The sequence below is a fragment of the Nerophis ophidion genome, linkage group LG08, assembly GCF_033978795.1.
Source record: "Nerophis ophidion isolate RoL-2023_Sa linkage group LG08, RoL_Noph_v1.0, whole genome shotgun sequence".
NCBI lineage: Eukaryota > Metazoa > Chordata > Actinopteri > Syngnathiformes > Syngnathidae > Nerophis > Nerophis ophidion.
Window position 1 is genome coordinate 48,522,487 of NC_084618.1, and position 72,089 is coordinate 48,594,575.

General features: G+C 38.1%; 1 protein-coding gene across 3 annotated transcripts; it reads right to left on the minus strand.

Moving 5' to 3' along the window:
* Window positions 1-1,703: 1,703 nt before the first annotated feature.
* Window positions 1,704-32,340, minus strand: LOC133557869 (glucagon-like peptide 2 receptor). Of its 3 annotated transcripts, none has more exons than XM_061908752.1 (13): window positions 31,777-32,340; window positions 26,520-26,616; window positions 24,338-24,442; window positions 21,209-21,330; window positions 17,548-17,654; window positions 12,095-12,251; window positions 11,858-12,017; window positions 11,615-11,675; window positions 11,455-11,521; window positions 8,819-8,907; window positions 8,482-8,620; window positions 8,357-8,398; window positions 1,704-2,726 (listed from the first exon to the last, which is right to left on the minus strand). In XM_061908752.1, the coding sequence occupies exons 1-13, from the start codon at window positions 31,867-31,869 to the stop codon at window positions 2,376-2,378; spliced, it is 1,590 nt and encodes a 529-aa protein (XP_061764736.1). In that variant the 5' UTR covers window positions 31,870-32,340; the 3' UTR covers window positions 1,704-2,375. The 3 variants fall into 3 exon arrangements, with proteins under 3 accessions (XP_061764736.1, XP_061764735.1, XP_061764737.1); XM_061908751.1 differs by having other exon boundaries at window positions 21,209-21,336; XM_061908753.1 differs by lacking the exon at window positions 24,338-24,442 and having other exon boundaries at window positions 21,209-21,336; window positions 31,777-32,339.
* Window positions 32,341-72,089: the final 39,749 nt, after the last annotated feature.

Genomic DNA, 72,089 nt, shown 5'->3' on the forward strand with positions numbered 1-72,089 from the left:
CGAGAGGCAGGAAAAGGCACGTTAAGAGCTGTTTTTTTGATTGATTGAAACGTTTATTAGTAGATTGCACAGTACACTACATATTCCGTACAATTGACCACTAAACGGTAACACCCGAATAAGTTTTTCAACTTGTTTATTAAGTCAGGGTCCACGTTAATCAATTCATGGTCTAACCCCTAAACTAGCTTTAAACACCACTAATCAATATATTTTTAGTTAAGTTTAAGAAGTGTCAATGGAACCAAGTTACAACAGCAAGAAAACAGCTATGACTACGAACTTATCAAGTAGACGAATAAGAATCCAGATAAAGAATAATATAACAACTGTTGGTGTGTCATCATTGTCACAGTATGTGACAACACATTAGAGGAGGATGGATCATCCATTGCATTGGTGGGAATAGCTAGTATCAGTATATGATCGATACTTCATTGATTACAAGGCAAACTCCAAAAATTTGAATCTTGTGCAGTTAGTTTATTCCAGAAATTAAGGTGAATTTAATATATGACATATGACTCATAACATGCAACTCAATATATTTCAAGCCTTCTTTTAAGAAAATGGATGGATGGATTATGGTTTATATTTTGTGATATATAATTGAAATTCTCAGAAACTTTGGGGTTTTCAAAACTGTAAGGCATGATCATCAAAATCATAAGAAAAACAGATGTATTTCACTTTGCATGTAGTGAGTTCATATCACATATTAGTTTCACATTTGAAGTTCAATCGTGAACATGAATGGACTTCTGCACGATATTCAAATTGTTTGAGTTTTGCAGGTAAAATAATATTTTCTGTGATAAAAATTGTATTTAAATTATCAAAAAACTTTCCATTCCCTGAGGTGCCAGTGAACAGACAAAGGCTGTCTTTGTTGTAACAAGCCAAAGGCTTGGAAAATTCCATTGTGTATGATGGAAGGAGACGGGAGGGGTTATCTATTGTGATTCAAGACTTGTCCAAGCTCGATCCAGGACCAGTCCAAGCCCGAGGCATCTTTTTCTTTTGTGTTGATGTGACCGAAAATAAACAGCTGTTTTTATGTAATCTGGGACTATCCAAATAAAAGAGGAGACGTTAACCTTTTTTCGTTAGCGCGTAATGACACTGTACAAGGGTACAGATGTACACGTTTCTCCTCACTGAGCCAAATTGAATTATGTCTCTGTTTATTTCCTTTTTTCTTGTCCTGTTGAATAGATGTCATTGAAGTTTGAACGTGACATTTTCATTTTATCAAAATCATTTAATTGTTGTATTTGTTAATGTTTAGCATTTCAGAGAACAATTTAATGGACACAAGACGACTTTAAGGGGAAAAACCAAATGGTTTAATTGAGTAGTAGGTAATAGTTTTTACTTTTGTTTAGGGATTTTGTACAATCGACTTTATTTTGATCAAACAATTGTATGCAATAAAAGAGAGTAAGAAAGTAGTTACAATATTGTGTTGATATTGATAATCACACTTACCACAAATAAATTGAGAAATTTACAGTTAAATACATGTGATCAGTATCGGACAGTCTCACTCATAGATGATGGTATCGTAATTGGCGGCATAAAACCCTTTTCAGAACGTCCCTATTTTTAAGTGTACTATAACTTTTGATAATTGATATACATTGGCTCAAGCTATCACACACATGTGTCTTAGATTCAATGGGAAAAGTTACATACGTCTCTCCTTTGAGTTAAACTCTGCGTGTTTATTCGTGCACATAAATCATAGTGTGACCACAGGTACCATTCATGTTTTCTGTGCAACAAACACAACTATAAATTTAAAGCTACCTCATTTGAAAATGAAACACATGAAAAGCTCACCACAATTAGAAAAAAACTGCGTATTCATAGAAACCATTTGATCCAGACATTTTGCCATATGGATATTTATATGTGGTTTGTAACAGAAGTGTTACATTACACATGATAAAATGCAAATGATTAGAAATAGGCTTATATGCAGTTGAATTCTTCCTTTGTAGTAGGACATCCTTAAATGTTAAACCAGAGGCCTTTTTTTCTCTACATTGTCATTATACAGAATATAGGCAACATATTGGAAATAAAATGTGCTTATGTAAAAAAAGAGATTCTGGTGGGGGGATGAGAAAAAAGAAAACCCTTAAAACAAATAATTGATTGCAGGGAACAGAGACGCTGCTCGTCTAGTGGGCGACTTGCCTGACTTCTGTTGCAGGTGGCAAGGGATTAGTCGCCACTCAGTGACGAGTAGTCCAGGGTATACTGTAGTCTGCCTGGGGTACGCTCCAGCCCCTCGTGACCCCGAGCAGCATAGGTAATAGAAAACGGATGAATAACAGTTTTGAATCAGCATACAGACAACCAAAGTGCTTTCAAAACTCGCTTTCCTCCAAAATTTCCTCCATGGTCTCTCCATGTGTTATTTCCCCATCACTACTGGATAAGCTCTTTCGAGTCAGAAAGTCGAGGCCTGTTGTGTCACATCCTCTAACCTCGTTTAGTCCATTCGCTCCACCTCCCTCTCGCAGGGTTACCTGCAGAAAGTGTGGATGCATTATGGAAAGCCCACCTTCCTCAAAGGATCCCCTCCGCTGGCATTGAGGGCGGTGCCGTCGAGTGCTCTTCCATAAGTGCTTGAGTGGCGTACCCTGAAAACAACTTCTGAACTGGAAGTTGTTGGTGACCATGAAAATCTGCCAGCGCTTCTTCAGTTCCGCTTGAACCTAAAATTGCAGACATATTTATCTTTTCCAGATGATTGACCTGAGATACCAAAGTTCTTGCTAAAATCAGGTATGTCCAAACAGAGTGGTACAATACATGTGACCACATTTTTTACATCCTTTGTTGTCAGTAGCTGCAGTAAGGTCCTGAATAATATGGAGAGGGACATGTTTTAATGATTTTGCCTTTCTAGAATATACAGCAATAGATTTTAAACACATTAATCAATAAATCAGTATGTGATTCAAAAGTTGAGTTTCAGCTTTGATTTAAGAAGTTTGACAAAAATATGACATTTACCATTTAGAAATGACATTATGTCGATAACATCCATTTAATTTTCAGTGATTCAATAATTGTAAATACATTATTATTGTTTTATACCCATAATTTAATGATGTCCATAGACTACTGCAAATGAGTTTCATTCAAGTCTTACAATGGTGGTTATACTTTGACTGTGTGTTTAGGCACACTCAATGTCCGCAGTGCAGGTCAATTCCGATTTGTTTTGCCTGTATGCGACATGTATCGGATTTTTTCATCTCAAGGTGAATGGTGCAATTCTGAATGTTTCATAACCGACCCGAGCCTCTTTTGTACCGTATTTTTCGGACTATAAGTCACAGTTTTTTTCATAGGTGCGACATATACTCCGGAGCGACTTATGTGTGAAAATATTAACACATTACCGTAAAATATCAAATAATATTACTTATCTCATTCGCCGAAGAGACGAAGAAAATGTCAGCAATCGTCACTTACACGTCAGCAATCGTCACCTACACGTCAACCAATAAAAATTCGGCGGGGGAGGGTCATGGCAGAAATGCAATGTGGGTCATGGGATGCTAACTGCTATATGCTACTGCCGTAGCTATTAAAATGGATCATTTCATCGTTGGCGGTAACTTATAAAAACAGAGAAGTGCTGAACAAAAATGGCACAGAAAGAGAAACCATTTACTGCAGTAAACGACAAGAGGAAGCGGTGCATACCTTTGGAGTTGGCAGAGTTGTTTAGAAGCGACATCGGGGAAGAAGATTTCATCGGATTTATCGATTAGGAGTGACAGATTGGTAAACGTATAGTATGTTCTATATGTAATAGTTATTTTAATGACTCTTACCACAAAATGTTACGTTAACATACCAGGCACCTTCTCAGTTGGTTATTTATGCGTCATATAACGTACACTTATTCAGCCTGTTGTTCACTATTCTTTATTCATTTTAAATTGCCTTTCAAATGTCTATTCTTGGTGTTGGATTTTATCAAATAAATTTCCCCCAAAAACCCCGCCCACCTCAACCGACGCACGGAGGGAGGGAGGGGGGGGGGGTGCTAGCGGGGTGTATAATATAAGCAGTAAGAGTCATGGATGCAAAGGATTCTGGGTATTTGTTGTGTTGCGTTTATGTTGTGTTACTGTGAGGATGTGCTCCCAAAATGTGTTTGTCATTCTTGTTCGGTGTGGGTTCACACTGTGGTACATATTAGTAAGAGTGTTAAAGTTGTTTATATCACAACCTTCAGTGTAACCTGTATCACCCAGTATGCCTTGCAATCTCGTACATGTATCTGCGGAAGCCACATACAACATGTTGCTGGACTGTCAAGCAGTTCGTACATTTTGTAGAAGGCGTCAAAGGCAATGGCTTCATAGCAAGCCCTTATTATTGTTATCTGGGTGGCCACCAGCAAATATTCGCGAGAATGGTTGTGGCTCCCACTGTCTTCTATGGTTTATGAAACTGGTCAAAATGGCTCTTTGAGTGGTAAAGGTAGCCACCCCTGACTTGTAATAACATAATCTCTCATACTTGGGTAATATTCAAGTCACGAAATCTAAATGGAGTATTGTTGCCGCTTTTTGGATGGTTATTTAGAGAGGTTTATGGGAGAATAGAGAACGTTCCTTTAGCTCCATTGTAAGCAGAGTTTTATTTACAAGTAATTTTTACGAGTGAGAATGCATAAAAAAAAAAAGTCCGTCTTCTTGTCTCTCATAATGATTATGAACGGTAAAATGAATTCACAAAAAAGTGCTGTTCCACTTTAAGCAGTAGAAAATGGATCAATGGTCAACCCCACAGTGAATAAGAAAATACAACAATTGATTTGGTCTGGATCATAACATAATATGTTTAATTAGAAGAAAGCGTGAAAATCTGATTTGTATCCTGAAAGTTATGATGCATTTAATGTGCTGATGCATCATTGTGCCTGTCACTGGATTACAATGTCGACCATTCCTAGATAGCGCCGTCTATTCATATACTATAATGACACTCACGGCGCCACCTGGAAATGGCAATTTAAAGTGTGGCTTTTGAAATGCATAATCAATTATGATTAGTCACTGCAGTTCTGCAATTTATCTTAAGTGCTGTTTAAAACAACTTTAAAATCACTTCTCATAATATTTTATTAGAGCATATCAAAACACGAATTTGTATGTCAGACTTAGCCTGTCTTGGTTTAACTCTTATCTTACTGACAGGATGCAGTGCGTCTTCCATAACAATGTGACCTCGGACTATGTTAAGGTAACGTGTGGAGGTCCCCAGGGTTCAGTCCTTGGCCCTGCACCCTTCAGCATCTACATGCTGCCGCTGGGTGACATCATACGCAAATACGGTGTTAGCTTTTACTGTTATGCTGATGACACCCAACTCTACATGCCCCTAAAGCTGACCAACACGCCGAATTGTTGTCAGCTGGAGGCGTGTCCTAATGAAATTAAACAATGGATGTCTGCTAACTTTTTGCAACTCAACGCCAAAATGACGGCAATGCTGACTATCGGTCCTGCTATACACCGACCTCTATTTAATAATACAACTTCAACATTTGACAACCAAACAATTAAACAAAGCGTTTCGGGAAAGAATCTGGGTATTTATCTTCGACCCAACTCTCTCCTTTGAGTCACACATTAAAAGCGTTACTAAAACGGCCTTCTTTCATCTCCGTAATATCGCTAAAATTCGCTCCATTTTGTCCACTAACGACGCTGAGATCATTATCCATGCGTTTGTTACGTCTCGTCTCGATTACTGTAACGTATTATTTTCGGGTCTCCCCAAGTCTAGCATTAAAAGATTACAGTTGGTACAAAATGCGGCTACTAGACTTTTGACAAGAACAAGAAAGTTTGATCATATTACGCCTATACTGGCTCACCTGCACTGGCGTCCTGTGCACTTAAGATGTGACTTTAAGGTTTTTTTGCCGATTGTATTGTACCATATGTCGTGGCAAGAAATCTGCGTTCAAAGGACTCCGGCTTATTAGTGATTACCAGAGCCCAAAAAAAGTCTGCGGGCTATAGAACGTTTTCTGTTCGGGCTCCAGTACTCTGGAATGCCCTCCCGGTAACAGTTCGAGATGCTGCCTCAGTAGAAGCATTTAAGTCTCTCCTTAAAAATCATTTGTATACTCTATCCTTTAAATAGACTCCCTTTTTCGGCCAGTTGATCTGCCGTTTCTTTTCTTTTTCTCCTCTGTCCCACTGTAGGGGGTCCGGTCCGGTGGCCATGGATGAGGTGCTGGCTGTCCTGAGTCGGGACCCAGGATGGACCGCTCGTACAGAGCCAGGACCCAGGATGGACCGCTCGCCTGTGTATCGGTTGGGGACATCCCTGCGCTGGTGATCCGCCTCCGCTTGGGATGGTTTCCTGCCGGCTCCACTGTGGACGGGACTCTCTCTGCTGTGTTGGATCCACTTTGGACTGGACTCTCATGGTTGTGTTGGATCCACTATAGATTGAACTTTCACAGTATCATGTTAGACCCGCTCGACATCCATTGCTTTCGGTTCCCCTAGAGGGAGGGGGGGGGGACACCCTTCCGATTATCAGGTACTATTTAACTCACTAAAACACTAGCAACACAATAGAAAGATAAGGGATTGTGTCTAAAAACATCGGAATCCGTCCCAATCGCGTTTTTTGTTTTGTTTGTTTTTTCTAGTCCGTCGCTATCAATATCCTCAAACACGAATCTTTCAACCTCGCTCAAATTAATGGGGAAATTGTCGTTTTCTCGGTCCAAACAGCACTTTTTGTTGGAGGCTCCCATTATTAACAATGTGAATATCTGAGGAGCCATCAACAATTGACGTCATCGTCTGCGACTTCCGGTAGAGGCAGGGCTTTTGTCTTAGCACGACAGTTGCAAACTTTATCGTGGATGTTCTCTACTAAATCCTTTCAGCAAAAATATGGCAATATCGCGAAATGATCAAGTATGACACATAAAATGGACCTGCTATCCCCGTTTATATAAGAAAATCTCATTTCAGTAGGCCTTTAATTCCAATTAGTTTAAGTGTGAATCATAATTATATTCAACCTGAAAAACAATTGTGTTCACTTCTTTTTTGTTTGGAATACTTTGTTGAATTTCTCAAAATTCAACATCAAAACTTTAACTTTTGGTTTCAAAGTTATTTTTTTCAAGTACAAATTGTTTGATGCTGATTCAGCAAAATACAAATGTAAAGAAAATACAAAAAAGTGGAAAAACGATGAAAAAAATGCTTTTTAGACAATACATCTTTGGGGAAAAGGTTCAGCGACAAAATTAACTTAAATGGTACGGTCTAATTGCGTTCATAAATCTGTCACAAAGATGGTGTTCAAATAGATGCTAAATTATAAATGATCTCTGAGGGCTTTTGAATGGATCTGACCACGGTGCTACTAAACCTAACGAGAAAAATTACCAATACACAGGATATGTTTACTCACCGCTGAATAAAATTTAGCGGTGTATAATTTTATGAATTATGCAATTCAGTCCATGAAAGTAGAACAAGAAAAAACCCTGCAGAGTATGATGACCACATTGATGATCAACTGAAGTGACCAATCGCCATAATCATGTGGGCCCCCCTATTGGTTGTGGCCCTCAACAACTGCTTAGAGTGTTTATGCCAGGGCCCGGCCCAGCCTGTTCATGTAGTTACAAGTCCTAAACTGTATGTTACATTATTTTGTCGCAGCTCATATTAAAGTTCAAAGTCTACACATCAATTGCATGCGTATTTATCTATGAATATATTTAGTTCTAATTTATTGTAACTGTTGCATACTGAAACGACTAAATCATAAAAAACTGTCTCTGTCCAAATACTGCTGAATCTCACAGTAGTAGTTTACAAACAATACCAGCAGCAAAGGAATGTTAGTATTAAAATTATGATTACATTTCAAGTACCAATGTCGGGACATTACTTCTTACAAACCCTGTTTCCATATGAGTTGGGAAATTGTGTTAGATGTAAATATAAACGGAAAACAATGATTTGCAAATCATTTTCAACCCATATTCAGTTGAATATGCTACAAAGACAATATATTTGATGTTCAAACTGATAAACTTTTTTTTTTGCAAATAATCATTAACTTCAGGGTTTGATGCCAGCAACATGTGACAAAGAAGTTGGGAAAGGGTGCAATAAATACTGATAAAGTTGAGGAATGCTCATCAAACACCTATTGGGAACATCCCACAGGTGTGCAGGCTAATTGGGAACAGCACATTGTCGGAAGGGGTGGCTATACTTCATTTGTGAAGACCATAATCTAGAATTCAGTGTATGGAATTGTAATAAAATCATACCTCTCCATTAGCGAAGCAATACAACACGCCAACCAGAAAACCCTAAAAAAGAGGGACAACATTGTAACTCAAGTTTGACTGTTGATAAATCTGCCGGGGTATGCAATCAGTATTAGTAATCATACCTGGAAAGAACTGATGGTGAGATTTATGAAATCCCGAGCGTAACGACTGCTTCCCGCCATGCATTCATCAACGAGCACCGTGAAGACGACTTCATGAATTCCCAACAGAGGAATCAGCACAAGGGTTGCTCTGGCTAAGCTGACATTAAATACATACATACAAACGAGGATAATTATACAACATCACTTCATGAGGAATGTATTTTCCTCTTTTACTGGACAGACCCTACTGACATGACTGCATGATCAATATTTAAATGGCAGGTCGTATGCTGCTCAGGGTTAATTTTGTCCTAATGTGACTGAACGTGGTTAAAGTTAATTCCTGAGGAAATACCTGTATCTGTAGTCGGTAAATTTCACCTGATCCGCCTTTAGCTTGGACAGGAGCAGCAGCAGAATCTTGATGAATATAAAGAAAATGATCTGCAACACAAATTAAAGGTATTTCGAAAATGGTAATAAAAATATGTTTATACTAGTACTAGTTGTTTCATATCACAAGGACTCACATGACAAGAAGTGTTAAATGTGATGTGAAATCGGAGTAAATTGAACGTAAATTCCTGGACCTTTGACTCCAAAGTCACATGAGCTACTTGGTGCTGCTGTAACTATGTGAACCTCAGAGCGGATAAATAAAGCACAATCACCACGTGCTGCTATGACCTTTTGCGGTCTGCTTCGGAGGCTGTATGAAAAACTTGTATGCAACATATTTAAAGGGGACCTATGATGATTTTTTTTTTGCATTTAAACCCTTCCTTGCTCACATTTTGCTCGACCCACGATGAGGTTTTAACCCGTTTTTTGAATCAGTCTGCAAGCTGGCCCTTTGTACAGGCATTCCCAGATTGCGATTGAAACCACGCCCACCCTCTTAAAAAAGTGTCGGATTTATATTAAAAAAATGTACACAGTATAAATACATATCTTGAAGTCGTCACCGCATTTTTTTTCACACAGTCTAAAACGTAAAAAAAATACCGGCAGACACCAAAGCGCATCAATTTAATTTATTTTAATCAGCTCCATATGTCAAACAGCAGCAATAAAATTATAAAATGAAATTGCTGAATAGACAATGTGTCTAATATTTTTATTTCTGACCATCCACCAAAATTTTGACAGAAGATTCTCATGTGTTGGCCCTGCGATCAGGTGGCGACTTGTCCAGGGTGTACCCCGCCTTCCGCCCGATTGTAGCTGAGATAGGCACCAGCGCCCCCCGCGACCCCAAAAAAGGGAATAAGCGGTAGAAAATGGATGGATGGATTCCCATGTGTCCATGGTGTTTCTTTACAGCATGAGCACTGATCTTGCAGCCGTTTGTGGAACTGTCAGTTTGTAAGCGTGCTAAATAAAACGCCAAATATCGCTCGCAAAAACCATATTGCTCATGCACACTATTTATATTTGCATTTTCTCTTCCCAGTATTGTGGGCCCTGTGATGATCAGCATATATTTTGCATTTTAGTGAAGACAGACGCAAAATGGATGGCACGCCTTTTTCAACTCACTTAACAGACGCAATCCGCTTTGTGTATGTTTAGTAGATCAGCTTTGCGTTTGATATCAGGTTTGCACGTGTTTTAGTACGCACAAACTTGAGTAAATCAGTCCCTTCATGTCCAAATAAAGACATCTACCTCGATGTGCCAAAATGCATTAACCTTATGATTTGATACTAATTAGCATTGTTTAACACGAGTATCTAACTTTATAACAACATTTATAAGTCAGAAAATATGAAGTCCCCTTTGATGGTTGTTTAAAAAATTATACGCTTGTAACTTCCTATTTTAGTTTATTTTTAATCCACAACTGATGCCCCCGCGACCCGACCTCGGATAAGCGGAAGAAGATGGATGGATTCAACAAGCGATTAAATACTTGTTTAATTTAAGATGTTTGGTATTACCTATCAAGAAATTAAAATATTTTTCTGGGGCTTTTCAATTACACTTTAGGCGTTTTTTTAATTGAAGGGAATTACATTTATAAAGCGCTTTAAATAGCGAAACACATTATCTACATTTTTATGAAAAATATGCTAAGTTTGAAGGGAATGAAACTCCCAACAATTGTGGTTTATATTTCAAAATCGTTGATTTGATCATTTCGCTGTCAATGAAACGGGAATTCATAAGCTGAATTCCCTATGAAAAATCATGCGGAAGCCCAGCATCCAGGCCAGCCGACTATCCACAGACTTCCAGAGACGCTGAGTGTCCGATGGTCGAGACAAAGCCGAGCATTTATCCAATGACTTTCTACTTTCGCTGCAGTTTAACAACCCACCCCCAGCTTCTTGTTGATTCATTGGAACACATTGAGTCCATCCATTGCATTTTACTATTATCATAACATCTATTATTTCATTTTACATTGTTGGAACACATGTGAATGTTGTCTGTCTATCTGTGTTGGCCCTGCGATGAGGTGGCGACTTGTCCAGGTTGTACACTGCCTTCTGCCCGATTGTAGCTGAGATAGGCACCAGGGCCCCCCGTCACCCCAAAGGGAATAAGCGGTAGAAAATGGATGGATGGATGGATGGAATACCAGTAGTAAATAAATATTTTCTTATTTTTGTTTGCTTTATTCTTTAAAGAATAAATATATTTTGTGCAATTGCAATGCCTTGATTTTAGTAAGGTTAATACATAGCCAGTCATAGCCATAAATGCAATGGTGATCTTAATTGGCATAATCATTTATTTCGGTTTTGGGCCTCGGTTGACATATTTTCGGTCTCAAACAAAAACAGTTAATTTCAGTGCCAATACCTAGTACCTCATTTTTCAATTTTTTTCAGTGATCCCCTGAAAGAAGATCCCAAAAATATTCAATCGTATTAAAACCAAAGCTTTTTTTCCCAAAAGAAATAATGTGAATTCAATTATTCCATCTCATACACACAAAATATTACCTAAATAAACAGTATACTGTAAAGGTAAACTAACACATACCAGCACTGACAAAGTAATGGGGCCCTTTATGATCCACCAGAACCATCTGTTCACGATTGACCAGCACCTTAGGAATAAAATTGGATTTTAATTTTGGCTTGTAGAATGTAACATTTTTCAAATTCTAAATATTCCACAAAGTAGGTAATTAAAAACTCACTCTGTGTTTTCATATAAAATCTTGACAACTGTCCATGGTGTCACAAAGAAGACAGGTGTTCCTGAAAGTAAACAACAGCACAAACATATTTTGAAAAATTGTTTTAATATCATTTAATGTTACACCCTCAACACCACCCTTAGGAAATGATGAGTGAAGTCCAGGCAGTGGTACTGACTTCTAAATTTAGGTAACACAATATACAAAATTAATTAAGCAAGGGAATGAATATCAAAATCGTACCCCATCCTAACAGCATGTAATTCTTTAGTAGACGTCGTTTGGTCAGCACAGCGGTGAATAGCAGTGTGTGCAAAAAAATTGCTTCCACCAATAGCCAGAAGTAGTTACAGGCCACAAAATACTCCATGGCCACTTTTGAAAGTTTGCACATAAGAGCTATCTGTGGAGGACAACGTTTAGGTTTAGTCAAAAACCTAATGAATGAATGCTTGTTACGTGTTATTAATGAGTTTATACCGGAGAACTTGAATAAGAGTTCCATCCAGGGTCATCCTTGGGTAGGTTGGAATACATGATGTACAATACAATTTCCTTAGAAATGACAGCAACAGCTCTCAGCATGAACGACACAAACAGATTCATGTGAATGTAGTTCCTGGTACAATGGAGTTTCCTGGTAAACAGAGAGGGCAAGACACGCATTCATAGTAATGCAACTGGAAAATCAGTGCTAAATATACAGGCTGTTGTTTGTTGGAGAAATGATTGGGAGAAACTGTCTATTAAAAACACCATTGCCCTCACAGTGGTATGTCAAAGCTGAAGTTTGCCAGCGAGAATCTGAATCATGTTGGGGATGTGTTTCAAAAGTTGGTTCTTTTGTCTTCCTGCTATTGTTTGGCAAAGAAAGGGTGAGGCCTCATCCTTAACTGTATGGTACCTACGGTTAAGTATGATGATCGAAGCATAATGTTGAGTGGCTATTTTGTTGCTTTAAGCAAAGGAAACCTTGTCTGGCTGCGTGAGACTATAAAAACATTTTGTGGAGGATTTTAGAAATACTGTAACATCGGGGAGTCTGCTATCAGTCTAGGTTTCGGTTGTTGTTTGGTATTCTAAGAAGACAATAGCCCACAACATATATCAAAGTTGTTCAAGTTCTGGAGTGGCTCAGCAAAGCCCACATCTCAATCCCAAGAAAAATCTGTGGAGGGAGCTGAAAATTAGGGTCAATGCCCACAGGCCAAGAAATTAGGATTATCTTGAAAACATTGTATGGATTTTAATTTCTGTCTTTAATACAAAAGCTTTTTTTTTTTACACTGAATTTATGTAACTGATTTTTTTTGCGTTTTAAAATTCAGTTTATCAAAATTCAGTGTAAAACAATTCAAACGTTGTTGCTTCAAAAAGCAAGACTCATTTCCGGTAAATTAAGACTGAAGCAATCAATCCTGTCTCAGAACCAGCCAATGAGGTGTCAAGTTTGAAGTCACGGGTCTTACAAAACAGGATAAAAAAGGCACTCAACTTGGCTACCCGGGCATAATACCACATAATTACCATTTCAATACGGCCCGCTGAATATTTTCAAACTATAGAAATAATACCAATGATTAGAATCTGAACTTTTGAGTGACATTTGACACGAAGCTCTGCTTCATCCAAACCAGGCACGAACAGAGTGAGCGGGGCTTGTTTACAGAGCAAAAAGCCTGAAAGCGAGTGTCAGACATATTTATTTACAGTGATATTTTTACAAATAAGTGGATGTATTTTACCATTGGCGTTTATGTGTTCTTTGTGTTTGTTGCATCTTAGCATCTTTGTTGTTCTTTAATTGTTCTTGTTCTCGGTTACTAAAGATGTCAATCATTGAGGTGGTCTGAGAAGTAGAGTGGGAACTCTCAATATTCAATGTTTTATTGTTCATAGATAGCATTTTAAATTCCACATTCTGTGTTTCCTTGTACAAACTTTGTAAAATCTTGAATTTGTTTTTCAACAAAATTGTCAACATAATTTGATGTAACAAAATTCAGTTTACAAAATTCAAATTCAAAAATTAAGTTACACAAATTCAATGTAAAATAAATAAATAAATCATCCCTTGGCAGACGTGCCAACTTTCCTTAGAAACTACCAAAAATGTTTTACTCGGACTAATAATTTTTACCATTGCATTTTAGACTTCTTTCCTATTTCATTTAGCTAATGACAAACTTGCCATCCAAACAATACCCCGTTTGTTGACAAGAAGATATGACAGCCATCGAAGCACATTCAATCTCTTTATTAAGGAGAGGTAACATAATCCTTGGAAAGTATTCAAAAGAGCTGGCGTCAGAGTGCGCTGCTAAAGCTAAAAAACCCAGCTCAGTTTAAACCCTTGATCACGTTGAACGTCACTAGGCAACAAGCCCCACAATGTACCCTTATATAAAACATTTCTCAACAGCATAAGGCTTATATTAAAAGTTTTTTTTTGGTAATGTATAAATTACATGTATTAAAAAGTAATTATGTTAGTAATTAAATTGCTTTTTTGGTCAAGTATCGAGTAACTATAATTAATTACTTTTTTAAAGTAGGTTAATCGAGCTGTCACCTGGATTCGTCCCTGCATTTAGGGGGTGAACACCACACAAAACGCAACATTTCATTGGGCAAAAATTACAATTTGATTTGATTTGAGAAGGGGGCTAGTAATTTTGTATAAGTCAGCTGGAATAGGCTCCAGTCTGGATCAACAGTGTAAAACAATGCATACTGTAGATATGCTCTGTTTGTCTCCATGCTAATTAATTTCACATCTAAAAGGCAGTCTACCTACTGGAAATTGTCTTGTCCTATCCTGCGTGCAGAACACGTAAATCACTACACTGGCACATGCCAACTGAGCATGTTCACAATTTTTTTTTGAGAGTTTCTCAGAGAAATCACAAGATGGTTCTATTGGTACGAAGCCCCTAAAGGGACATTGAGGGAAAAAAAGATTTTGCGAGATCTCACAATTTTTTTTTTTCCTATGTCAGTGAACCGGAAGTAAAACAGGCACAGCGATGGTGGACCAGAAGTAAAACAGACAAAGTGATGTAGGAGCCTACCCATCATCATCAATCAATCAATCAATGTTTACTTTTATAGCCCTAAATCACGAGTGTCTCAAAGGGTGGCACAAGCCACAACGACCAGATCCCACATCATGGCAAGGAAAAACCCAACCCAATGGGACAATGAGAAACCTTGGAGAGGACTGCAGATGGGGGGGGCGACCAGTGCAATGGACGTCATAATATCGTGAGAGTCCAGTCCATAGTGGATGTAATATAATAGTGAGAGTCCAGAGAACTTTATTGATTTCTATTTGAGTTTTGGTCTAACATACAAACCCCGTTTCCATATGAGTTGGCAAATTGTGTTAGATGTAAATATAAACGGAATACAATGATTTGTAAATAATTTTCAACCCGTATTCAGTTGAATATGCTACAAAGACAACGTATGTAATGTTCAAACTGATAAACATTTTTTTTTGCAAATAATTATTAACTTTCGAATTTGATGCCAGCAACACGTGACAAAGAAGTTGGGAAAGGTGGAAATAAATACTGATAAAGTTGAGGAATGCTCATCAAATACTTATATGGAACATCCCACAGGTGTGCAGGCTAATTGGGAAAAGTTGGGTGCCATGATGGGGTATAAAAGCAGCTTCCATGAAATGCTCAGTAATTCACAAACAAGGATGGAGCGAGGGTCACCACTTTGTAAACAAATTGTCAAACATTTTTAGAACAGCATTTCTCAACAAGATTTTGCAAGGAATTTAGAGATCTTACCATCTACGGTCCGTAAAATCATCAAAAGGATCAGAGAATCTGGAGAAATCACTGCACGTAAGCGGTGATATTACGGACCTTTGATCCCTCAGGTGGTACTGCATCAAAAACCCACATCAGGGTATCAGGGTGTATAGGATATCGCCACATGGGCTCCGGAACACTTCATAAAACCACTGTCAGCAACTACAGTTGGTCGCTACATCTGTAAGTGCAAGTTAAAACTCTACTATGCAAAGCCAAACCCATTTATCAACAACACCCTGAAACGCCGCCGGCTTCGCTAGGCCCGAGCTCATCTAAGATGGACTGATGCAAAGTGGAAAAGTGTTCTGTGGTCTGACAGTCCACATTTCAAATTATATTTGGAAACAAAGGACGTGGTGTCCTCCAGAACAAAGAGGAAAATAACCATTCGGATTGTTATAGGCGCAAAGTTCAAAAGCCAGCATCCATGATGGTATGGGGGTGTATTAGTGCCCAAGGCATGGCTAACTTACACATCTGTGAAGGCACCATTAATGCTGAAAGGTCCATACAGGTTTTGGAGCAACATATGTTGTCATCCAAGCAACGTTATCATGGACGCCCCTGCTGATTTCAGCAAGACAATGCCATGGCACGTGTTACAACCGCGTGTGCTCGTAGTAAAAGAGTCCGGGTACTATCCTGGCCTGCCTGCAGTCCAGACCTATCTCCCTTCGAAAATGTGTGGCGCATTAAGAAGCGTAAAATACGACAGCTGAAACCCCGGACTGTTGAACGACTGAAGCTCTACATAAAACAAGACTGGAAAATAATTCCACTTTCAAAGCTTCAACAATTAGTTTCCTCAGTTCCCAAACATTTATTGGGTGTTATTAAAAGAAAAGGTGATGTAACACAGTGGTGAAAATGCCCTTTCCCAACTACTTTGGCACGTGTTGCAGCCATGAAATTCTAAGTTAATTATTATTTGCAAAAAAAAAAATAAAGTTTATGAGTTTGAACATCAAATATCTTGTCTTTGTGGTGCATTAAATTGAATATGGGTTGAAAAGGATTTGCAAATCATTGTATTCCGTTTATATTTACATCCAACACAATTTCCCAACTCATATGGAAACAGGGTTTGTATAAAGACATCATCAAATCGTACTATGGTCCCACAACAGCGCACAGATGATGGGTAGGCTCCCGGATGCTCCTGCTCCTCCATTGCTGTGTTTGTTTCACTTCCAGTTCACCATTGCTGTGTCTGTTTTACTTCCGGTTCACTGAAATAGGAAAAAAACCTTTTGGGAGATCTCGCAAAAAAAAATTCCCCTACATGTCTGTTTAGGGCGAGGGTCGGCAACCCGCGGCTCTAGAGTCGCATGCAGCTCTTTAGCGCCGCCCTAGTGGCTCTGTGGAGCTTTTTCAAAAATATATGAAAATGGAAAAACATGACGGGAAAAAAAAACATATTTTTAGTTTAAATATGGTTTCTAGAGGAGGACAAACACAAACTATTCCAATTGTTATAAATCACACTGTTTATATTAAACATGCTTCATTGATTGGAGTATTTGGTGAGCGCCGTTTTGTACTACTAATTTTGGCGGTCCTTGAACTCACTGTAGTTTGTTTACATGTATAACTTTCTCCGACTTTCTAAGACGTGTTTTATGCCACTTCATTTTCCGTCTCATTTTGTTCACCAAACTTTTAACGTTGTGCATGAATGCACAAAGGTGAGTTTTGTTCATGTTATTGACTTTTGTGGAGTGCTAATCAGACATATTTGGTCACTGCATGACTGCAAGCTAATCAATGCTAACAAGCTATTTAGGCTTACTGTATGTACATATTGCATCATTATGCCTCATTTGTAGGTATATTTGAGCTCATTTAGTTTCCTTTAAGTCCTCATAATTAAATTTATATCTCATGACACACTATCTGTATGTAATTTGGCTTTTATTTTTTTGCGGCTCCAGACGCGTTTGTTTTTGTATTTTTGGTCCAATATGGCTCTTTCAACATTTTGGGTTGCCTACCCCTGCTTTGGGGGCTCCGTACATTAGTGAATTTTACATCAACCTTTACACAAAGTCGCTGGTTTAAGAAGTACTGAAGGCACCATGACTTCTGCTCAGTGCTACTGACCTCAACATGGCCATGAGGAGCGTTGCCACCATGAGGGAAGAAAGTGACAGTGAATAGCCAATGACAGAGATAAGCCGAAGGGCTGTCTGCCGAAGCATTTGTTCTTCCTAGACAAGCACATGTAGAACAAGAAAATAGATTGAATGAACCTCACTAGTCAACACATGTAATGTTATCTTGCATTTGAAATAAAATATTTTTGTGGACAGTGGGTGGTAAGTGTTTACAAAAATAAGGTATGACTTTTGACCCCAAACAATATAATACATAGTATTGAAATTTAGATTACCCCCACATAAAAGGGTCTTGAGATGAGACCTGTGTCTCCGCAAATTGTTATGCTTTAAGTTACAAGCAAAAATATGAGTTACAATCATCCCCGCCATTAGCGTATCACTGCAAGTCTACACCATACTGAAGCAGAATGTGTCTAATGCCATACAAAAATGGTCAAATCAAATGTAAAAGGTGACATTTATTCATGAAAATTTGTAAAAGCTACAGATGTATTTGACGGAGAAGCAGCTGGAAGTACACTCTCCATGGTAAATACTATACAATGTTATTACATTACTTCATAAAAATACCGTAGTTGTTTGTATTACATTCCATTGTATTTTTTGTGTGAAATATTTCTCATCTACAAGTTGTTTTTGTTTTTTAAAGACAGTTTACATGTTGTTTTGTTACTGTTTTGGCGGGGTGCCATCACCAATTAAACTTCAAAAGGGGGACGTTGATTTGAGATAGAAGAGAGGTCTCTTGTGAAGTGAAGTTAATTATTTATATATAGCGCTTTTCTCTCATGACTCAAATCACTTTTACATTGGGAAACCCAATTTCTAAGTTACATTTTTAAACCAGTGTGGGTGGCACTCGGAGCAGGTCGGTAAATTGTCTTGCTCAAGGACACAACGGCAGTGACTAGGACGGCAGAAGCAGGGATCGAACCTGGAACCCTCATGTTGCTGGCACAGCCACTCTACCAACCGAGCTATCCCGCCCCCTGTTTATTGATTATTGTTTATTGTTTATTGAAAGGATCCCCATTAGCTGACGCCAAGGCGACTGCTAGTCTTCCTGGGGTCCATATAAGAGCATACAAAATTAAAATACAAAGACTACATGCATTACCAAACATACAATGGAAAAATACAACATGAGATAAAAAAGGTAGTTAAAACCAGTATTAAAATTTCACATCAAGTGGGCAGCTGCAATAGGTGTATCTTCAAAGCTGTCTTGAATGACAATTTACTTTGTGAGAGATGAATGTGAGATGACAATATATTCCAGAATGATATACATCTATACATGACTGTATGTTTAAGGAGATTGGTCCTGGGATCAGGAAGTGACAAATAGCCATTGCTGGCATTCCTAGTGTCATAAGTATGTGTGTTAGTTGACATTAAAAACTGTTTGTAAAAGTAATCTGGTGATTGATCTAAAACGACAGTTCTAAAGAACATAAGGAGACTGCACTGCATCTTTTGTTCAACAGACAACCAGGACAGGCGTGAATGCATAAATGAAATATCAGTGCGCAATGAACATTTAAGTAACAGTCTAGCCGCTCGGCTCTGAACAAGTTGAAGTTTGTTCAGGTCAGACTTAGTTGTAGCGGACCATATTATAGGACAGTAATGAAGATGACAGAAAACCAAGGACTGTATAACTTGACCCATTGTTGAGGATGTCAAGAAGGTTGAGCACTTTCTGACCATGGCTAAACCTCTTCCCATTCTCATTAAAATACTATCGATATGATTGGACCATGACAGTTGATTGTCTAATAGCACACCAAGCAGTTTTGCTTTTTTGACCTGCTCAATAGGTATATCTAACATTGAAATGTAAAGCTGAGGATCTTCAACAAGCATATGCCTGGATCCAAAAAGAATGTTTTTTCTTTTGTCAATATTCACAACAAGTTTACTATCATTTACCCAGCGTGACACTCTCCAGGTCCTGATTGAAGTTATTTTCTAGGTCATTTAAGGTAGAGGCAGTGCGGTATAGAGTTGTGCCATCTGCATACACAACCATATTGGTGTTTGTTATAACACAGGGAAGATCATGAGTAAAAATAATAAAAAGTAAAGGACCTAAGCAGCTTCCTTGAGGCACGCCGCAGTAATTGTACTTGCGTTCAGATAGGCTACCATTAAAACACACTCTGTGATCTTCCTGATTGATAGCTCAACATCCAAGAACGTGACATACTATTAAAACCATATTTTCTCAGTTTGGAGATCATTATGTTGTGATCTACGACATCGAATGCAGCACTAAAGTCAATCAGGACAGTACCAACCATCTTCTTGACATCCGTTTGTGACAGCCAGTCGTCAGTCAGCTAAGCTAAAGCAGTAGATGTTGAGTGACCTTGTCTATAAGCATGCTGGGAACACGACATCAGTTTGTTGTAGGCAAAGTAATCTTGAATCTGTTTGAAAACAACTTTTTCCATCAATTTACTGAGAACAGGAAGTATGCTTATTGGTCTACTGTTTTTACCGGTTAAATCTTTATTTTTGTCCTTGGGTAGAGGCATGACTTTGGCCTCCTTCCAAAACCCAGGACAGACTCCATATCTTAATGATGTATTAAATATATGACAAATCGGAGTTGATACATGGCAAGACGCAATCCTTAAGAATTTGCCATCTAGCATGTCCGTCCCAGCAGCTTTATCAAATGGCAGTGATGACAACAATTTCTCAACAACAGAACTACTAACTGGTACAAAATCAAACCTGCAGTTTTTACCCTTCATAATATGATTTACAATTAATGTGCATGAGGAGGCGCCATCAGAAGGCGTCATATTCACTCTCAGATTTTCCACCTTGTTTGTGAAGTAATTATTAAAATATGTGGCAATTTCCATTGGCTTAGTCAGGTAAGCTCCATCAACCTACATGTACAAATTTGTTTTACATGATGCGGATCTTCCCATTATTAGATTTAAAATTTTCCATAATTGTTTTCCATCATGTCTAAAGTCATAGATCTTTGTCTGATAATATAATTTTTTATTACCTCTATTTATTTTAGTTACACGATTTCTTAATTTACGATAGATCATCACATCAGAAAGTAGACCAGAAGAGTCCGCCAACTTTTTAGCTTGGTTGCGTTGCTTCATAAGTGCTTTGAGCTCATTCCCTAACCAAGGGGCGCCATTTGCTTTGACAGTTGTTTTCCTGACAGGAGCATGCTTATCTGCAATTGTAAAAGATAACTTCATAAATGTGCTCAAAGCAGCTTCAGGATCCTCCTCAAGACACATAGTTTCCCAGTTAACATGTTTCACATCATCTATACATTTTACTTCATTAAAATATTTATAAGACCTTTTATGTATAGTCACACTAGGAGCTTTGGAGAGCTTGGTCTTTCTCCTTATTGCAAATTAAGTTGTGGTCCGTAAAGCCAAGAGCTATTGATACTCTTTTAGTGCATTTATCAACCCACTGTCATTCGGCATTGGTAGAATTATAGCCAATATACAAAAGTATGATCTTCAAAGTTTAAAGATCTGATGATAATTATAAAAATTGTCTGATGATGAATGTTCTCTAGCACTGTCGTGTGAGGACTGATCCAATAGTTGACTTTTGCAAAAATTCCCTTTCAGTCATTTCATCTTCCTCACCTTATCTTTGAAGTAATGCTCCCCCTGACATTCAGAGTCATCCCTCCAGAGCTCGGAGGAATTCTGCTTCTGTCGCCATCTTCCGTCTTGCAAGCATTCCCTGTGCACTCTCCTGGAATTGTCTGCAGCTTAGTGAGATTTGCAGACACAATTTGTCCCGTTAGTGAGTCAGTTGGGAGACATTCAAAATGAGAACCTACCCAGAACCTGTCTGGTAGTAAATGCTTTTTGTCACTATCCCACATGACACTTTGGACTTTGTTAGTTATTGTCCTGTGTTCTGTATCATTACCTATCCTGGTGCTCTTAGTTGGTTCTACTTCCTTCCTTCTACTACTACTCCTTGTTTTGCTGCACTTTCACTTTGTTTAGTTTTCTGCCAGTACACCTTTTTTTTTTTTTCTAATCAAGTCTTTTTAGGTTCACCTGTTGCTCTTGGCCAGCGCTGGATTATGTCCTTTTTTTCAGTTTGCATGAGTTACTCTGCTGCCGATATGTGCCTTGCACTAGCCTTTTGTGTATCCAGTTTTTTGATTTTTATTTCTTTGACCTGCACGACTGCCTTTTGTTTCCGCATCTTGGAGTCACACCAACATGTGCTGTCGTGACATTGTTGTGTATTCATATCCTTTACAATGGTGTTCAAATGTATTACATCAGGGGTGTCAAACTCATTTTAGATCGGGGGCCACATGGAGAAGAATCTACTCCCAAATTGGCCGGACTGGTAAAATTACGGCACAATAACTTAAAAATAAAGACAACTTCAGATTGTTTTCTTTGTTTAAACATAGAAGAAGCACTTTCTGAAAATGTACAAATCATAATGTTGTTGTTGTTTTTTTTTTTTTACACTTACATGTTGCGATTAATAGTGTTGTATGGTTATTTGTCGTTAATTATATTTTCAGAATAAATTATGTGATAATGTTCATCAGTCAACTCAATGATGTTCATTTTCAATCTATCAAGATAATGAAATATCAAAATCAAATTACAGGATGTCGTTAATGTAGTTTGCTCATTTTTCTCGACTGGTGCGTTAACGTGGTTCATTTTTTTTTACAGATGTAGCATAATCTACAAAGATTCAAATAATTGCTATAGCGACATCTAGTGGACACATTTAGAACAGCAGATGTTTTCATTCAAAAATTTTGGCTCATTCTTATACTTAGCAAACTCACCCTGCGGGCCGGATAAAACTTGTTCGTGGGCCTGATCCGGCCCTCAGGCCGTACGTTTGACACCCCTGTCATACATCATTATTAGTTTTGTTGCTGTAGCAATGCTACGCCGACCATTAAATATAACCATGAGTTACACTCTGCAAGACAACCGTAAATGCTGTATTATCAAAAAATACACTCAATCAAGGCAAAATCCATCCATCCATCCATTTTCTACCGCTTATTCCTTTTGGGGTCGCGGAGGGCGCTGGTGCCTATCTCAGCTACAATCAGGCGGAAGGTGGGGTACTACCTGGACAAGTCGCCAACTCATCGCAGGGCTCAAGGCAAAATATCAAACTAAAACCACATACAATTTAAAGTTGTAGGCGCCGCTTGAAAACCTTAATTAAGCTATATATTAATGCATATGTCTGTTACTGTCGCACTATAGACAACGATTTTAAACTAGACAAACAAGTCAATGGCGTTTTAAAACCGTGTTTTTATCACCTTCGTCTTTTAGTAAAGGTTAAACCGTTTTTATCTTTTAACCTTTTTGAACAAGTCGCGCATGCTTTTATTTCAAGTCGCCTTGACTACTGCAATGCACTTTATGCTGGCAGTAGCCAAAAAGCTCTCTCCCGGTTGCAGTTAGTCCAGAACGCGGCAGCACGACTTTTAACAGGGGCCAGGCAACGCCAGCATATAACCCCAATTCTTCAGAGTTTGCACTGGCTCCCTGTTCATCTTAGAATTTATTTTAAAACATTGCTGTTTGTTTTTAAATCTTTACATGGACTGGCACCTCAATATATCTCGGACCTCATCCAAATTTACATTCCTGCGCGCGCTCTGAGGTCCGAGAGCCAGTTCCAGCTCGTGGTGCCCAAGACCAGACTTAAGACCGGGGGAGACAGGGCCTTTTTCTGTGGTCGGCCCTAAGCTCGGGAACACTCTGCCCCTCCATGTTCAAACTGCTTCCACAGTGGAGTGTTTTAAGTCTCGTCTTAAGACCCACTTTTATTCTTTGGCTTTTAACACTACGTGAGTTGTGTGGTCCTCTGTCCTCTGTTGTCCTCTGTGTTTTTTATACACTTTGATTTCTATTTTACTGTTTTAATTGATTTTACCCTTTAAAATAGTTTTTAATCATATTTGTTTTTGTATTGTTGTTTGTTTATATTGGTTTTATATTTATTTATTTTTTGTTTGTATTCAGTCATTGGTGGAGCATAATATTGTTTTTTTAATATTGTTTTTAACATGGCTGTGCAGCACTTTGGAAACGTTATTGTTGTTTAAATGTGCTATATAAATAAAGTGGATTGGATTGGATTTTAAATGACTGCTGAGAAAATGATCACATACAGTATGTACTGTGCATTTGTATGTGCTCGTGCACGACAAATTGTAGCAAAGGCTTTGTGTACTATTTGCTGTTGTGTTTACAGTCATTAATAACTGGAGAAACAATGGCATTGATGATAAAACATGTCCATGTTGGCGTTAATCACTTGTTCAAATCATGCTGAGTCAACAAGAGTACAAATGTACTCGTTGGAGCACATTGTGTGGCAGCCCTGGGGATACAGTAGCAGGGTTAGGGTTAGGGTTAAGATTAAATTCATTCAAAAGAAAAAAAACACTAGCCCACGGCTGCATAAAAGTAAGCGTGCATAATTCAATGAGGTTAACAGAGGAGACACTGCCTCTGGCAAAAAAACTGACATTTAAAACATGACTGTTTAATTGAACATTTAGTTGAATTCACAGTACTGTTGAGTTCTCCTGATCCTGTGACCAAGCAAGAGCATCAGTCGTCCTATGATAGACATATCTAATAATAAATGCCCTTCAGAAAGGTTGCTGGCAGCCTTAGGGGCACATTTAGCAGTGCTTTCACATGAGAGAGCTGCAATTATGATTATGTATATTTGTTTATTTACATTCACATTACCCTTGCTGATCCATGGTAAGTAAGGAGGGCAGGGAACCGACACATTCCCAGGACGTGAATGTGGCCAACACACAAAAGTGTCAAAAGTTCCCCTGCAGTAGATTCCTGAAAGGCATCAATATTGTTTATTAGCAGCAATAAATACATTAATTTGCTCTTGCAGTTTATATTGTGGGATGTTTCTAATCGAATACTCTGAGGGTTATACAATCTGAAATTCAGCTTTTTGGGAAAATACGTCTCTAAATATGCACAAGTGCAGTGAAAACAGCCGTTGAGCAGATTATTTCGGCACATTTTAAAAATTTGGGTGTGCGTGTTTCGTGTTTTAAAGTTTTGACTCAAGTTTCAAAGCAGTGAAACTTCACTATCCCCATATTTTTGTCAGACTTCTGTGTATATTTTACTGTGGTTTAGTGATTTTTACACTTGATAGGTTAAAGTTAGAGTACCAATGATTGTCACACACACACTAGGTGTGGCGAAATTATTCTCTGCATTTGACCCATCACCCTTGATCACCCCCTGAGAGGTGAGGGGAGCAGTGAGCAGCAGCGGAGGAAACGCCTGGGAATACTTTTTGGTGATTTAACTCCCAATTCCAACCCTTGATGCCAAAGACTATAAAAATGGGACTCTGGAACAGAGACAAATACTATAACATACAATTGTGTACGTACGGTCATAGGCGCCATTTCTAGCAATGGGTGCTCGTTGTGTGTGTATTAGTGTTGTCCCGATATCAATATTTTGGTACCGGTACGATACCAAAAGCTTTCCGATAATTTTCCAAATAAAGAGCACCACAAAAAATTTAATTATTGGCTTTATTTAAACAAAAAAATCTTAGGGTACATTGAACATATATTTCTTATTCCAATTTAGTCCTTAAATAAAAGAGTGAACATAGAGGACAACTTGTCTTTTCATAATAAGTAAACAAACAAAGGTTCCTAATTGGTCTGCTGACATATGCAGTAACATATTGTGTCATTTATCATTTTGTCAACATTATTAAGGACAAGTGGTAGAAAATTAATTATTAATCTACATGTTCATTAACTGTTAATATCTGGTTCTTTTTTGTTTTAACATGTTCTATTTACACTTCTGTTTAAATGTAATAATTACTTATTCCTCTCTTGTTTGATACTTTACATTAGATTTGGATGATACCACAAATTTGGGTATCAATCCGATACCAAGTAGTTACTGGGCCATACATTGGTCATATTCAAAGTCCTCATGTGTCCAGGGACATATTTCCTGAGTTTATAAAAATAATATAAAAAAATATATATATATAAAAAAAAAAAAAAGAAGATTTTGTGATGTTAAAAAATATTGATGTAATCTTAGTAGTATCGACTAGATATGCTATTGTATGTGGTATCATTACAGTGGATGTTAGTGTGGATCCACCAATGGCGTTTGTTTATATTTTAGCGTCCCAGAAGAGTTGGTGCATAAGGGAATTCTGGGAATTTGTTCTGCAGTGTTTATGTTATGTTGCGGTTTAAATATTCTTCCATTAATGTGTTTGTTGTTGTTGTTTAGTGTGGTTTTACTACATGGCACATGTTTATGACAGTGTTGGTATTGTCCATACTGCCACCCTTAGTGGTGCATGTATGGCTGTTGACTAAGTATGCATTTCATTCAGTTGTGTGCGGTTTTTCAAAGTCAAGATGAATGCGTCATTAGTTCATTATCGGGCACAATGAAATCTTGTTTCAGCTTTGTTATTATAGACTATATGTTTTATGACTTATTGATTATGTACAACAGCCCAACGTCGCCACCAAATTAACAACAACCAGATTGATTAATCAAAAATCATAGTAAAGATAGAAATTTGCCATCAATCCCACGTGAGTGCTCGGCATTGTCCGTGAGTGCTGGGGCCCCAAAGCACATACGGGATCGGCGCCTATGCGTGCGGTATCGTGTATGTGTATCACATTACACCTTTGTTGTAGTGTGTTTAATTCTTGTTACACAATAATAATTATTACATACAAACCTTTGTTTATACTTGACGACACAGATTGTTACTTAGAAACATGACATGTGCGGAACTAAATATGTTTCTATTTACATTGTTTTCTGTTAGATACTTTTACGATTAAATTAATCTGAACATAGAATGCCAAAGTATATTAGGTTTAAGTGACAAGCTCACCAGTTTTGGGGAGTGTACTTGATGTGAGGGTTCTATTGCAGGCCTCCCAGTAGTCTGTACGCTTCGCGATAAGATTTTCAAGCACTGAGCATGTTATCTTCCATGTGGAGTCAGAAGAAGAGAACAAAAAAAAATTATTGAAACATGTTCTTCAAATATACTTTATAGACACAACATGTATTATACAAACCCCGTTTCCATATGAGTTGGGAAATTGTGTTGGATGTAAATGTAAACGGAATACAATGATTTGCAAATCATTTTCAACCCATATTCAGTTGAATATGCTAAAAAGACAACATATTTGATGTTCAAACTGATAATAAACTGCAAATAATCATTAACTTTAGAATTTGATGCCAGCAACACGTGATAAAGAAGTTGGCAATAAATACTGATAGAGTTGAGGAATGCTCATCAAACACTTATTTGGAACATCCCACAGGTGTGCAGGCTAATTGGGAACAGATGGGTGCTATGTTTGGGTATAAAAACAGCTTCCCAAAAAATGCTCAGTCTTCCACAAGAAAGGATGGGGCGAGGTACACCCCAAATAGTCAAACAGTTTTGGAACAAGGTTTCTCAAAGGGCAATTGCAAGAAATTTAGAGATTTCAACATCTGTATTGTTTGTCTGATCTTGAATGAGATTTTGCTGAACATTTTAATTTTCCTGAAAGAACCTCCTGAAGGAATAAATAAAATACTATCTAATCTAATCTGCTGTGAACGGGACTCTCGCTGCTGTGTTGGATCCGCTTTGGACTGGACTCTCGCGACTATGTTGGATCCATTATGGATTGAACTTTCACAGTATCATGTTAGACCCGCTCGACATCCATTGCTTACCTCCTCTCCAAGGTTCTCATAGTCATCATTGTCACCGACGTCCCACTGGGTCATTATTGTCACCGATGTCCCACTGGGTGTGAGTTTTCCTTGCCCTTATGTGGGCCTACCGAGGATGTCGTAGTGGTTTGTGCAGCCCTTTGAGACACTAGTGATTTAGGGCTATATAAGTAAACATTGATTGATTGATTGATAATCTACGGTCCATATTATCATCTAAAGGTTCAGAGAAACCTGGAGAAAAATCACTCCACGTAAGCGGCATGGCCGGAAACCAACATTGAATGACCGTGACCTTCGATCCCCCAGACGGCACTGTATCAAAAACCGACATCAATCTCTAAAAGATATCACCTCATGGGCTCAGGAACACTTCCGAAAATAACTGTCACTAAGTACAGTTTGACGCTAGATCTGTAAGTGCAAGTTGAAGCTCTACTATGCAAAGTGAAAGCCATTTATCAACAATATCCAGAAACGCCGCCAGCTTCTCTGGTCCCGAGATCATCTAAGATGGACTGATGCAAAGTGGAAAAGTGTTCTGTGGTCTGGCAAGTCCACATTTCAAATTGTTTTTGGAAATATTCGACATCGTGTCATCTGGACCAAAAGGGAAGCAATCAATCTAGACTGTTATCGACGCTAAGTTCAAAAGCCAGCATCTGTGATGGTATGGGGGTGCATTAGTGCCCAAAGCATGGGTAATTTTCATATCTGTGAAAGCACCATTTGTTATGGCACACGCGCAGTCTGCGTCTTCCTTCGCTGCGGTTCCACCCAGAAAACCCGCTGACAACGCACCCGGACATACCCCCGCTCACGCATATCCTTTGCTAAACAGACTGCGCTATTTAGCATCTGCTCACTTGGTACTGATGAGGGCATGCTCAATAAAGGACCAGTGGACCCAAGGATCAGCGCGGGAACTTAGTTCTCTAATCAGATACCGTACGGCTTATGCTCTCTCTGCGCCTTTTCCCTCGTGTTCTGACATCCTTGTTTGTTCTCCTGTGTTTTCCGGAGTGTTTCCCTTCCGTTGCCCTGGATCTGGACTGCCTCCCTCGTTTCCCGACTCCTCGCTCGCCCCCGGACTACGACGACTCGCTCCTGCCTATCGACCCCGTTTCCTCCCCTGAACAATCCGGCCTCCCTTGCCCTTGTCTGACAGCACAGCGTCTCCAACACTTATGGTAAAACGCTCCAATTAAATACTTCACATAGTCTTACACCATACTGTACACGCTCTTGGATTTTTGACACACACCATTCTATAGCTTATTAGTATTGTTTATTATTATTATTATTATTATTAGTAGTATTATATATATATATACATATATATATATATATATATATATATATATATATATATATATATATATATATATATATATATATATATATATATATATATATAATACATCTTTGTACACTACTGCCACCTAGTGTCCGTTTGCCGTCACTCTCTTGCAAACCATAAGACCATTAATGCTGAAAGGTACACACAGGTTTTGGCGCAACATATGTTGCCATCAAAACGTTGTTTTCATGGACGCCCCTGCTTATTTCAGCAAGACAATGCCACGCCACATTCTGCACGTGTTACAACAGCGTGGCTTTGTAGTAAAACAGTGCGTGTACTAGACTAGCCAGCCTGTAGTCCAGACCTGTCCCCCATTGAAAATGTGTGGCGCATTATGAAGCGTAAAATACCACAACGGAGACCCCGGACTGTTGAACAACTTAAGCTGTACACCAAGCAAGAATGGGAAATAATTCCACCATTGGCCCCACAATACCTGACCGAACTTCTGCAACATCATACCTCGTCTAGAGCCCTAAGGTCAGCTGACCAACTGCTGCTGGCGGTCCCCAGATCCAGAGGGGACAGAGCTTTTTCTGTTTCCGCCTCTAAGCTCTTGAACAGCCTTCCCCTCCACATTAGGTCAGCCCAGAGCCTGGGGTTCTTCAAAACCCTTCTTAAGACCTACCTCTTCTCGCTGGCCTTTGACCTGAGTCTGCCCACTAGGCCACCATTTCTAGTCCCCTCCCAACCCCCTTCGCTTTAGTTTTTTTTCTCAATTATTATTTTGCATATTTTTACTTTTTATTCGACCCCTTTTGCGGCGTATCTCTTTTGCACTCTTGTTTAGCTCATTCATTGTTTATGTTCTTTGTTTGTTTTTGTTTTGTTTTTTGCTCTATACTTTTTAACCTGTAAAGCACTTTGGTTCAATTTAAAAAATGTTGTAAATGTGCTATCTAAATAAAGTTGCCTTGCCTGAAAAGCTTAGCAAATTGGTTTCCTCCGTTCCCAAACGTTTACTGAGTGTTAACTTAAATTCTAAGTTTGCACAAAAAAAAAATGTGTTTCTCAGTTCGATCATTAAATATATTGTCTTTGCAGTCCATTCAAATGAGTATAAGTTGAAAAGGAATTGCAAATAATTGTATTCTGTTTTTGTTTTTTTAATCATTTACACAACGTGCCAACTTCACTGGTTTTGGGTTTATACATGTGTGTTTGTGCTTTCACTTGGAGTCGTTTATTTATATTGACTCACCCGAGTTGGGTTTACCAGGGCTGAAAAAGTAGGTGCAATAACAATATGACCCAAAACTTTTGTTTGCAGGATGTTTTCAAAGATAAATTAATACCGTTGAGACATTTTCATTTCAAATGGATTTCTTAAAAAAAATTTGCAAAAGCATAACTTTACTGTATAACAAGTCTTGGCTGTACATCGGTACGATATGTTGTGTGTACAATTTTACACAAAGTTGTTTACATATTGACACCACAACCGTCGCCATTGTAATGTTGTGGCAGCCTGATATTCTTAAAGGTTTTGAAGATTTTAAACTTAAGTTTTTTAGTTAACAATACAATACTTACTTTATAGTAATAAGCTATTATTTACTTAAAAACGATGCTTACTCAATTTCCTTTTTTTAACTACTAAATCAATTTATATTTTACAGAAAAATAGTGTAAACATTTTTGAATACTCGCCTCCACGCCTAAGTAGATGTTGAAATCTGAACAATAACCACTAGATGTCAGTATTGAACGCCATTTATTGTGGAAAAACAACTCTGTGGAAACCACAACATACAGCTGAAGCTCCACCACTGTAACCTATAAGAACATTTTAAATGTTCAAAAATGGTCCTTAAATTTAACTCACTAAGCCCTAATTGACTTATGGAGTGTTATCATGTGACTATCCCAGAATATGACTTCCTAACAATGGTAGCTATTTCACACATATCTTATTTTTGCCCATTGAAGTTTATTTCAAACCCATTTAAAGTTCCAATGCTTTAAGGTGGGCCAGATATTATAATTCAACTTCAAAACACTTAAATACATCCAAACAACATGAAAAACTCAACAAATCAGCCTTAAAATTGTAATTACGGGTTTTAATTGATGTAAATGAATATATATTGTTTCATTCAATTCAAAGTAAATTTGTGGGACTAGGCACAAAACATGTTCAATTAAGCTTTTTCAGAAGGATGAATACATACTCTATACCAGTGATCCACAACCACCGGTCCGTGACGCATTTGCTACCGGGCCGCTGAGAAACATTAAATAATTTATAAACGACTGCATTTTCTCCGGCTTAACATTCACCTGTCCCACTAGATACACCAATAAGCTTGTTTATAGATGTACAATAAAACTCCTCATAGTAAGCTGCCATTTGTTGTATTTGTTAGAGCTTTGTGACATGATACAATTCACATTAACGAACATATGAAATATAATGGTGACAGATTGTAGCCGAAGGCTGATTTCCATCTGCATCTCATTGCAAAGAAACAAGCCCATGGCTCCCACTAATTCAGCGTTCTTGTGAGTTGTATTTTTTCATGCACTTATTTTTGCTGTATTTATCTGTCACAAGTGGAAAGCCAGTCCCTGAAAATAATGCCTACATTAAACCAGTTCGTGGTGCAAAAAAGGTTGGAGACCTCTGCTCTATACCATGAACGCCCAATAGAACATGTACGTAACATCACAGGTTTTTGACATTATTATTGAGAAAAGTGATCCACATCGTCTATAGTAAATCCTCCGTCAATGATAATAATAATTCTAACCCATTTCAATGAAACAGTGCATTGCAAAGTTTCAGTCTCTTTATGGCTACTCACGGCTCATCCACACTCTGTGTCATTAAGAGGTCTAATATGAATCACAGCCAATAGGCAACTTTTCAATTCACTGTAGCTGTACTTATCCTCAAGTACTGAATGAGCATTTTTTTCAGTCTTTCCTTTGACGTTTTCCTTCTTGTTTAAAGGCTGAGTGTGAATTCATAGACATAACATTTTGGGAGATATCTGTCTGTTCTATCGCATTTATATTGACAAATAATTGTTAGATTTTCACTTACTTGATGGTTTGAGATTATTAAAAGGAAGAAGAGAAGCCTTCCTCTTGCTGTTACCCAGGTCCTCCTGTGCAGGATCGACAGCAGGGATGGCATAGCGTTGCGTAGTTACATTTAAAATGTTTTCATGACGAATAATTTTCCGCTCTCCAATGTCATCGGACCTGTCATTCATGTCCTCGGAATGTCAGCATGGCTCTCCTGACCACATCAGACGCAATTGTCTGATGCTGCACCACTTGCATGAAGTTGCAACAGGATTTATTGTATGACATATGCACCAAAATATTAACCTAAAATATTAACCGTCTTCCAACGACCCATGAGATTCTATTGGTCTTCAAGTTGCAATCAAACAACTCATCGAAACTAGAAAAATAGAAGTGCATATCCATAATTCACTTCCACTGTGCAAGTGGACTTCACAGGCTGGGAAGGAAAGAAGTCCTTCCTTTTTCTTTTTCCTTTTCCTTTTACCCTGCCTATAGTTTCAGTTCAGCTCTGTGTGCGTGTAGATCCTCGCCAACAGATCGCCTCTCCCACCCATCCTCCTCTAACCAATCAAGATTAGGCCCAGGAAGATTCAGGAACTAACCTCGTTGACTAGAAAATCTGATCTCAAAGGAGCAAACAGGCAGGGCTGCACATTGGTATATACCAGCTGACTGGGCCGACAGGTCATCATTATTATTCTAGTATGAAAACGCAAGGCACCTGCATTGAAAAATAAATGGGGGAGCGCGTTAAACCTTCCCTTCTCACACAGTAACTGGACATCGCATTACATTTCTGGCACTAATGGAAAGCCAATGTAAACTAACACAACTAAAGACAAACACAAGGCAGGGCAGTGGTTCACAGCTGCGAACATGCACTAAATCAAGCGTTTCAAAGTTTTCAAGGAAATAACTCTGTTGACCCTGCATTAGGGGCATGGCGTGGTTGGGCCCCACTTTATCCAACATTTAGTGCGGTTTTCCTTTTCTTGAAAAAACTAGTACCTCAACTTATACGCTCAGAGGGTTCATGACCAAACTCTTAACTCAAAACACACTTATCTCAAGTTGACGTGTGTATAATTGTACTGTATATATAAGTAAACACACACATAAATGCACATATATGTGTATATATCTGTATGTATATATGTATGTACATATTAGGGGTCTTTGGAAGTGGGAGGAAGCCGGAGTACCCGGAGGGAACCCACACTTCCAAAGACATGCACTTGGGGATAGGTTGATTGGCAACACTAAATTGGCCCTAGTGTGTGAATGTGAGTGTGAATGTTGTCTGTCTATCTGTGTTGGCCCTGCGATGAGGTGGCGACTTGTCCAGGGTGTACCCCGCCTTCCGCCCGATTGTAGCTGAGATAGGCGCCAGTGCCCCCCGCGGCCCCGAAAGGGAATAAGCGGTAGAAAATGGATGGATGGATGGATGGACATATTAGGGGTGTGGGAAAAAATGTATTCGAATTTGAATCACGGTTCTCACGTTGTGCGATTAAGAATCAATTCTGATTTTTAATAAAATCGATTTTTTTTTCAATCCAACAAAACAATACAGAGCAATACCATAACAATGCTATCCAATTCCAAAACCAAACCTGACCCAGCAACACTCAGAACTGCAATAAACAGAGCAATTGAGAGGAGACACAAACACGACACAGAACAAACCAAAAGTAGTGAAACAAAAATGAATATTATCAACAACAGTATCAATATTAGTTGTAATTTCAGCATAGCAGTGATTAAAAATCTCTCACTAACATTATCATTAGACATTTCTAAAAATTAAGAAAAAGAACAATAGTGTCACAGTGGGTTACACTTGCATCGCATCTCATAAGCTTGACAACACAGTGTGTCCAATGTTTTCACAAAGATAAAATAACTCATATTTTTGGTTCGTTTAATAGTTAAAACAAATTTAAATGATTGCAATCAGTTGATAAAACATTGTCCTTTACAATTATATAAGCTTTTTTTTAAAAAATCTACTATTCTGCTAGCATGTCAGCAGACTGGGGTAGATCCTGCTTGAATCCTATGTTTTGAATGAATACAGAATCGTTTTGAATCGGAAAAATATCGTTTTTGAATCGAGAATCGCGTTGAATCGAAAAAATCGATTTATAATCGAATCGTGACCCAAAGAATCGATATTGAATCGAATCGTGGGACACCCAAAGATTCGCAGCCCTAGAACATATATATGTATATATGTGTGTAAACATGATTTATATGTTAATAAAAAATAAAAAATATTGCGTTACCATTAATGAATGATGATTAATCAAAGTGTATGTTTTGACAGGCGCTGCCTTTCTTTAACCTGACTCTTGCCAGATCCTCGTAGTTCACTGAGCTCCACACAAGGATCTAGGACTTCTCAACATGAGATGTATTTCAGGAGGCGGGGCCTTGTAAAAAAAAAAACATTGTATGTGATTGGATAAACCACTTGTCTATTATCTTAAATGACGTGCTACTTCAACCACTCACATTCAAATCAACCCGTAACGCTGATGAGAGCGACGCTGGGAAATCCAAAATTGCAATGCCCTCAATCCCAAATCCTTGTGTTGAGCTCAGTGTTCAAGTTTAAAACATGAACATGAGGATGGGGCCTTAGCGTTTATCAAATTTAGGTTGCCAAACATACCTTGGGATGCACATTGTCCAGTAAGTGGCCAACAGAGCCAATTATTTTATTGTTTTCAAGTTTCCGGGTTGGTGTAACCTGACTCTTCCCAGATCCCTGTAGTTCGCTGAGCTCCACACAAGGATCTAGGATCGAGGGCATTGCAAACTCCTTCCAGATAGCAAAAAATAATGAACCAATCAGGATTGCCGGGCGGGATTTCATAGATGTGATGTAGCGCCGAAGCGACTGTTTGATTCAAACAACTATGGCGGCACGGAGTGAGGAGCTGTGTGCTGACATTGATTCTGCTATTGCAACTTTTTTTAATTTTACAATAGAATATAATTTGTCGACTATCTAATATTAATTATTTAAAAGATGAACAGAGAACTTTTGACTTTGTCGTTATCCAATATGTGGGCTCTTCTGTTTTGGATTTCTTAGTGTCACTCTCGTCAGTGTCACGGGTTAGTTTGAATGTGAGTGGTTGAAGTAGCATGTCATTCAAGATAACGGACACGTGGTTTTATCCAATCACATACAACGATTTTTTTTTACAAGGCCCGACTTCTGAAATACATCTCTTATTGAGAAGTCCCAGATCCTTGTGTAGAGCTCACCAAACTACAAGGATCTGGCGAGAGTCAGGTTAGGGTTGGTACCTGTGGCGTCGACAGACAGATTTCACTGGGGCACGTGCCCCAGTGAAGATCTGCAGTGCCCCAGTAAAAAATTCACCAATAAAAAAAAAACGTTTCAGAGTTTCAAGTCTACATAACATAGACAACAGCGCACATACTACTTAGTATGGTAATTGATTGCTAATGTATTCACTCCACGTAACAATGAGCACATGGCTAATTAATACGGTAATTTATTCATGTGTGGATCGAGACTTCAGTTGAGAGAGAGCGAGAGAGAGAGAGAGAGAGAGAGAGAGAGGATGTGAATCACTCGAGGTAGGTAACGTTAGCCAACAACAATTTGTTAATTATATTATTTTGATTTTGATTTGACTCAAACTGTAACTCCTAGATGGATATCAGAAAGTTATTCGCCCGCAGCAGGGAAGAAGCAGCGAGGAATGAGAAATGTAAGTCAAATCCTAGCTAGCTAGGCAACAGCATTGTCTTAAGTTGATGCTAAGTTAGCTAACATTATTCCTTGTATCAAGACAAACATATTAATTTGCTGTACGAGCTGTCGGGGGAATTTCCAATGAACATGAAACATAATGTTGGTTATTGTCTGCTGGTTCTGCTCAGGACCTCTGCATCAATGATGATTTTGAGTAAGCATGTATGAGTTGAGTGCTTCTCAAATGTTTTATCTTCAGGAAGAAAAACATTTTTTCCCTATCAAGTCGTAAGCCAGATTTTGAAATCATTCAAGTTTATTTCACAGAAAAATAGCACAGTAGACTTGTCTTGTTAATCGGTGTGACTTTGACTAAAATAATCTTGTTTTGTCACCAGAAAAATGACTACAGCCAAAGCATCTGGTTTTGCTTCCAGAAAAAATAGTAACATTTCTGTATTTGTTTTCAGAAAGATGGCTGAAAATATCGGGTTTTGTTGCCCCATTTAGATAAAAAAAAAAATATATATCCATGTCTGTCTTGAGTCCTCCTCCAACTTGTTTGCCTTTTGATAAAATACTCACTAATAGTCACTAGAAAAATGGCTAAAAATATCTGGTTTTGTTTCCACAATTTGATTTTTTTCTCCCTAAACTTTTTTTTTTCATGCACACATCTGACTGCGACTCACTGAAAATGACAGAAAATCCACTTTTATGTCACGACCCAGCAGTTGGGAACCACTGGTCAACTGTATAACAGTTACTGTAATATTTCCATGTCTGTCCAGAGTGATTGACCACTTTGCAAAAATGAAAACGAGACGTTACAGTTTACTTCTCAGAAAATGATTCCCTGAACAGACACACAACAGTTGTTCATTTATTCTACTACTGTGGCTTTATTGTTTTGTGTATATTTTATAGTTTTGTGTATCTGAAATAGGATTAGCCACATTGCCATAAATGGAAATTAAATAATATAAAAGAACCCAGCAATGTAGGGGTGCTTTATTTTTTGTTTTACTTTTGTAGATGTTAAATTTGCAGATGATTACTGCAATATATATTTCAAAAAGATTCATTGCTCTTCCTTTTTGCTTTTACCAGTAGCAGTTTAGAAGTCTGGAGTAAAAAAGTGCACAAGTAGGTCAAATGCATTAGTTAATTTCAGGTGGTTAATCAAAGATCCATACAACATAATCTGATATGATTTCATAGTTTAAAGCACTATTTATGTATTTTATATGATAAATAAGTGCTAAAAATGTTTTTTCTTGCGCGCTTTGCACGCTCACATGAATTATTTGTGCCCCAGGTGTGCCCCAGTACAGTATTAGGTCTAGTGACGCCCCTGGTTGGTACGCCCTGTAAAAGAAAAAGGTAAACCGTGACGTCACACACCAGTTTTGACACGATAGTTTAACTACAGTCGCCAACACGCACTGAGCAGGCATCTTGTCAGATAACGAAAATTAAATAAAAATGGAAAGTTAAAATAAAAGTGTTTTGCTGTCTACGGTTGCAATAAGCGAAATCTTTATGTGGGCGCGTTTGTTTCGTCACTGAGTGCAGTTAGTCTGAGGTCGAGCACACGTCTTCATTCAATGAGGATATGACACATCCAGTTTGCACCCTTCTGTAGGAGATGTATGTGGCTTAAACTATTAGTGGTGTGTCATTTATTCCACTTGAATAAATTGTGACTGTGTGTGGTGCTTTCATTTAATGATAAATCACACAATATATCATAAAGACATTAACCTCACTGAGAGAAGATCTCCTTCATAAATAAAGCACAAATGGAATGTTGCCAGTCATATTAATAAACAATAAATATCTCACCTCCCTTTTTGTCACAGTCGTTGTCATAGTGATGAAAGTTGAAGACCTGCTCTATCATAAAGCTGGATTTATTATGTTTTAAGTTAAGTAGGACAGACTCCTGATGAAGAAATATGTTTATTTTTATTCTGTCAAGTTAAGCAGGAAATATTTCTATTTTTGTTAACAACAACAAAAAAATGTGCACTTAATTCTTACTGCACTTACTTTCACCAAATTTTTAGCAAATCAATGACTTGCAGTTCAGTAAAACATTTACAAAACGTTCCCGTATGAAATTCTGACTACATAGTTTCATTTGTATCCAAGTTTAAAGGGGAACATTATCACCAGACCTATGTAAGTGTCAACTTGATGTTGCAGAAAGAAGACCATATATTTTTTCAACCGATTTCCGAACTGTAAATGGGTGAATTTTGGCAAATTAAACGCCTTTCTGTTTAGCCCTCTTGAAGTGATGACATCAGTACGTGACATTGCCTAGGTAGGAAAGCCGCCATTTTCATTTTTTCAAACACATTACAAACACCGGGTCTTAGCTCTGTTATTTTCCGTTTTTTCGAATATTTTTTGGAACCGTGGAGACATCATGCCTCATCGGTGTGTTGTCGGAGGGTGTAACAACACTAACAGGGAGGGATTCAAGTTGCACCACTGGCCCGAAGATGCGAAAGTGGCAAGAAATCTGCCGCCAGACCCCCATTGAATGTGCCGGAGTGTCTGCACATTTTACCTGCGATGCTAAGGCACACATGGAACAGAGATGTATGGATAACCTGCAGATGCATTTGCAACGATCAAGTCAACGAAATCACAAAGGTGAGTTTTGTTGATGTTGTTGATTTACGTGCTAATCAGACATATTTGGTCGCGGCATGACAGCCAGCTAATCGATGCTAACATGCTATTTGGGCGAGCTGTATGACATTTGAAACTATATTTACATCCAGCGTTTCCTTCCACCCACATTTAATGCGAAAAAAACACTTACCATTCGACGGATTTAAGTTGCTCCAGTGTCACAACATACGAAAGTCCTGATCGTTTGGTCCGCTCATTTTACCGGCGATGCTAACGCAGCTATTCGGCCATGCTATGAATAGCGTCAATAGCTATTCGCTCAATAGCTTCAGTTCCTTCTTCAATACTTTCATACTCCAACCATCCGTTTCAATACATGCGTAATCTTTTGAATCGCTTAAGCCGCTGAAATCCGAGTCTGAATCCGAGATAATGTCACTAGATCTTGCTGTGCTATTCGCCATTGTTTGTTTACATTGGCAGCACTGTGTGACGTCACAGGAAAATGAACAGTGTCTTTGAAGATAGCGTAAATAAGGCACTTTAAAGCTTTTTTTAGGGATATTCCGGGAACGGTAACATTTTGAAAAAAAAAAAAAAAAAAAAAATACAACAAGCCACTGGGAAATGATTTTTATTTTTTTTAACCCTTTTGAAATTGTGATAATGTTCTCCCTTAAGGGTATTTCTTTAAATACAATTTTCTTTATGCAAGCAAATAATAACCTGTGATTTACTATAATTAATCACAGATCTGCCCTCTTTTGTATCTCTAGGTATTATTACATATATGTATTGTTGCATTTGAACAACTTTATTGTTTATAATAGAGGTAAATTATTGGTTTTGTTCATTATCAATAGCGCTATTTCTATTGGTATTTGTAATGCTTCAGTTTTAGTGTAATAATGTTCATTGTCATTTCTTTATTATTATTTATTTTGCTAACTGTTTCTTTGCTATCACTTTTACAATCATATTTGTACATATCATATTTGCTGATATTGCTCTATTGTTGTTGTTTTTGTTGTGTTTGCTGTTGTTGTTTTTGTCTCTCTGTCTTATCCCCGTCTTGTCCCCACAATTTCCTCCTGTCTTCCTTTTTTTCTCTTTCCATCCCCTCCTACTCCGGCCTGGCTGCACCAAATGATAATATAAATACATTTAATAAAGTCAAATACAAATAATTGGCATCTACATCAACTATATGATTTACCTGAGAAGCTGGACAGGACAAAAAAAACAAAACAAAAAAAAATCTAATCACTTGACAGAGCATTTAAGTCTCACCTTAAAACTCATTTGTATACTCTAGCCTTTAAATAGACCTCCTTTTTAGACCAGTTGATTTGCCGCTTCTTTTCTTTTTCTCCTATGTCCCCCCCTCTCCTGTGGAGGGGCTCCGGTCCGATAACCATGGATGAAGTACTGGCTGTCCAGAGTCGAGACCCAGGATGGACCGCTCGTCGGGACCCAGGATGATCTGCCGTTTCTTTTCTTTTTCTCCTCTGTCCCACTGGAGGGGGTCCGGTCCGGTGGCCATGGATGAGGTGCTGGCTGTCCTGAGTCGGGACCCAGGATGGACCGCTCGCCTGTGTATCGGTTGGGGACATCTCTACGCTGCTGATCCGCCTCCGCTTGGGATGGTTTCCTGTGGACGGAACTCTCGCTGCTGTCTTGGATCCGCTTTGAATCTGAATTCTCGCGGCTGTGTTGGAGCCACTATGGATTGAACTTTCACAGTATCATGTTAGACCCGCTCGACATCCATTGCCCACATTTGAGGTCCTCTCCATGGTTTCTCATAGTCATCATTGTCACTGGCGTCCCACTGGATGTGAATTCTCCTTGCCCACTGGGTGTGAGTTTTCCTTGCCCTTATGTGGGTTCTTCCGAGGATGTCGTAGTCGTAATGGTTTGTACAGTCTTTTGAGACATTTGTGATTTAGGGCTATATAAATAAACATTGATTGATTGATTGACAGCCCGAATATGTACATATTAACACAGTATACACACACATCACACATACTGTGTATATATGGCATTATAACGGCAGGAAATGTCTGTGTAACAGAGGAGTGACTGACATTCACCAGTCTTTTTTTATTTCAAATTTTAACATCATACTGAGTTTGTCTCTGTCTAATGTTTTTTGAGACAATATTTTAGCTGTAAAAATAATGTGTGCCTTGTTCCCTTTTTCAAGGAACACTTTAAACATGTGTGGGTTGTTCTGCGGTAGTGAGAGGAATTCCTAAAATGCCGAAGTAAAGGGTAAAAGCTAAAAACAATACAAATACTCACGATATGACTGATAGAATGCTAAAAATATAACAGACCACCTCAGAAAAACTGAATGGAATTTTACAGCCTTTTAGCTGAAAAAAAAATGTAAACGAAAATAAATATTGTGGTACTTGTAATGTTAACTATGAAAGATAAAACACCAAATATTGAGAACATCTCTCCTCATTACTTCCCAGATGACTATTGCAAGATCAATCTTTTACAAATATCCATCCATCCATTTTCTACCGCTTGTCCCTTTCAGGGTCGAGGGGGTGCTGGAGCTTACCCCAACAGCACCCGGGCGGAAGGTGGGGTAGACCCTGGACAAGTCGACAGCTCATGGCAGGGCCAACACAGATAGACAACATTCACACACATACACTCACTAGGGACCATTTAGTGCTTACAATAAAGCAAAATGCAACAAATCTGCAACAAACATGGCGAAAAATGTATACAAAGGAAAAATAAAACAACCACTGATCCATATAATAATAATCCATGTAATATCACTCTTCTGCAGAACAGAATAAACAGCATTTCCCTCTTCCCACAGACGGAAGATGACTTTAAAGGCCTACTGAAATGAGATGTTCTTATTTAAACGGGAATAGCAGGTCCATTCTATGTGTCATACTTGATCATTTCGCGATATTGCCATATTTTTGCTGAAAGGATTTAGTAGAGAACATCCACAATAAAGTTCGCAACTGGAGAAAAGCCCTGCCTCTGCCGGAAGTCGCAGACGATGACGTCACATGTTGATGGCTCCTCACATATTCACATTGATTTTAATGGGAGCCTCCGACAAAAACAGCTATTCAGACCGAGAAAACGACAATTTCCCCATTAAATTGAGCGAGGATGAAAGATTCGTGTTTGAGGATATTGATAGCGACGGACTAGAAAAAACAAACAAAACAAAAAAACGCGATTGCAATCGCGTTGCATTGAGACGGATTCATATGTTTTTAGAGACATTTACTAGGATAATTCTGGGAAATCCCTTATATTTCTATTGTGTTGCTACTGTTTTAGTGAGTTTAATAGTACCTGATAGTCGGAAGTGTATACGTCCACGGCCTGGTGTTGACGCGCAGTGTCTCGGGGAAGTCGACGGCAGCTGTATGGACGGCACAAGCTCAGCTGATATTCGGTAAGAGGCGACTTTTTAACCACAATTTTCTCACCGAAACCTGCTGGTTGACATGTAGTCGGGATCCATGTCCGCTGTGATCCATACTAAAGTTTCACCTCCGGGAATTTTAAACAAGGAATCACCGTGTGTTTGTGTGGCTAAAGGCTAAAGCGTCCCAACTCCGTCTTTCTACTGTGACTTCTCCAATATTAATTGAACAAATTGCAAAAGATTCAGCAACACAGATGTCCAAAATACTGTGTAATTATGCCGTTAAAGCAGATGACTTTTAGCTGTGTGTGTACGCAGCGCTCATATTCATAACAGCCCGTGACGTCACGTGTACACGTCATCATTACGCGACGTTTTCAAGAAAAAAGTCCCGGGAAATTTAAAATTGCAATTTAGTAAACTAAAAAGGCCGTATTGGCATGTGTTGCAATGTTAATATTTCATCATTGATATATAAACTATCAGACTGCATGGTGGGTAGTAGTGGGTTTCAGTAGGCCTTTAAAATCCTTGTTGGATTGTTTTGATTGGCCGAGTTTTTGAAGAAGAAAGCTAGGGAGATTGTTAACAGTGTCTGTGGAAGGCTTCCTGCCCTCCTCGTGCGGGTTCCATGGATCTTGGAGAAAGGACATCTCTTGATCAGGTTTGACTCTTATTTATTTTCACAATCAATAGTTCCGCGTGCTTTTCAGCAAATGTCTTTTGTGTTTGTCTCTCGCGTGTGCTCCAGCTTTAACTGCCGCCGCCTCCCGACAGCGGCCCTTTTAACAGAACAACAGGTGATTAGAACAAACCAAAAGTAGTGAAAACAAAAATGAATTTTATCAACAACAGTATCAATATTAGTTATAATTTCAGCATAGCAGTGATTAAAAATCCCTCACTGACATTATCATTAGACATTTCTAAAAATTAAAAAAAAGAACAATCGTGCCACGGTGGCTTACACTTGCATCGAATCTCATAAGTTTGACAACACACTGTGTCCAATGTTTTCACAAAGATAAAATAAGTCATATTTTTGGTTCGTTTAATAGTTGAAACAAATTTACATTATTGCAATCAGTTGATAAAACATTGTCCTTTACAATTATAAAAGCTTTTTCAAAAAAAGATACTACTCTGCTAGCATGTCAGCAGACTGGGGTAGATCCTGTATATATATATATATATATATATATACATATATATATATATACATATATATATATATATATATATATATATATATAAATATATATATGTATATATATATATATGTATATATATATGTATATATATATATATATATATATATATATATATATATATATATATATATATATATATATATATATATATATATATATATATACTGTATATATATACACACAAATTCTTGACTTTCCGTGAATTCTAGCTATAGATATACTCTTCCCCTCTTAACCATGGCCCCAGCCCTTTACCACCTCAGAACCCCACACCCCCCACACCCAATCTCCCGAATTCGGAGGTCTCAAGGTTAGCAAGTATGCTGTAAGGAGGAGGAGCCAGATGGGCTGTAATGCAAAGGCAAGCCCCTGCATATCATGTACCACCAACAAATCAAAATGTGGCTAGGAATGTGCATCTCATTTAATCTGTGTGCATATTATTGGCCATACAATAATCGAGACAGTATACGAAAACTTGGGCAGAATTTTGGAGAACATTTTTATATGTATATATATATTAAAAAAATCATACAAAAGGAGGTTTATACAAAAATAAAGGTTTGACTTTATTTGTCATGTCTTATGTTGACTTATGGAGCAGTTATGAATGTGCCCTATGGACTCTGCCTTGCATCAAATGTTTGGGTGAACTGGGTATGACCCTGAGCAAGAATCCAAGCAAGTGCGTTGATTTATGTGGCTACACCTGCTACAGTTTAGTCTGAACCATTGTTTATGCTGCTAGGTTGGGTCCAGCCATGTTATTTTTGTTGTTGGATTATGCTTCTATATCATGTTTTTTTTTTTAAATAATTTTTTTAAATTAATTTTTTTGTGAATTCCCTCAAAATAGCAATGTGTGAGAGAGTAAATAGAAGTTTAAAATAAAATAGGCAAAACAAAACAGCAATTGAATGTGACATACTCCATTGCAGATAAAATGTGCTTATTTTGTTCCATGACCGAGTTCACTAATACGTAACTGTGATGCATGAAGGATTTGTTGAAATTCAGTTATTCCAGGCTCTATAAGCATGACAATATACGGCTGTGAAAGAGCCATATGTCCACATTTGTGCTTCTCATGAGACACAATATAGGAAATGATTAGAGCAGAGGAAAAAAAAACATGCATCACATATATTGGATTGCACAGCTGGGATGAAATCAAAGCACAATAAAGCGGGTAGAAATAGACCTGGCTTCAGGGTGTAAGGTTTGTGGGGAGCGGCTAGAGATGGGCATCGAAAACCGGTTGTTGTTCAGAACAAGTTGCCAGTACATCAATTCCTTGGAATCGCTGGCAAAATTTTTAAAACAATTCCTTTAACGATTCCTGCATGCAGGAACGATGTCATTACGCAACGTGCTTAGTGTGTAATTTTCCTGAAAGAACTCTCCTGAAGGAATCAATAAAGTACTATCCATCTATCTTGTGATATCAGACAGCAAGATGGCACCGAAACATCTGAAAGTTTGACTACATTTTAAAAGAAAAGATAGCAACAGTGCTACTTGTAATCGGTATTGTCTCAGTAGGGAAAGTAGATATCGGCTGTCCTAAATGCCGGTACAAGTCGTTAGATTACATAATCGTCTCATTTGCATAATTTTTTGCAATAGACACTATAGATGAGATATGAAAGTGATTTCAAATAAATGCTAAGTATGATTAGAACAGCTAAAAAAAACTGCTTTTATTTGATTCTTAGTTGCTTTTCTAAATCAATTTTGTTCTGAATTGTTAAATTTTGGTGATCAAATTAGATCAAAGGAATAGACGGTTGTGATACTCACAAACGAACCAAATCTAACGACTGGCTCATTAACATGAACGCTGGAATTGTGACGTTGCAGTGATTTCTATTGGCTTGACATAACAGTGAAGAAATCTTAACATTTACATCTCGCTCTGTAAACCAAGGCGAAACAAGTGTCAACTTTGCACATGCGCATTTAATTTTATCTCCACTCTGCGCTGACATGAGCAAGCCAGCTAGATGTTCAACTTTTGTCACAGAGACACAAGCAGGCAGACGAGGTGAGTAAGTGACTGAGGCTGTGTACAGTCGGCAAATCAAATACAGTCATTTATTTACGTGTGACAGTAAAGAAACATTTACGTTTAGAATTCCATTCCAAACTTCCAGTTAGGAACTCAGAAATTCCAACTTCCCCGTACAAATGGAACTTACCATAAAAGTCCGCACAGCAAATGATTCACGCATGCGCGGACCGCTGCAATTCCCGCTCTGAGAGGCTCTCCGCACCAGTCCCTGCTCTTTGAGGACATCGACTGGTACGTGTTTTCACCTCAAAGTCTTCTAGACACAAAAAAGTCTCAAATAGTACCGAAAAAAGTCACTAGATTTGTCGCTCGTAGCTTTTTACAAAAAACAAAATGTCGCCAGGAGCAAAGGAAAGTCGCTAGATTTAGCAACAATGTCACCAAGCTGGCAACGCTGCTTGTAGCCTAAGCAGGGAAGTTCCCAGGCCAGCCTGGAGACAACGTGTCCTGGGTCTTCTCCGTGGCCTCCTACTGGTTGGACATGCCCTAAACACCTCCCTAGGGAGGCGTTCGGGTGGCATCCTGACCAGATGCCCGAACCACCTCATCTGGCTCCTCTCGATGAGGAGGAGCAGCGGCTTTACTTTGAGCTCCTGCCGAATGGCAGAGCTTCTCACCCTATCTCTAAGGGAGAGCCCCGCCACCTGGCGGAGGAAACTCATTTCGGCCGCTTGTACCCGTGATCTTATCCTTTCGGCCATGACCCAAAGCTCATGACCATAAGTGAGGATGGGAACGTAGATCGACCGGTAAATTGAGAGCTTTGCCTTTCGGCTCAGCTCCTTCTTTACCACGACGGATCGGTACAACGTCCGCATTACTGAAGACGCCGCCCCGATCCGCCTGTCGATCTCACGATCCACTCTTCACCTCACTCGTGAACAAGACTCCTAAGTACTTGAACTCCTCCACTTGGGGCAGGGTCTCCTCCCCAACCCGCAGATGGCACTCCACCCTTTTCCGGGCGAGATCCATGGACTCGGACTTGGAGGTGCTGATTCCCATCCCAGTCGCTTCACACTCGGCTGCGAACCAATCCAGTGAGAGCTGAAGATTCTGGCCAGATGAAGCCACCAAGACCACATCATCTGCAAAAAGCAGAGACATAATCCTGCAGCCACCAAACCGGATCCCCTAAACGCCTTGACTGCGCCTACAAATTATGTCTATAAAAGTTGTAATAATTCCTAAATTGCTATTTTATCAAAAGGACATACGAGCAATATGCTGAAACATTTGAACACACAGCATGCCATAACTATAAATTCATGTTGCATTTTTGAACCACTTTGATGTCTGTCATCTCAGAAGCAATAATCGTCATCTGCCGCAAATACAACAGCTAATAACTAACACTGCCCGTAAAGTTAGCGCCATTTGGCTAGATGTCAAAAGCCGCAATTACCTGTTAAATTGAAATAAATGCCTTTTCATTTAGTTGCACATGACAAGAGACAAATTCTGACTGGCTCCGAGGCGGGCAGTCAAGAACTAGCTCGTAATCACGTCAACGGTACCGCTCTCCTTTCCCCGCGGCAGGATAGACGAATGTCACCGAGCAGTGACTGAGTTGGTGGTCTAAGGCTTGCACCCATTTAGCAAGCAGAATGTCCTGATGTTTGGTAGGTGAATGTTCAATTGCAGTCAGAGAAAAGTTGCATGATTTCCTCCGACCAGATTTTCACTCAGTCATTTCCATTATACAAGTGGAACTCCAAATATTTGAATATCATGTAAAAGTCCATTCATGTCAGCAATTCAACTTCAAATGTGAAACTACTATGCGATATTAACTCATTACATGCAAATCCTTCATTAATTATAATTTTTAATGATTATGGCTGACTGTTTTTGAAAACCTCCCATTTTCTGATCATCAACATTATATACAAAAAGGCTTGAAATATCTCGAGTTGCATATTAGGAGCTTGTTATATATGATATATCCTACATTTTGAGTTTCTCCAATATATTTTCTAGAAAGCTGATTCTTAAAAGTTTTGAAAATGTTACCAAATATTACATTCTTGTGTAATTTCCACATATGTTTTATTTAGTTAAATTCTACAGAAGAGTATTAATTGATCTTCATCCATTTTTTCCTTTGTTATGTGCCTATTTAGACCTCGCTGTTGGCTTGGTAAGGTAATGTTACCTCTAAATCAGGGGTAGGGAACCTATGGCTCTAGAGCCAGATGTGGCTCTTTTGATGACTGCATCTGGCTCTCGGATAAATCTGAGCTGACATTGCGTAACACGATAAGTAGTGAATAATTCCACATGTAATCACAGTGTTAAAAAAAAGTTCAAAATATAAAACATTCTCATGCATTTTTAATCCATCCATCCGTTTCCCACCGCACCAGTTCAAGAAGTTGCGTTAATGGTAAGAATTTATTTATTTATTATTGGTTAGTATATGGCTTGCCCTCCTGGGGGTTTTTCAGACCACTAAGCACCGACATGAGAGCCTGTTTCAGGGTTACAGTATTGTTTTATTTTTCAATAAGTCTTTCAGTTTCTTTCCAGCAATTGTCTTTTCCTCTTTCATTCTCGCTTGCGCTCTAGCTCCAGCCCCAACCCCGTCTCTCTTCCTGACTGCTGCTTATAAACAGAGCAACAGGTGATTAGATAACAAGGCCCAGGTGGGCCGTCTACGCACCTGTCGCTGATTTCAAGGCCGATCCTGGCAACACCCCGCTTCGCTGCAGGTCCGCAGGCCACGCCCCCTCCACAGTTAGCTTCAGAATAAGTGTTATTACAAAGAATAAGAGACATATTATACTCTAGAAATGTTGGTCTCACTTAAAATGCACGCATTTAGTTGTGTTCCGTGATGAAAAAAATATATGGCTCTTACGGAAATACATTTAAAAATATTTGGATTCTTTGCTCTCTCAGCCAAAAAGGTTCCCGACCCCTGCTCTAAACTAAACTAAAATGATGCCGGTCCACTTGTTTGTATTATTTTCCCCCCAAATAAGAATCCATAAAAGAACCGACAAAGAACCAAATCGTTAGAGAGAATGAAAAGTGAAATCTGAACCGGAAAATTTTATCCATTCTGATATTTTTATTAAGTGGCTAACGGAACCATGTGCGCCACGTAGAAGTTAAAAGGCAAATCGTGACACACCAGTTTTGACACCACAGTTTTGCTACAGTCGCCAACACGCACCGAGCAAGCTTCTTGTCAGTGCAGCAGATAAATAAAGTGTATACAAGTTAAAATAGAAGTGTTCTGCCGTCTATGGTTGCAATAAATGCAATATTTATGTTAGCGTCCTTGTTTCATCACTGAGTGCAGTTAGTCCGAGGTCGAGCACACGTCTTCGTTCAATGAAAATATTACACATCCTGTTTGCTCCCTTCTGTAGGAGAAGATAGGTATGTGGCTTCAAACTATTAGTGGTGTGTCATTTATTCCACTTTAATGAGATATGAGTGTGTGTGATGCTTTTACTCAATGATAAATCACATGATATATCGTAAAGACAATAACCTCACTGAGAGGAGACCTCTTTCATAAATAAAACACAATTGAAATGTTGCAAGTCATATCATCCATCCATCCATTTTCTACTGCTTATTCCCTTTTGGTGTCACCAGGGTCGCTGGCACCTATCTCAGCTACAATTGGGCGGAAGGTGGTGTACACCCTGGACAAGTCGCCACCTCATCGCAGGGCGCAAGTCATATCAATAAACAACAAATATGTCACCTTCCTTTTTGTCACAGTAGTTTTCCATCCATCCATTTTCTACCGCGTGTCATAAATCTGCAAACTGGATTTATTCTGTTTTAAGTTAAGCAGGAAATATTTCTATTTAAGACAAAGAAAACCAAAATGTGTATTTAAAGGCCAACTGAAATGAGATTTTCTTATTCAAACGAGGATAGCAGGTCCATTCTATGTGTCATACTTCATCATTTTGCGATACTGCCATATTTTTGCTGAAAGGATTTAGTAGAGAACATCGACGATAAAGTTCGCAACTTTTTGTCGCTAATAAAAAAGCCTTGCCTGTACCGGAAGTAGCAGACGATGACATCACAAGGGTGAGGGCTGCTCACGTCCTCACATTGTTTAAAATGTGAGCCTCCAGTAGCAAGAGCCAAGGGCGTAGAATTGGGTAGGGACGCTAGGGACACGTCACTACCAATATCCAGCCGCTACTGTGTAGTCACTATCAATACAAACGCTGCCCGTAATGTTTAGTCAATGATTATGGCAAAGAAAGGGTTAAATGTCGGTCTCTGCTAGAAGTCCTGCCTCGAACCTAAATATCGCTCCCTGATTGGTTGCCACTTTCATGCTAACCTACGTGTGATTGGCTGTTCCCGCTGTCACTCCTTCTGCTTGTAAAACCTAGCCTACATGCTAGTTGCTAGCGAGCGGACGAGAGGCAGTGTGTCACGCCAAATTTCTTCCCCCCTACAAAAACTTTCCCCCCTCCCTTTACTTCCGTGGTCATAATTAAAACAGACGTTTTGTTAACGCTATATTATAAAAATATAACGCTGTATTATAAAAATACAGACGTTTTGTTAACGCTATATTATAAAAAAAAATAGAACAAATTAAAAAAAACAATTTACAAACACAAGCTATGAGATGACGTAAGAGGAAATATAAGGAAATGTAATGTTAGGTTCAAACACTGTTGACATCTATTAAACAAGAGAAAAAGGCAAGGAATCAAACAGAGACAGACTTAAATTTGGACTCAAGCTTGAGGAGAGACACGGCCCGGTACTGTCAGTACCTTTCCTGCACCATGCTCTGGCGAAAAGGTTTTCGTCTCCTCTTTTATTTAGGTATTCAATGTTTACGCAACAACACATGTCAAAACAGGAATGGGGAGCATACACACAGTCACTGTTTTCAGTCACATTGAAGACAAAAGAAGACGATGCCTCGGTTCCGGGCTCGTCCTGGTCTCAGCTTCGGCAAAACAGGAATGGGGAGTATATAAACAGTCATTGTTTTTGGTAAAAGAAAGATGATGCTTCGGGCTTGGGCTCGTCCTGGTTTCAGCTTCGGCGGGTCTTTCAGGACAAAAGAGAACCCCGCATTCCAACGTACACAGCGGAATGCCCCAAGATTTTGCTTGGTTGAAGAAGGAAAGCTCTCAACTACTCAATTAGATAAAAGAGATCCGAAAGTTTTTTGATAATTCACATACAATTTACACAATTTTTCTAACAGTAAACCCGGAAGTAAATGTGTCATCCCATAGTTTGTGTTTGTAAATTGTTTTTTTTGTTTTTTTGTATTTTTTATAATATAGCGTTAACAAAACGTCTGTATTAATCATGACCCCGGAAGTAAATGGGGGGGAAGGTTTTTGTGCGGGGGAAGAAATTTGGCGTGACAAGTGCAACTCGGTGTAAGTTGTAAGTTCTAACTTATAAGTAAGTGTAAGTTGTAAGTTGCAAGTAAATGTAAGTTGTAAGAAAGTGTAAGTTGTCAACGTGTTCGGCATTTGTTGTTCCTGGCACACGGTAGCTAGATGAATTTTAATATCAGTGCTGTGATTTACATTGTGTTTGTGTCTGTTTGCGTGCGTGTGTGCTGTAGGTTTTGAAGGATGTCAATGAAAAGAAAACTGGATATAAGAGACTTCTTTAGGAGTCAAACTGTAAGTTACTTCAAGGGTGTATAGAGGCTCAACAATATTGAATAATTCAACAATATATCACTCCAGTCACACCCCCTAGAGTGCTATAATGAGCATATACCATGGACTGGAGTGATATATTGCTTTTATAAAACAGTTACCAATAAAGGCAATATAAAATAGGAATACTCAATCAATTTAATGAACTTTTATTCAACCAGAAATACATATTATCCAATGAAATAGCCTCACTGTGGAAAAAATAGTCCCACCTATCCAGACGTTAGCTCCAAATTAGCACTGCATCTCGTCTTTTCCTCCGCTTTTTTTCAGCTGAAAGTCCATGCTCAGTCCCCTCTACCATTGTTAACCCTTCCCGGAGGTGAAAGTTAACTGTAAACATGTAAATTCAACTACTTTAGTCCGTTTTTTAACATCGTAAAAACATCAGCTGTCTTTTACTACGGACTGCAACAGTCTGTTGTCATGGATACATGACAACAACTTCCATTCATACCAGTCATGCGTGCCTGAGGCGGAGTGATAGCCTACGCTGTGATAAGGCTTTAGAATATTTAAACCACGGTTAACAGCCAATCAGATCGCCGGATTTCACCTTTCCGTTTTATTTATGAAATTATTTTTTAGTTTCATGTATTTGTGTAGAAGTGAGCAACGGTTTGAAAATACCAAAGTGGTGGAAATACAATAAACCCTCACTAGATGATCTTGTGATTTTACAATGCTAAAATGTAATTCATTAATATGAAGTAATATTCATATTTAGTAAAAGCCTTTTTGCTCAGGCAGTAACTGTACCATCAAACTCTATGGTCATTGTCCTTAATGTATCTGTCATGCATCAACATATTTTTGGCCGGCAGTTCATTTCTGTGACAGACCGGCGGAGGCATGTGTTTGGCTCTTTCAAATAGGAACAACCAGTGGACACTAATCTGCTTGTATTTGAGTATTAGTGACAAACATATTTACAGTACAAAAGCAGCAATAGAAAGAAGTAGTTGAAGGGAAAAATTGTGAGTGATTTAAACACAAGTTGGGGAAAAGATTATTACAGTTCATTCATGTTTATTTCCAATGTTGTATTGCATGAATGTATTTCTGATGTTGTTGATGGACAGTAGGCTATGTTAATTGACAGTATGATGCACAGTTGCACTACAGCCCTACACTAAAGAGTAAAGATGAGAACTCTTCCAAGTTGTCTCCTTTGCTTTCATTTTAGTTGCTTTACCCTATAACATCTGCATGACGTGAAATTATGATTGCTAATGTATAAAAAAAAAAAGTAAACTTTCAGAGTGCTGCCTTGGAGCACTTTTGTGTCCCCACCAATCTCAAAATCAAACCTACTCCCTTGGCAAGAGCTATTCGGACCGAGAAAGCGACAATTTCCCCATTAATTTGAGCGAGAATGAGAGATTTGTGGATGAAGATTTTAAGAGTGAAGGCCAAGAAAAAAGAAAAAAAAAGTTTAACATTTCGGAGTTATTGTGCAGAAATATGGGGGAAATAACTACCATTGTGCGCTTCATTCACTAACTGTGTTATAAAAAATATTGGTTGGACTGATACATAATGTTGGGGTATAGAGAACATACAAACCCTTCATTTATTGATTCAAAAATATTGAAATTCAATGATTTGGTAAAATTGCAAACAGTTAAAATTATGTACAAAGCAAACTATAACCTGCTACCCAAGAATGAACAACAATTCTTCTCAACTAAAGAGGAGAATTATAACCTAAGAGAAAAAACCAACTTAAAACATTTGTATGCACGTACAACATTTAAGACCTTTAGCATATCAGTATGTGGAATTAAACTATGGAATGGATTAAGCAAATAAGTTAAATGTATTTATATAATCCAGTTTAAGAGGTTGTTCAAATGAATGGTGCTTACAAAGTACAAGGAAGAAGAATTATGAGAAATACTTTCTCAACCTTATTGAAAATGGAATATTCTCCATTTGTCAAAAATACATTTTCCTTGTCAGTTGGATGATACATCGACATACATGGTAACGGTCATATATTTCCTCTGTTAGCCTGTATGTCGATGTGTCATTGACCGGGCTAACATGCTAAGCATTCGTTGCATGAACAAACTAGCTTTGTTAGACAATATCATAGACTGTGTTGGACAATATAGTTTATATACGAAATGTCCATTTACATTTATTACAAGTAATAACAAAATGTAAATGCCTTACTTACCTATCAAGGAGGAAATTAGCAAGTCTGGCGTTAGATGAAAAAATATTTTCCGCCTTCAATCGTCACCATCTTTCAAAGGCATCCCGAATACAAATCTTTGTTTTGTTCCTGGTTTTGCCATGAATAAGTTGACAATCATAGCGGCGCGTTTTAGATTTACTAAGCCCTGACATGTTTATTAACTTTACCAGTGGTAGTAGCAAGACGAAGAGGGCAGTGCATAACTGGTAACCTGGATGTGACACACTCTAATTGGTCAAATGGTAGAGGGCGGGACATTAAAATGAAAACAATAACACGATTTTGGGGCTGTAAATCTGAATTATATCCTTTTTCAACTACCGTTATCAGTTATAGAGGTATTTGAAAATAACATGATTTATCAATGCCTTTTGACATATCTGGGCATTTTAATGATGACTTGACATGAAATTAGTACATATGGCATCTTTAATTCTTACTATACGTAGTGTCGCCAAATTTTGAGCAAATCAATGTCTTGCAGTTCAGTAAAACATTTAGAAAAAATAAAAAGTGCAGTTCCCCTTTAAACAAAGAAGGATTGTGACAAAGCAAACACTACTGTTGTTGTTAAAAATAATTGTTACACCCCTTGTAACAAAGTTTTTTTTTCCCGCCAGAACATCTACACATTTAAGGACATGTAACATTTACTATGCACTGATGCCATCTGGGATGTATTATTTTTTTACTTGGTAAGAATAGTTGCACTGATGTTAATGTCATAGGGCAGGGGTCGGCAACCCGCGGCTCCGGAGCCGCATGCGGCTCTTTGATCACTCTAATGTGGCTCAGCTGCATAATTGCCAACCCCCCCATTTATCCCAACAGATTTCCGGAGTTTAATGCCCCTCCCAGAAATCACCCGGGGCCAACATTCTGCAATTTTCACCTAGTCGATAATATTGAGGGCGTGCCCTGATGGCAATGCCTTTACAATCTTCTAAAAAAAGTGGTTATCAAATGGGAGTACGCGTACCCCTGGGGGTACTTGAAGGTATGCCATGGGGTACGTGAGATTTTTAAAACATATTCTAAAAATAACATCAATTCAAAAATCCTTTATAAATATATTTATTGAATAATACTTCAGCAAAATATGAATGAAAGTTCATAAACTGTGAAAATAAATGCAACAACGCAATATTCAGTGTTGACAGCTAGATTTTTGTGGACATGTTCCATAAATACTGATAATAAAGATATATTTTTTGTGAAGAAATGTTTAGAATTACATTCCTGAATCCAGATGGATCTCTATTACAGTCCCCAAAGAGGGCACTTTAAGTTGATGATTACTTTTATGTGTAGAAATCTTTATTTATAATTGAATCACTTGTTTATTTTTCAACAAATTTTTAGTTATGTTTATATCTTTTTTTCCAAATAGTTCAAGAAAGACCACTACAAATGAGCAATATTTTGCACTGTTATACAATTTAATAAATCAGAAATTGATGACATAGTGCTGTATTTTACTTCTTTATCTCTTTTTTTCAACCAAAAATGCTTTGCTCTGATTAGGGGGTACTTGAATTAAAAAAAATGTTCACAGGGGGTACATCACTGAAAAAAAGGTTGAGAACCACTGCTCTAAATCTTGTTGTAGCGCCTGTTTTTACACAATGCTATCTGCGTGCCAGCCGGTCACATATATTATGCAGCCTCTGTTGAAAGACGAAAGCGACTGCAACACATACTTGGTCAACAGCCATTTAGGTTACACTGAAAGTTGTGATATAAACAACTTTAACACTCTTACTAATATGCACCACACTGTGAACCCACACCAAACAAGAATGACAAACACATTTTGGGAGAACATCCGCATTGCATGTGCAATGTCTTGACGATTCATTGATATTTTTATTAATTTGTTAGTTTTCTACTGCATATCTTGTTTGGGGTTTGCCAGTCATAACGTGTAGGAAGAAGCTGGGAAAAATATGAGGTAATGTTATAATTATATTTCTTTTATTTATTTTGTGTTATTTGTAGATGAGGTATGTTCAAAGAAACCCACCCCTCAAGAGGTATGCTTGCCTGCATACCAGAGGATTTCTATGAACATTAAATGTTATGTCACTTTTCTGGATTTACTTTGTTTTGATAGACCCACTGGCAAGTTGTAAATATGTTGTATTTAATGAGCAGAAGACAGCTATGTGCCTTCATTCTGTGCCTCATGTTTTAGTCTGCTCTGCTCACTTTGACATCTTCCAGTGCTGCTTTGCTCTTTTCCTGTTCTTGAGTAGAGTTTTGCAAATAGGTAATTTTTTTTTAGCCTCTGCTTGAACCTTGTTTGTTTTTCTTTGTTTTGTTTTTTGGCTTCTGCTTGGTAGCTCCGGTTGATGTACTTTGTTTTTTGGCGAGACGTTTTTTGTTTTAACACTAGGGCTGGGGAAGAAATATTTAATCAGTTCCATTCATCCATCCATCCATTTTCTACCGCTTGTCCCGTTTGGGGACACGGGGGGTGCTGGAGTCCGTCTCAGCTGCAATGGGGCGGAAGGCGGGGTAGCATATTCAACTGAATATGATTTGAAAATGATTTGCAAATCATTGTATTCCGATTATATTTACATCTAACACAATTTCCCAACTCATATGGAAACGGAGTTTGTAATTGCTATGAAGGGAAAAAAGGGGTTGAATTCAACAAGCTCAGCTTTTTCCTACTCCTTTTCGGACATGTTATAATGAGAAAATTGTGATATGTGAAATATCATATTGTAACTATATGCTTGTTCAAAATAACTGTAAACCAAAACCTGATGTTAAAGGTGTTTAATTAACATGTTAAGTTCATATATATATAAATATATATATATATATATATATATATATATATATATATACTAAATCTTTAGTTTTTTTCTTGACTCTTTGCTCATTCAAAAAGAAACACCATTAATAAGGATTAAAACTGAATGAAATTTAATCGTGATATAACCACACCAATCCCGTGATTAATTCCGCTGTAATCATTTGACACACATTTTTTACTAGTTTTATTCAGTTCCCCGGTGCTCTGTTACGCCTCGTTTTTGCGTTGTTGATAGTTTTCTCCAGTTGTTTTATTGTTCATGTTTTTTCAATTAAAAACTGTAAAACTTCCTTTCTTCTTTATGACTCATCATTCAACTCAGGGGTCTGTCGATGACAGCAACGTCATAAATAAAAGGTAGTATTTCAGTTTTTTACTACCTTAAAATAAAAAATTGCCAGCTCTATGGCCAAATTATTGGGTACAGATAAACAAAAAAAAATCCATTCATATCCATAGGTTTATACAATTCAGACATATAGTTATAAAGGGGATGATTAATATTCATGTTTTAGGTATTATGCCATTGACGTATGTTGCAGTAACTTGTATGAAGCCTTTTTGGACATACTCTAAGTGTATTTTCTGTGTCAACAACCAACAGGATTGTTACATAAATTTCACAAATATTCACAAGTTCAGGGAGTTGAGAGAGGTCTCATGTATCTCACCTCTTTGCTCAGCTCTTGTAGGGGTTGTGGGGGGGGGGGGGGGGGGGCAACCTTCTCACGCAGCTGCAAGTGTTTACCATCTTCTACAAATGTGTTAGGATGTGTTTAGCAGACCTGCTCGCTGCTATGTGGAAGGCTAAACATGTTGTACTGCAGATGCGTAAACTGTTTGGCTCTCTCCTGCTGCAGCATTTATGGAGCCTGGCCTTTTCAGAATTGTACTAATAAAGAGAGCAAATATTTGATAAAAAAAATGCTACTTAAGTGTAAAAAATATGAATAAAAAGGTACTCAAAGCGCTTTGACACTATTTCCACATTCACCTATTCACACACACATTCACACACTGATGGCGGGAGCTGCCATGCAAGGCCCTAACCAGGACCCATCAGGAGCAAGGGTGAAGTGTCTTGCTCAGGACACATACAACGGACGTGTCCAGGAAGGGTGGGTCGCAGCTTACTGCGGGGTCGTTCCCCCAGGAAGGCAGACGGACTACTCGGGGAAATGGCGTTTTAGTAAAAACATGATTTAATTTTAACTATAAAAAGTTACAAACAAAAAGCGCTCACAGCGGAGGCACAACTTGGGCTAAGGACCAGAACTAAGGCATAAACAGACTATGAACATAAATCAAACAAAAGTTACTTGGCATGGCATGAAGCAGGAAACTATGGCAAGTCAGGAATAAAGTCAGCACAGAGAAAGAAAAGGTCACAATGACACCAGGCCGACCAACAGAAAAAGACATGCTTAAGTAACAGTGACATGATTACACAGGTGCGTGTGTCCAAATGAGCAACAGTTGAAACCAATGGGTAACCATGGAAACAAAACAAGGGAGTGAAAAAAACAGGAACCTAAAGAGTCCAAAGGTCAAACAGCACCTGGTATTCCTAAGCAGTCTCCCATCCAAGTACTACCCAGGCCAGACGCTGCTTAGCTTTGAGAACTAACGAGATCGGGGATGCTCAGGGTAGTATGGCCATACAAAAACATGATCAGACATAACAGGACATGACGAGGTTGGCAGAAGGTGGGGATCAAACCAGGAACCCTCAGGTTACTGGCACGGCACGACAGGCCGTCCCCTTTATAAGACATTTACTTAAGGGCCTGATCTATTAAGGGTTTGTGTGTATTAAAATACACGTGCAAACTTGATAGCGAGAAACAAAAAAAAGGTGATTTACTAAGATTGTATGCAGAGTATTGCCTGTCTTAATAAGCCAAATAGTGAACGCAATCCATTTAGCGTTTCTATATGCGGAATATACGCTGATGATTGGAATGCCCACAATACTGGGTTGAGATGCAAATATGATGATTTAGCACTTGCAATGAGATTTTATCAATATTAAACTGTTCTGTCGTCGCTGTTTTGCCTCTATGTTTAGCATGGTTGAGATGTGAGTCCATCTATCCACCTCCTTCCGCAGCCTAAGCAGCGAAGCCCAGACTTTACTCTCCCCAGTTACTTCATTTAGCTCTTTTCGACGAATCCCTTGGCATTCCTGGGTCTTCCTCATGGTCTTCTACCGGTCGGACGCACCCTAAACACCTCCCCAGGGAGGCATTCGGGGGGGCAATCTGACCAGATCACAGACCTCATCTGGCTCTTCTTGATGTGGAGGAGCAGCTGTGAGTGGAAACTACAAAATGTGACTTACAAATTCAATCTCTTGGGGGGGTGTTCTGTGTCTTCCAGGATAATGAAACTGAGTAACGTCTGAGATAATAGAAGACTTCTCTGGACCAGCAGTCTTTTTTGCAGGTGACATCTTGGTGGGTGCAGTACTGTCCCTGTTTGTGGTGTGGGTGTCAGGGGATGGTATAAAGTCACTCTTGGGTTGTGCCTCCAGATTTCGATCCACATTACATCTCCACAACTGGCCTTCAATGTCAACTCTGTACATTAGTGGTCCTGATCTTGTTATTTTTCCATGGCTCCCATTGACTACAGTTGAACATCGATTCACAAACATCTCTATTTGCATCATTATTTGTTGCATCCTTACCATTTCCATCGCATCTAATATACTGTGCAGACCTTGTCGTGGTGCATGAATGTTGCATTGATTTAATCATTCATTCATTTTGTGTGCCGCTATAAGTCCTATGGGGACTGCTATTTTGAAGAGGAGGGGCCTCATACATCACATCCCATTTACATCCTGCACAAACCAGCCCAGCCATTTTGAAGAGCTTCGAGGCTAGAGGCACTTCTGACAAGTTTATTTGCACAATTATCGTACCTGAGCTGTGTAAGCCTGTATGTATCGGAGTTGCTAGACAACCGCTGAGGTAGCATTTTAGCTATGTAGTTAGCCTCTGGCTAATATTTTATCTGTAAAGGGGGCTTTGTTCTGCAGCAAGTCTTTAATTCTAATGAGGCCGAAATAAATGCCACAACGGACTTTTATTACAGCAAAGGAGGGGGAACTACCGGGACACAAGCAGATGAAGGATTGCCCAGCACGTCTTGTTTTCCATCCATTTTCTACCGCTTGTCCCTTTCGGGATCGCGGGTGGTGCTGGATCTTCCTTTTCAGGTTTTTCAGCGCACCGATAGAAAATGGATGGATGGATGGATGTATACATGATAGTATCTTCAAAGTGTGGAGTTTTTTTTTTTACCAAATAGGGACTTTGGTTGAGGCTAGAAAAAAATATTCATGTTGACATTGATTTGTAAAGGGAACTCTGCTTCACCGGCATAGCTCGGTTGGTAGAGTGGCCGTACCAGCAACTTGAGGGTTGCAGGTTTGATTCCCGCTTCCGCCATCCTAGTCACTGATGTTGTGTCCTTGGGCAAGACACTTTACCCACCAGCTGCCAGTGCCACCCACACTGGTTTAAATGTAACTTAGATATTGTGTTTCACTATGTAAAGCGCTTTGAGTCACTCGGGAAAAACGCTATATAAATATAATTCACTACACTTCACTATATGAATGTTTTGGTTGGCAAACCATGTTAAAGAACCAATTAAGTTTGTAAATCAAGTTCCACTGTAAATTGTTTGCTCTGCACTTCCCACCACAAGCTTGGTTTTAAGGGATTGATATGGGACCAAAAGTTTCTTCCTAGGAACCGTAAAAGCAGGCATTAGATTTGTTGTTGCATGGATAGTTTCTGTAGACAAAGAGGAAGTTGTCCACCTTGTGCTGTGGAGAAATTTCCCATTTTTTAAATTGCTTTAAAGGACTTTTTAAATGTTTGAATAAACTTTTTAGCTAATAATGTGCACTTCATTTCAAATATACTTATTTTCACCAAGTTTTTGAGGAAATCAATGACTTGACATTCTGACTACTAAATTGAATTTTTACCCAAATATTGGTGTATTTTCTTAAGATGTATTTAAGAAAATTACCTGTGATTAATCACAGGTATGAGTGTGATTAACCTGATTTAAAAATTTGACAGCCCTCGTATATACATACAGTATATATTACTGTATGTATATATATATATATATATATATATATATATATATATATATACATATATATATATATATATATATATATATATATATATATATATATATATATATATATATATATATATATATATATATATATATATGTATACTGCGATGAGGTGGCGACTTGTCCAGGGTTTACCCCACCTACTACCCGAATGCAGCTGAGATAGGCTACAGTGACCCCCTGTGACCCCAAAAGAGACAAGCGGTAGGAAATGGATGGATGGATGAAAAAAAAAAAATATATATATATATATATATATATATGTATGTATATATATATATATTTATATATATATATATATATATATATATGCTATATATATATATGTATATGCTATATATATATATGCTATATATATATGCTATATATATATATATTTATATATATATATATACATATATATATATATATATATATATATATATATATATATATATATATATATATATATATATATATATATATATATATATATATCTTAGCAGATCAGGCCCATTGAGCATTGCCTGTACAGTTAACTAAAGGACTAAAGGTGCAGTACTTTTCCAAGTATTGCTTTTGTAACGTAACACTATCATTTTATTCATTAGTAGGGCATATCTTACATGTTGGGACCTGGAAGAGGCCAATATAAAATATTGGTTTATAATTGCTACATTGTTACATTTGAACAGACACATTCCATTACCATTACTTCCAATGTAATATATGTGTGTGTGTATATATATATATATATATATATATATATATATATATATATATATATATATATATATATATATATATATATATATATACGTATATATATATATATATATATATATATATGTGTATATATATATATATATATATATATATATATATATATATATATATATATATGTATATATATACACATATATATATATTAAACAAAGTGGTCGGTTTCATGTTCGACAATAAGTTTCACTGCTATTATAATCACTACAATGTACCTGTGTAATGAACACCACATAAATAGCATGTGCACATGCATATTCTTACTGGAGGAGTGTGATGATGGGGGGGGGGGGGATCCGAGGGAGTAATTGCTGCTGTCAGTTGGAAAAACAAACAGATGATTGCAGCGACCAGAGCCCCGAGCCTATGGATGCTCGGGAACACTGTGCCTGGGTCAACAACATGTGCAGCTCAAGGCGCCGCATTGCTTGGTCACCAAACAACATCAGCACCACGTCAAGGTGGGATACGTGCCTGACGGCCAAGGTTGTGCAAGAATCAAATCATTACATTTCCTCTGCTCTCAGGATGGTCAGAGTTCAAAGAAGTGACAATTAAGCTCTTAAAAAAAACTTGTTTGCTGTTTAGTTCATTTTTCACTATCTATAAATATGAAATATGAGGTATCATTTATCATCTAAACTATTGGGTAATACCTTAAGAAAGTTGATATTTTATTCACGCTAGTTATAGCATAGTGATGATTAAATTGGCATGTATTGTCCCCCCAGGAATTCGCAATGTTGCCATCACACAAAACTTTGTCTAATGCCCACAACCTCCCTGCATAGTTTGTCTAATCAGGGTCATTTTTGCCAATCGAATTTGTCTCTGAGCGGTGCTCAAACACGCGCGTCAAAATGTCTAATCACAACCTGTTGTGCAGACTAAGTAGATATAGCAACGTGAGACAAAATATTAACTCTTTATTGCTCAAATGATGCTTCACGGTGGCAGAGGGGTAGGTGCGTCTGCCTCACAATACGAAAGTCCTACAGTCCTGGGTTCAATCCCAGGCTCGAGATCTTTGTGTGGAGTTTGCATGTTCTCCCCGTGAATGCGTGGGTTCCCTCCGGGTACTCCGGCTTCCTCCCACTTCCAAAGACATGCACCTGGGGATAGGTTGATTGGCAACACTAAATTGTCCCTAGTGTGTGAATGTGAGTGTGAATGTTGTCTGTCTATCTGTGTTGGCCCTGCGATGAGGTGGCGACTTGTCCAGGGTGTACCCCGCCTTCCGCCCGATTGTAGCTGAGATAGGCGCCAGCACCCCCCGCGACCCCAAGAGGGAATAAGCGGTAGTAAATGGATGGATGCTCAAATGATATATACCGTCCTACTGCGTAGCTCAGACCTTCCAGTTCTTATCAACAGCGCTAAGCCTTTTGGGTAATGTGGTACATAAACATTTAGCATCCCACAGGCATCTTCACTTCCTAGTTTATATGTATTTATTTAACCTTTATTTATCAAGGTTAAGATAATAAATAAAAGATTATCATTTGCAATCCTGACTAAGCAAAGACGCAGCATTTACGTGACAAAGATGATTATGTATCATTGCCTCTCATTTACCACCACAAATGGTGGTGTATCTTTCTTCAATTATAATCCTTACTATTATTAGTCATATATTTTTAAAACAATACAGTAATTTGGCAATGAGCCCTAAAAATGCTTATATTGCTGTTTCTACTTTCAAGACAATGTGGTTTAAAACAAGTAAAATATCAACACGGTGTGTTTTCCCATTTTTCTTGAAATCCTGTGTTTTTTAGGTTGACATTACAATGAACAATGAAGTCAAGTCCAACACTAAAACCATTGACAACGCCATAAAATCAGAAGAAGACGGTTTGACAAAAACAATCGTTGAATCTCAGTGAGACTGAAATAATTCTATTTGGTAACTGTAGAAGAGAAAGTCAAACACAAATATAAATAGAGTAAAAGTAAAAGAAAACCCATTTTTGGGTGTAATAATAGATAATCAAATTAATTGGAAATCTCATGTAAAATATACACAACATAAAGTAGCAAGAAACACATCAATAATGAATAGAGCAAAACATTTTTTGGACCAAAAATCACTTCATACCATATCTGACCATATCTGAGTTATTGTGCATGAATATGAAGAAACAACTACAAATGTGTGCTTCATTTACTAACTGAGTTACAAAAAAACCCCCAATTAGAATAATACATAATGTTGAATACAGAGAACATACAAACCCTTTATTTATTAAATCACAATTATTGAAATTCAACGACTTGGTGAATTTGCAAACAGCTAAAATTATGTACAAAGCAAACTATAAGCTACTACCCAAGAATGCAAACAATGCTTCTCAACAAAAAGGAGACATAACACCTTTGAGGAAAATCTAATTTAAAACATTTTATGCACGTACAACACTTACAACTTTTAGTACATCTACATGTGGAATTAAATTATGGAATGGATTAACTAAAGAAATCAAACAAAGCATCAATATGATTCATTTTAAGAGACTGTTCAAACTACAACTGTTTACAAAGTATACAGAACAAGAATTATAATCACTAAATCGATTGTGACAAAATAAGTCTCAAAACATTAAACATTTTTTTAAAACTGCCGTGAATTTATTAATTGTAAACTGCAACAAACATGAGAAAATACCCCAAATTCCTGGAGGGACTAAATCTAGGTTCTCTCTAAATACCCCACTTACTTCCAAACTCCTATTAAAACTTTACGCTACATCGATGTAGAGTAGTCGTGTATATTTTTGTGTCAGCACCATGACTCATATGAAGTCCCCCATGGATACGCTCCACAGTCCCTGTGATCGAGAACAGAATGTGTGCCATACAAAGTGACAACACAAAGACTGTAATCCAACATAACTAAACCCCAGATGACGCAGTGATGATATTTTTTCTAACCGTATCTCACAAAAGTTAGTACACCCCTCGCATGTTACACACAATTAAATGTGAGGAGTTTACTTATTAGGTACTGTAGCTGCTTAAACAAGACTACTGTATATAAGAATATTGTATCGCAAAATAGTGTTGACCCGACACCAATATTTTGTTTCGATACGTTTCGGTACTTTTCAATACTTTTCTAAAAAAGGGGATCACCAAAAATGCATTATTGGCTTTATTTTAATAAATAATCTTAGGGTACATTAGACATATGTTTCTTATTGCAAGTTTGTCCTTAAGTAACATAGTGAACAAACAAAACAACTTGTCTTTCGGTGTAAGTAAGCAGAGAAACGCTCTTTATTTAGTCTGCTGACATATGCAGTAACATATTGTGTCATTTCCCATTATGTTATTTTGACAAAATTATTAAGGACAAGTGGTAGAAAATTAATTATTAATATATTTGTTCAGTTACTGTTAATATCTGCTTACTTTCTCTTTTAACATGTTCTATCTGCACTTTTGTTAAACTGTAATAATCACTTATTCTTCTGTTGTTTGACACTTTACATTAGTTTTGGATGATACCACAAATTTGGGTATCGATCCGATACCAAGTCATTACAGGATCATACATTGGTCATATTCACAGTCCTCATGTGTCCAAGGACATATTTCCTGAGTTTATAAACAATAATATACATTTAAAAAAAACGAATAATGTTGTGATGCCAAAAAATATTGACGTAATCATAGTAGTATCGACTACTATGATTACTACTACGCTCCTGTTCTTGGTATCATTACAGTGGATGTTAGGTGTAGATCCACCAATGCCGGTTTTTTACATTTCGATAACGGTGAGCTACGGTGTGTAGCATACTTGCCAACCCTACCGGATTTTCCGGGAGACTCCCGAAATTCAGCGCCACTCCCGAAAACCTTCCGGAACAAATTTTCTCCCGAAAATCTCCCGAAATTCAGGCGAAGCTGGAGGCCACGCCTCCTCCAGCTCCTTGCAGACCTGAGTGATGTGTACAAAGAGCGTGTCTGCCCAATTACGTTATAACTGTAGAATGATCGAGGGCGAATTCTTGGTTTCTTATGTGGGTTTATTGTTAGGCAGTTTCATTATCGTCCTCCCAGCGCGGTAAAACAACATACAACAGCAGTCCGAATTCGTCTACCTAAAGCAGTTCGTCTGCCAAACAGAATGTGTTTTGACACTCTTAAACAGGACAATACTGCCATGTAGTGTACATGCATTTGGTTAGAAAAACAAGGACGGAATATTCAACCCTCAACTCAACAATGAGTAGATGAGTGCTATGTGTGTGTAAATGTGTAAATAAATGAACACTGAAATTCAAGTATTTTATATATATACTGTATATATATATATATATATATATATATATATATATATATGTATATATATATATATATAGCTAGAATTTACTGAAAATCAAGTATTTCTTATATATATATATATATATATATATATACATATATATGTATATATATATATATATATATATATATATATATATATATATATATATATATATATATATATATATATATATATGAAATACTTGACTTGGTCTCAAGGTTGGCAAGTATGGTGTGTAGTGAAGCATGTTTAGCGATTCCTTGTCCTGCAGGGATGATACTTGTAAGAAAATTACTTTATTTGTCGCCATGGAGACCAGGATTAGTGATTTAGAAGTAGTTAAAATACTGTCGACTGTGGCTGGACTTTAGTCGCTAACTAGCTAGCCATGTCTTAAAGCACCTCTTCCTGAGCGCGTTTTAGTGTTATAACCTTACCTTTATTGTTAGTTTTTAAGCCAAAATTATCCATTCTCAGTTTTCTGTCTGCACACTGTGTCTGCTTGTAAGTACTCCGTGATTGTGTGCTGCCGAACATGATCCTCTGCTGGTAAACCAGCAATGACACGACGAGACGGTGCGGGGGGTGGCAGACCGGTACTTTTCAGAGGCAGTATAGGTCCGCATATGATTCATTAGTATCGCGGTACTATTTTGGTACCGGTAGACTGTACAACCCTATTGTAAAATATGTGGATGTATACTACTAGTGTCCAGAAGCATGTAGTTTTTCGGACAAAAAAAAAAAAAAAAAAAAAAAAATCTGAAAGATAAACCAGTCAGACAATGAGAAGACGAAGTTTGTCCGATTACAATTCGATAAAAATGTCACTCATGCAAAAGAAAAAGAGTGAGGTTGCTTGTAAAATTCTCTGACCGAAATGAGTCGCTCTCTGACTTGTTGACTGTATCGACTCCATGATTAAAAATAATTTAGCCCACAAACGCCCGTGTGATTCACAGGAATGGTTTGTTGAAGACAAACACAGGTATACTTGACTTGGATATGTCCTGGTCTGACTCATTAGCGAGGCTCAGGTGAGCACTATAAGTACAGACCCTACCAATAACAAGAAAGGTGCAGACAAGTCCAGTCACGTGTAACCAGCAGACAAGAGTCTGAACAACAATTTCTGCCCTTCTGTCTTACCTGTGGACAGCTTTGTCCAAACCAACTTCGCAAGGTCAATAGTCAAACATAGCCAGCGGCCAATAGTTGCCAAGGAAGTTAGCAGGGCTGTGACACAGGACTAAACCCTCTAATTCTCCATAACTCCATTTGTTCTTAAACTATAGGGAGCAGGCTTTCAATTACATTCTAACCTGTGTGCAACCCCTCTGTGTGCTGTCTCCTTCCATTTGCAGAACACTCACGTACATGTGCGGCTTGTTGGAAAGAACAAAAGTGTTTAAATCTGAAAAAAACACAAGTGGCCATAATTTCATGCTTAAAGGGGAACTGCACTTTTATTGGAATGTTGCTTATTGTTCATAATCATAAGAGATAATAATTTTTTTTTCTTTTACAATTTTAAAAATGATAACGCTTGAAAGATGGGGCTAAAGAGAGTCACAGTTTTAGCCTTCAAGGACATCGAAAAAGACTTCACAACCCTGCAGCAACGTTTTATATACACACTGCAAGTCTATATAAAATGTAGTAACAGACATGTTCATAACAATATGTTTAATATTTACTGTATTTTCATCATTTTAATAATGTCCGAGACTGATTTCTGCCACGTTTTGATTTCTGTTTCCAAAGCAGCGCACGTCCGACTTCTGGCAACAAATGTGTGTTCCTACTTCCGGATTCAAACACGCGTGTGTGTTCTAATCATGGCAGACTTGGTAACAGAAAACAAAGTCGACTATTTTTGGACAATTGAGGATTTACAACCTTACACATTTGAAGCTGAATATACTACTGCTTTTAGAAGTCAGCACCAAGGAAGAGTGAGACGTTGAAGCAGACGGAAGCCACGAGAGTGGGATGAAAGACATTTTCACGCTATGAATATGTAACTGGGAGCCAAGCTATTTCGACCAATTGATTGCTAACCCCAAATCAACAGAAAACATCTGGACCAGACAAATAACTGTCCATCCATTTTCTACCACCTGTCCCTCTCGAGATCAAGAGGGTGGCTGGAGCCTATCCCAGCTGCATTCGAGCGGAAGGCGAGGTACACCTCATTGCAGCTGTCCATCAAGTGAGTCACTTTAATATTGATCATGATATGCGCAGCATGCCACGCGTGCGAGTACAACTACAATACATAAGCTCTCTGGCTAGCTCAACTGTGTACAAACAAAACATGAAATGTTAGTTAACACTTAACAGATACTGTAATATGATTGTTCATGTTTTTCAGTCAGTACAGATTGGTGTTTTATCGCATTGTGTTGTGCATTACAAACTCAGATGAGTTTCGTTTTGACGTAGAAGCTGGCTTATTTCTTGCCGTAGCTATTTTTTACGGCTAGTACCGTAGCATGCCGATGTGTTACTACACTAGACAAAAGAGTTTCTCAGTGTTTGCTCTTACAATAACAATGTCGCTACAGCTGGGTTATTTTACAGGTTGCGGAATGTAATTGAAGTACAAGTACCGTATAGTTTATGGTTTTTGAATACATTTTAAAGTGATTAGCTGCATTACTAGCCACCTTAGAACGAGACGATTTTTATGTTAAAAACGAAAAAAACAAAAAAAACTTTTGTCTTCTTTTTTTAATAATGATTGTGAATAATAGGCAAAATTCCCCAAAAAAGTGCAGTTCCCTTTTAAACTCCTCTATAACCAAATGTATTCTGTTTGTTTGATATTGTCATTACTGCCACAAGTGGTAAAAAAGTGTATTACAACCGAGTATCGCTGTGGCACATATGTGAAACAGATATTATATAGCCGAAAAAACACTTTATGGTTTAGAAAAACTTGTTTAGATTACACGTATTTGGATATGCCGTAGTGTAAATCTTGCATAAGTTTTACTCCACAGTCACTTTTAAAACTCGTTTTTTGAAACATAGCCTCACCAAAAGTATGATAATTTATCTGTTGAAAATGCATATTGTTTGAATAGATGTCTTCAAGTCATCACCGCTACTTTATTTCCCAGACACGATCAAAAATATTCTTCATAAACATCGGTCCGTTCATCGGAATATACACCTGTGCACTCTTCGATCGATTCCGAGTCTGCATAAAAAGCTGCAATGCCCTTTTATTGTGCCTTTTCTTTATTTTCTCATAACCTGAAACAGAGGGTGAGAGCTTGACTTAAATTGGTCATATTACAATTGTTTTCACTATTTTTGTCTTGTTTTATTGACTACAGCGTCGGACACCAATGGTGAACTCGCGCAAAGCTCTTCGGGTAAAACTTTACCATATATGAAAAAAAACTACTTTTATGTATGTTACAACACCGTAAGAGAGACTTTTGATGTGGTTGAATGTCAACAGCATCAGAAGCACAGCACATTCTATGCAAAAAGTATATTTTTACTAAAGAAAACAACCACCACCACATTGAAATTAACTTGATATCAAATAGAAAGGAGGCAACATCACACAGCAAATAACACACATGTAAGTACTGTATATACACACATAATCACTACTACTTTGGGGAAATAATGAACAGCAAATCAATGATTGGAGTGACAAACTTTCAATCCTACGATACCCCGTTGGTGGATAGGAAACTACAGCCATCAAAGCACTTTCAATCACTTTATTAACTGGCACTATTAACAATCCAGTGAAAAGATTCAACAGAGTTGCCGTTACTGCCCGCAAACTGTGAGTTTGAGCTAACAAACACAGCTGACCTAATGCTGCTCTGTCTGAGCGCTGATGTCACAGGTCACTTAGCAAACGCACCACCTTTTTAAATGTACATACATAAACTCTGGTCTTACAGAACGTCTCAACTGCACACGCCAGGTTTTCAATTTTTTATTTTATTTATTTATTTAAGTAATGCAATAATTACTTCCATGGTAATTAATTACATTCATTAAAGCGACATTCCGGCAGTAATTAGATTACATTTTTGGCAAAGTAATGAAGAACTGTGATTAATTACTTTTTTAAAGTAAAGGGCTTCACGGTGGAAGAGGGGTTAGTGCGTCTGCCTCACAATACGAAGGTCCTGCAGTCCTGGGTTCAAATCCAGGCTTGGGATCTTTCTGTGTGGAGTTTGCATGTTCTCCCCGTGAATGCGTGGGTTCCCTCAGGGTACTCCGGCTTCCTCCCACTTCCAAAGACATGCACCTGGGGATAGGTTGATTGGCAACACTAAATTGGCCCTAGTGTGTGAATGTGAGTGTGAATGTTGTCTGTCTATCTGTGTTGGCCCTGCGATGAGGTGGCGACTTGTCCAGGGTGTACCCCGCCTTCCGCCCGATTGTAGCTGAGATAGGCGCCAGCGCCCCCCGCAACCCCACAAGGAAATAAGCGGTAGAAAATGGATGGATGGATGGATAAAGTATTTTCCAAACACTGGTGTGAAACAGATATTTTTTAATACCTCAAATACACTTGACAAGATACTCACCACTGAACAGTGTTTTTAGAAAGTTTCCTTGAGCACTTTATTGTCTAACTGGATTAAATGTGACTTTCTAGGGAGGTCTGCATCACATAAAGCTGTTGCCCTGAGCTAAACATACACAAACACTGCGGTGATTGTGTGTGGTGGATAGTGGATAGCAGGCCAGTAGCAGTACACAATGTACACAGAGCCCCACCAGATGGTTCCATGCTAATGATTAAAAGCATCCCAGACACACAGTTGGCTTAAGCGATGGAACTGGGTCGTCATGATCGAGCGTCTGCTGCAGTCACTTTTAACAATGAGATAGACCAGAATGACAATGTAGTAGTCTTAACATTGGATGTGTTGTATCTAGAAGTCCACCTCTCTGAACACTAGGAGGGGAAGCCAAGTTTACTCACGTTGCTTTTATTTTGGTATTGAACAGCTCAAGGAAGCTTCAGGTAATAAAGCTATGCAATTTTATGGTTCACAATGACAGCGCGAAATAGATAAAATTAAGCAGTGCTATTTTATGAGTTTTGATGTTGAGGAACTATTTTTTTATTGTTTGTTTTTTTGTTTTTTTTGTCCTGTCCAGCTACTCAGGCAAATCATATTGTTGATGTAGATGCCCATATCGGCTGTACAGACTTACTTTACAAAGAAGTGTTCTTGTTGACAGATATTATAAACTTCTTTTATCAACCATACATATATGTAATGATAACTTCAAATACAAAAGAAAGCGGATAAATTGATGGGAAGAAAGACAAGCGAACTGTATAAACCTTGTAGATTGTTATAGTAACAATAGGTTAAGCTTTGTCAGTGCGCCGTGTGTTTTTCCCAGGGCAACAACATTAATATACTGTATGTTTGATGAAACGTGACTATATGTATGCATATTTGCTTGTATATGTACAGTATGTGTATATTTCTGTTTGTACAGTGAATGTGGGTAGAAGGACTATTTAATGAAACGCTAGCAGACATGGTTGATAAAATTGTTTGGACGTACAAACAAAGCCATATTCGTAATTGGATTGTCCAGATTATCTTTTTAATGCAGATTCATCCATTATAATGATAAATTACCACCATACGGGTCAATACTGGGACAAAGGTTGTATATTTAATAGAAAAATGACATCTTGGAGGCCTGGAAACATTTCAAGATTTTCAAAAAACAACCGGTAGGAAATGGATGGATGGATGAATATAACTTATTTTATATTTTTTCCAATGTTCACAAGTAGCTATTCTGTTCCAATCCAACCCTCGCTTGGCGCTTGCGCTGCCTGTGTGTGTGTGTGGGGGGGGGGGGGGGGGTGGGGGGTGGGGGGGTGGGGGGGCGCGAGGCGTGGTTAAGAGTCAAGTATTTAATATATATATAATATTTGACTATCTGTGAAATTTAGCTATATATTTTTATTTCATTTTAATATATATATATATATATATATATATATATATATATATATATATATATATATATATATATATATATAAATATTAAAGAAATACTTGAATTTCAGTGTTTATTTATTTACACATATATACACACACATAACACTCAACTACTCATTGTTGAGTTAAGGGTTGAAATGCCAATCTTTGTTCTATTCTCTGTCACTATTTTTCGAACCACAGCTAGACTCTCTGGCAGAGGGGAAGTCTAGCAAAACTCCTAGCAATTATGGACAACACCTCCCACCCACTACACTCGGACCTTGCGGAGAGAATGAGCACGTCCCAAAATGTAACACGGAACGACACAGGAGTTTTTTCATACCGACAGCCATCAGACTGTATAATGCATTTGTTCCTTGACTGCACTTAAATGTAGAATATATTTCTATTATTTATATATTATATATTATATAGATATAATATATTATAGATATTATATTATTTATTATTATCATTGTTTATTGTGAGCGAACTGTGGTGCTGAATTGAATGAAGTACATTCTATTCTACATTCTATTCTATTCTATGTACAGTAGATGGCAGTATTGTCCTGTTTAAGAGTGTCACAAGTTCACAACGTTGGAGTTTACAGCAGACGAACTGCTTTACAGATAGACAAAAATATGACTGCTGTTGTTGTGTGTTATTACTGGGCTGGGAGGACTTTAATGAAACTGCCTGACAATAAACCCACATAAGAAACCAAGAACTCGCCCTTGATCAATCTACAGTTATAACGTCATTTGGCAGACACGCTCTTTATACTGTCGGAAAGCGGGCGTGAAAACAGACTGTTGACACGTCACTCAGGTTCGCTTGGAGCTGGAGGGGGCGTGGCCTCCAGCCTCGCCTGAATTTCGGGAGATTTTCGGGAGAAAATTTGTCCCGTGAGGTTTTCGGGAGAGGCGCTGAATTTCGGTAGTCTCCCGGATTTTCCTGGGTTGGCAAGTATGAGTTGAACCTTCTTTGAAAAACGAAATTGTCCCGTAATTAGAAATAAATACAAAAGTATGAAAACCATATTGAACTCAGCTGTCAAGAGGTGCACTCTGTGCCACATTTTTATTGCAGAGGGAATAAAAATGAAAAAAAAAAAAAAAACTGTCCGGAAAATGTGAATACATCCCATCGAATGAGAACAAACTCACAACAATTAGCAGCATGTTAAGCCAATCGATGCTAAGGATACTTAATAAATCAATTCTTTACCAGTTTTTTTTTTATTCTTACAAACAGGTGGATTAGCATCAACTTTGTTTCGTTAAAGATAAGAT

Coding starts and splice junctions, on each gene's coding strand:
- LOC133557869 (XM_061908751.1), bottom strand. CDS start 31,869: ATGCCATCCCTGCTGTCGATCCTGCACAGGAGGACCTGGGTAACAGCA. Junction 24,443..26,519: donor AAGTACACTCCCCAAAACTG/GTGAGCTTGTCA, acceptor GATGCCTTTCAG/GAATCTACTGCAGGGGAACT. Junction 8,621..8,818: donor TTTACCGACTACAGATACAG/GTATTTCCTCAG, acceptor ATTTAATGTCAG/CTTAGCCAGAGCAACCCTTG.